This window comes from Lolium rigidum, chromosome 1 (assembly GCF_022539505.1).
Source record: "Lolium rigidum isolate FL_2022 chromosome 1, APGP_CSIRO_Lrig_0.1, whole genome shotgun sequence".
NCBI classification, from domain to species: Eukaryota; Viridiplantae; Streptophyta; class Magnoliopsida; order Poales; family Poaceae; genus Lolium; species Lolium rigidum.
This window is the reverse complement of record NC_061508.1, coordinates 121,998,293-122,062,317: the sequence shown is the minus strand read 5'-3', so window position 1 is coordinate 122,062,317 and position 64,025 is coordinate 121,998,293. Positions and strand designations below refer to the sequence as shown.

At 46.0% G+C, this 64,025-nt stretch overlaps 5 protein-coding genes across 5 annotated transcripts; all 5 read left to right on the top strand.

The window, feature by feature from the left end:
• The first annotated feature begins 3,526 nt into the window (after positions 1 to 3,526).
• Positions 3,527 to 17,273, top strand: LOC124651161 (transcription factor bHLH94-like). Its single transcript, XM_047190299.1, has 4 exons — positions 3,527 to 3,898; positions 4,054 to 4,509; positions 4,840 to 4,942; positions 17,044 to 17,273. Exons 1-4 carry the CDS (start codon positions 3,527 to 3,529, stop codon positions 17,271 to 17,273), a joined length of 1,161 nt encoding a protein of 386 aa, XP_047046255.1.
• Positions 17,274 to 20,967: 3,694 nt separating this feature from the next.
• Positions 20,968 to 23,573, top strand: LOC124651153. Its single transcript, XM_047190288.1, has 6 exons — positions 20,968 to 21,026; positions 21,128 to 21,202; positions 21,302 to 21,400; positions 21,482 to 21,552; positions 22,214 to 22,407; positions 23,126 to 23,573. Exons 1-6 carry the CDS (start codon positions 20,968 to 20,970, stop codon positions 23,201 to 23,203), a joined length of 576 nt encoding a protein of 191 aa, XP_047046244.1. The 3' UTR covers positions 23,204 to 23,573.
• Positions 23,574 to 24,599: 1,026 nt separating this feature from the next.
• On the top strand, positions 24,600 to 27,885 carry LOC124667277 (RNA-binding protein CP33, chloroplastic-like). Its single transcript, XM_047204614.1, has 5 exons — positions 24,600 to 24,966; positions 26,044 to 26,142; positions 26,276 to 26,557; positions 26,884 to 27,076; positions 27,561 to 27,885. The coding sequence occupies exons 1-4, from the start codon at positions 24,634 to 24,636 to the stop codon at positions 27,001 to 27,003; spliced, it is 834 nt and encodes a 277-aa protein (XP_047060570.1). The 5' UTR covers positions 24,600 to 24,633; the 3' UTR covers positions 27,004 to 27,076; positions 27,561 to 27,885.
• A 342-nt stretch (positions 27,886 to 28,227) lies between these two features.
• LOC124651141 lies at positions 28,228 to 29,811 on the top strand. Its single transcript, XM_047190278.1, has 3 exons — positions 28,228 to 28,252; positions 29,007 to 29,304; positions 29,421 to 29,811. Exons 1-3 carry the CDS (start codon positions 28,228 to 28,230, stop codon positions 29,809 to 29,811), a joined length of 714 nt encoding a protein of 237 aa, XP_047046234.1.
• Positions 29,812 to 49,573: 19,762 nt separating this feature from the next.
• Positions 49,574 to 50,810, top strand: LOC124681463 (blue copper protein-like). Its single transcript, XM_047216381.1, has 2 exons — positions 49,574 to 49,855; positions 50,209 to 50,810. The coding sequence occupies exons 1-2, from the start codon at positions 49,693 to 49,695 to the stop codon at positions 50,562 to 50,564; spliced, it is 519 nt and encodes a 172-aa protein (XP_047072337.1). The 5' UTR covers positions 49,574 to 49,692; the 3' UTR covers positions 50,565 to 50,810.
• The last annotated feature ends 13,215 nt before the right edge of the window (positions 50,811 to 64,025 follow it).

Below are 64,025 nucleotides of genomic sequence, written 5' to 3'. Positions count from 1 at the left end.
AAACCTAAACCCCCGTTGGTATATCGATGCGGGAGGGATCGCAGGATCTCGCAGTTTAAGGCTGTGGTTAGATTTATTCTTAATTACTTTCTTGTAGTTGCGGATGCTTGCAAGGGGTATAATCACAAGTATGTATTTAGTCCTAGGAAGGGCGGTACATTAGCATAGGTTCACCCACACAACACTTATCATAACAATGAAGATTATTTAGCCGTATGTAGCGAAAGCACTAGACTAAAATCCCGTGTGTCCTCAAGAACGTTTGGTCATTATAAGTAAACAAACCGGCTTGTCCTTTGTGCTAAAAAGGATTGGGCCACTCGCTGCAATTGTTACTCTCGCACTTTACATACTCGTACTTTATTCAACTGTTACATCAAAACCCCCGAATACTTGTCTGTGAGCATTTACAGTGAATCCTTCATCGAAACTGCTTGTCAACACCTTCTGCTCCTCGTTGGGATCGACATTCTTACTTATCGAAGATACTACGATACACCCCCTATACTTGTGGGTCATCATGGCGCGCCGGTAGGAGGAGGCCACGCGCCAGGCGGCGCTCCGGGAGGAGGAGGAGCGCCAGGCCGCGCTCCTGGCGGAGGAGGAGCGCCGGGCCACGCTCCGGCTAGAGGCGGAGCTGCAGGCCGCAGCGGAAGAGCAGCTCCGGAAGGAGTCCGCGCGGAGGGCACGGCTGCGCAGGCCGGCGAGCCCTCCGAACCCGCACTCCGCCTGGGAAAGGGCGCAGTGGTCGCCCTGGCCGGAGTCCCCGGCTCCCTCCGGCGTTTCGAGCCGGAACAGCGCGTCGCCTCCGGGAGGGGAGTCGTCCTCATCGACGGCGACGACGACGAGTACTATTGGGAGTAGTACTGCCGGCGGCCACCGTACTCGCAAACCCTGGCTAGGGTTTGCTTTTTTTTAGTTTAAAGCCCATATAGGGCTTTCTTTTGTGTAAAAATTGCCTAAAATAGGGCTAAGTTTAATTAACCACTAGTTTAAATTTATTTTTTGTTGTTTTCGTTTTTCATTTTCATTTTTTTTTATTACATATGCGTTGCGTCCGCACATTGGACGCAGCGTGCGATCCAAACGGATACGCGGACGCGGGCCGCTGTCCGCGTGTCCGTGTGTCCGCTCGACCACCCAAACGGTCCAAAACAGATGACACAGCGCGTCCATTTAGGTCGCTCGGTTGGAGATGCCCTCACCGTGGGAGCTGGGAGGGGGGTTGACGGTTCCTGTGACCGCCGTCCCGCAGTGCGTAGGAATGAGCGTCTGTTCGTATGTGTATAGGATCTTCATGCGAATCCCATGTGTACCCTAGATAGATAATGCATCGAGGGCATCGGAGTGCGGCTAAGCCGTGTCTGCAGCCTGCGTACTGCGATACTGTACGCGCTGGCTCTACGCATGCATGCAGCCGAAGCAGTCCGATCGTTGGATAGCGATGAGCTCGATCGAGAAGTTACGGCGTGTCAACCGGTACGACAGGGAGAGAAAGAAAAACAGGCCATCTCAAGAGGCTAGGGTTTCCATACCCTCCGCCGGCACCGCTCCGTCCCTTCTTTGATGGCGTTTTAGGTCTTAGAGGTGCGGTGGGTTCCTGGCCTCTTGTTAACGGGAGTATCTTTCTTGGGATAGTGAGGCGCTAGCATCTTGGATCAGAAAGTCTTCCTATGTTCTTAGCTCTATATTTGGTTCGGTGGTGTGCCTAGCGCCGATCAAGGGCGCATGGAGTTGTGTGTCCGACAGATCTTCTCGGATCTCATCGATTTTCATGTTCTTTAGTATGTTTTCAGGTATGACTCTTCTTTCTGATCTATGCATGGTTCTCATAATTGCCGATGATTTTGTAACTGTCATCGACGCCGTAGTTGGTCTACAAGATTGGGTGGATTTGCCAACGACCCTCAACCGCATAACGTCGACACTTTGGGTACATCGACATCGACACCTCCATGGCTCCGATGACCAATGCGTCTGTTGAAAGAAGAATGAGCTTGAAAGATACCAGCTAGCATGCTCGTTTTGAGTCGAGACAGGGTGTTCCAAGGAGTATAGCAGAGGACGGGTTGAAGATGGTGCTTTAGTGCTCGTTGTGTGCGTGTGGTCTAGCTAGCTGTGTGGCGATGTCCACATCAAAACTGTGAAAATGCCGATGGTGATCCGAAAGATTAGCATTGCATCATTGTTGTTCATCGCGATGTTGCTACTCTTTGGTTGCATTGGTGGGACCTTTTTTGTGGTGTGCATCTTTAATGTCTATAATAATTCTTGATATTATGTTGTTGTAGATGTTGGGTGTAATGGTATGAGCTTAGTATTAATGTATTTTTTAATCAAAAATAACATTGTCGATGGTGTTGCTCTGGTCCTTTGGGACCATGTCACGATGACTTTCCATCAGTCAACTAAAACAATCTCAAGTACTATCAGTTTTGTCCAATGACGGTGATGGAGGGGCAAGGACGCCAATCTCAAGTACTATCAGTTTTGTCCAATGACGGTGATGGAGGCGCAAGGACGGCGACACGCTTTTGGCTTGCTCTAGTGCTTGTAACTGTTGTTAGATGGTACATTGACTTATTTGTTATTTATATGACTCTGTCCGTTCTAAAAATAATCTTGACTTAGTTTAAATTTTTATATATCTAGTTACGTTTTAGGGTGTAGATATATTCGTATATATAGATCTAAGAGAAAATTGAGACATCATTGTGTATAGAGGGAGTACTTTGTATGTTCTTCGTAACCGATGTGGATGAATAGACGGCACCTTCTTTGTGGGTGGGGGTGGGGGGCGGAAGTTACCGCGTGCCGACGAGGTGAGAAGCCTGAGGTGTTACCATGTTACCGCAGAGCAATGGCGGCCAGCTCCTCGTGCCGGAATGGGGAAAAGAAGGTACGTGTGTGTCATGCGTGCGTACGTGACGGGTCGTGCGGGCCGGTGTTGTTTTTAGCAAAGCTAGCGTTGCATTTCCCGATGCCTTCAGCTAGCCTTTCACCCGCGCGCATGCAGGCCGTCCCGTCGTCTCTGCCAGTACGTGCCGCCTCTCTTCTCCCTCTGTCCCTGCCAACTGCCATGGCCATGGCCCATGGCACGACGCGCCGTGCCGTGCAGTGCGCGCAGTCCGACCAAATCATGGCCTAATCACGCCGGAAAACCACGTAAGCCCGGCCGGCCGCGCGCCTGCCCTCTCCGGCCCACACACGATCCAACCTGTGCGAGTATAAAATTATTCTCGTCGCCTTGGAAAGCTCTGCGCTCCTCCCTCCTCTGGTTTGCTCCATGTTACATGTTGCTTCCATCCCTTCACGTGTCGCCCCCATCGATCGCCCCAGCCAGGTGACACAAGCAATAGCAGCTGCAGCAGCCACGTACGTACGCACGCACGACGCAAACCTCGTCGTTCGATCTGGTCATGGCGAAATGTTCCCCGAGCTAGATCGATAGCCAGTGATCTATATCCACCCCTTCCGCGTCTGTGCGTGTCTTCATCGTCAGATCCTTGGGGGTTTCTTGGTCGCTATGGCATTGGAGGCCGTGGTGTTCTCGGGAGGATTCTGTGGGTACGGTGCCGGCATTGAGTTGGAGGGGAGCAACGCCTGCTGGGCCGCCTCCCTCATGATCCCGGGCGCGGAAGTCCCGCACGGAAGCTCCTCCTTGGCAGCGCCGCCGCCGCCGGTCCACGGCGGTGATCGTGGAGGCGCGGTGGTGGTGGCGGCGACGTCGGGCACGGCAGGGAGGAGGAAGCGGCGCAGAGCGAGGAGCGTGAAGAACGTGGAGGAGGCGGAGACCCAGCGGATGACCCACATCGCCGTCGAGCGCAACCGCCGCAAGCAGATGAACGAGTACCTCGCCGTGCTCCGCTCCACCATGCCGCCTTCCTACGTGCAAAGGGTACGTACGCGGTACGCCATGAGTCCTGACTAGTGAGTGTTAAAATGATCGGAGTTATTTTTTGCAAACTTGAAATGATTTGACGTAATTTTCCGAGTTCTTGATCGATCTTTGGGAAAGAAAACAACAGCATTTTTATTGTGATTTGCCGACAGGGCGACCAGGCGTCCATAATTGGCGGCGCAATCAACTACGTCAAGGAGCTGGAGCAGCTGGTCCAATCCCTGGAGGCGCGCCGCCACGCACGCCTCCGCAACCCCGTCCTCGACGACGTCTCAGCCGCCGTAGCAGTACATTTCGCGGACTTCTTCACCTTCCCGCAGTACACAATGAGCGTCCGCCCTCACGTCCCGGACCCCTCCGCCACAACAGCATCCGCGGACGACACGGCGGCCGACGCCGACGAGATGGCGTCCGGCTCCAAGCATTCGGCCATGGCGGACATCGAGGTGACAATCGTGGAGAGCCACGCCAACCTGAAGCTGCTCTCCCGGCGGCGGCCGAGGCAGCTGCTGAGGATCGTGGCCGGGCTGCAGGGCCACCGTCTCGCCGTGCTGCACCTCAACGCCACCAGCGCCGGCCAGATGGCCCTCTACTCTCTCAGCCTCAAGGTACGCGCGTACGGACACATGCTCCCCAGCTGGAGTAGCTAGCTAGCCCGCCCGCGCGCGTCTTCCCGAACGCTATGGCTAGTCTGAGTTTCTTATTCCAGACCATGCATCCGCTCGCCCGCTTGGCAGCGCGTCACGCCGAAACAGCAAACTGGCATCGTTTTCCGCGCATTGTCTCGGACGACGCCTCCAAACTCTCCCCTCTCTGTGCGTGTTTCACCGCAACGAGGATGAAGTTCCATTGATTGACTTGGCAGAGTTGTGCTCTAGTGTCATGCGTGTACTATTGCAAAATTAACTCATATACTCGTCGGTGGATGGCTGCCGCAGGTGGAAGACGACTGCCGGCTCTCGTCGGTGGACGATATCGCGGCGGCGGTCCATCGCATCGTCGAGACGATCGAGCAAGAGGAGGAGCACAAGGAAGCGAGCCGTAGCTAGCTACCCAGACCTAGACCTAGGCTGAGTACGTTGGTAAGTAGATCATTAGAAATCAATCAATCAATTAGGAGTGCCATTACATATAGGAGCATATATGGATGTAAGATTTCACTAGCTACTAGTACTTGTAGCGCACCTAGCTAGCTGGCTTGCTTGCTCAGTGTAATGTACCTTCTGTGTACTCTGGCTTTATATGTACTTCCTCCATTCACGAATAAGTACGTTTTATTTTGGAAAGTCCAACATTTTTAAGTTTAACTAATTTTTTACAAAAATAATAATGCATGTGATATCAAATTATTATATTATTGAAGTACATGTTAAGATGAATCTAGTGATATTAATTTAGTTTCATAAATGTTACTACTTTTTCTAGGAAGTTGGTCAAAGTTAATAAACTTAACTTTAAAAATTTGTGTAAACATCGGAAATTCAATTCGGCACATGGGAGCATATGCTCCTGCCACCGGAAAAAACATTTCAAAATGTAAAAAAAACTGAACGAAAATTTTCACGCTTACGCGTCCACAGTCTATGTGCGGACATCAAGTTTCACAGAAAAAAGACTTTTCGTGACTTGTGGAAAAAAAAGACAAAAAAAAAAACGGTAGACAACCTCTTTTTACACCAAAATCTATCTTTTTTTACACATGAGACAAAAAAATGTTGGTTTTCCGTTGAACGACTTTGTGAGCCTGTAGAATTTCGAGATCGAGATGTATGGATTAAATTTTATGTCCAAATTTTTCGATATTCTGAAAGTGTGTTTAAAACAAAATTTTAAAACCGGGAACATATGCTTTCGAGTGCCAAAAACATCATCCCGTCTGAACATATGTTTATTTGAAGATGGAGGGAGTACTCATGTATGTATGTCCATGGAGTATCTCTCTAGGTGCTGTTTGGTGTGTATTTTTTTTCCCTCCATAAACCACGCGCGTCAATGCTGGAGCCTTCTGAAGAGATTGTACAGTTGATATTACATAGACAAGATTGACCGGCCGTACAATTACAGTACAGATGTCTCAAGTCCCTGTTGCCGGCGCGCGTGAAGCACTGTTGAGATGAGTATTAGCGGGGCCCGGGGGAAATACATTGGCGTCTGTTTAATTCGTGTGATATCAAAAGTGCATGGATAGAAAAAAAAGAACTCACCATTACAGTTATAGTGTCATGTTGTCGAAAGGAAAAAAGAGTTTGCTGCATAACGTCACTAGTAGAGAAATCCTCTTTTACCCGCAAAAAAAAAACATCACTATTAGAAAACAAGTATTTTGTCCGGAACTGTCTAGAGCTTTAGTTCGGTCTGTGTTTGAAACCGGAGTAATGTGCCATTAGTCCCGATTCAAACGGGTAGGATGCCGAAAAGTTTTAGTCCCAGTTTGTAACGGAACCTTTAGTTCCGGTTGAAGACACCAACCGGGACTTAGTCCGGGTTTATAATACCAACCCGGACTAAAGGTTTCTGGTTTTCTTTTTTGGCTCCACAGTCCACACACACACAAACTCAGCTCCTTGGACCGCCTTTTTAGCTTTGTAAACTACAAATGAAATTGATAAAAAAATCAAAAAATAAAGTCCTTAGATGTCCATGTGTTATGTCATCTAGTTGCAAAAGAAATTAACAAACACGAATTTTAACTTTATTTTTTGCAAAATTGCGTCATGTATCGGTAAAACAGGATTTCTGGTTGCATATGAAATCGAAAAAATGTTTAATATATGAAAACGTATCTACATGAAAAGTTACATCCGAATTCACCTGAGTTTACCCGATCAACCAATTTTTAGATTCTCAAACTGCCAAAGGGAAATATGAAGATTTTCAGGTTTTAGGTTCTACAAAAAAATTATTTGTATTTATTTATTCAAGATTATTATTACATCATTACTTTTATTTATCAAAGTAATTATTTGGAATTTAAAAAATAAAGATGTGTGATATGATACTAATATCAATAACATGCACGCAAAGCACTTGGAAGCGGGATGGAAGAAACTCGGAAGATAAGCGTGCTAGTGTTCGAGCAGTGGGAGGATAGGTGACCAACCGGGAAGTTTGACTATGTGCAAGTAATTTGACTAGAGATAAGTATAGTTAGAGACTAAATTGGTCAAATAACTCAAATACTAGAAATTCTAAAAAAATAGAAAAAAAGAATGAAAAAAATTAGAAAAAATAGAATGATTTTTTCCATGGAGACCTTTAGTCCCGGTTGGTGTTACAAACCGGGACTAAAGGTCCTCCGCCCCCACGCGGGCCCGCAACCCATGTGGAGGGCCTTTAGTCCGGTTTGCAACACAACCGAGACTAAAGGTGAGGCCTTTAATCCCGATTTAGCAGTCCCAATTGGGCAACCGGGACCAAAGGCCCTCTAGAACCGGGACAATAGGCCTGAGTCTCTTTGATTATACTGGAGAGATTTCATGAGGTGTGATCTGATGTTATTTTTCAAAAAAATTCACACTACAATATTCCTATCATGGGCGAACCCAGGAACAGACAAGTGGGGGCCTAACCCCACTCAAAATATCGAATTTCAGTACGATTTATTCATAGTTGAAAGAACAAATCTCAAATTCTGCAACTTTTACAACAAAAGTCCCCAACTCAGTTGATTTGTCCCCATTTATATATTTTCTAGGTCCGCTCATGATTCATATGGGACTAGTTCCTATGAGATACGATCCAATCTATCCGAGGATCTGTTAAATGAAAAAGAACGAGAACAAGTTGACCGTGAGGACCTTGTTTCCTTTAGTGTGAAGAGCACACATAGATCGGTTAAGTTGCATGTTGATTGTCTAAGTATACGTCGCGGCGCTATAATTAAGAAGTTAAGTAAGCGCAAAAGGTGAGGGTCATGTGGTGGAATAGTAATTGGCCCCATCAAACATTGTTTCATTCACGAGACGGTTAGGGAGCATAAATTAGATTTTGTTGTCTTACTGGATACGGGTAGATATGATTTGTTCGCATATTTTCTTTGACATTTATCGGGGGAGGGTGGTGAGGGTGGATTGTGTGCAACATTGTCTATCTCCCCATGGGTGCATGAAAACAATCTCAATCCAAAGAGTAGAGATGGGTGATTTATGTGTTTAAGTTTTGTCAAATTAAAATTTGATGGTTTGGAATGGATTCATGTGGGCGTGTACGGAGCGCTAGTGAGAATTTGTGATTCGGAGATGTTGATAGGAGTTGACTTCAATATCATTGGAAGACAAGAATAAAAAATAATGATAATTTAATACTCGCTAGCCTTTTCTTTTTAATGTGATCATCAAGATTCTTGACATGAAAAAATAGCTCTACATGGTCAACAGTACACCTGGGGGCCAGTACAAGAGAGGTGCCCAATTAAGTGAAATTGGATCGAGTTCTAGCGAACGTAGAATGGAAGCAGAAACACTTGTATCGGTACGTGTTTCTACTCATAACGGGTTAGATCATAAACCATTACTCATTGATTCTGGAGGCCTTGCGCACCTTAGAATTAAAAATAATCTTTTTTTTGAGTTGTCTTGGATGCGCCAAGAATGATAGTGAAATGCTATTCAATACGGAAAGTCAACTCTTGAAAGATGGCAAAATAAGATGCTTCATCTAAGACAGTTTCTCTAAGGGTGAGCTAGAAACTGTATGTTAATTAAGCTAGCTAAGCTTAGGCATGACAAAGAAATCAAGTGGGCTAGGTGCGCCAAAGGGAAACATATCCAAGAAGGGCAAATAATACACATAGTATATTCAACTAATTGCTAATGGAAATCATCAAAAGAAAATGTTCTTTAGCTTTAACAAAATGAGGGGACTATAGTTGGTCAAGAAAACCTAAAGGTCTTCATCACTTGGTATTATAAAAAATTGTTTGGGGTGCCGCCGCCAAAATTTATAAGCATAATAGAAGAGGTCATTCATGATATACCACAGTTATCAAAAGAGGAAATCATAATTCTCACATAACCTTTTACGGAAGAGGGGTTGTTTGAAGCCATATCTCAAATGAAACATAATAAAACCACGGGGCTCGATGGGTCCCATATGAAGTTTTATCAAAAGTTTTGGGACGTCATTAAAACAGATTTGATGGCACACGCCACCCAATTGCATAACGGGGATTACCATTATACAAATTGAATTTTGGTGTTATCACTTTGTTGCCTAAGAAAAAATGCTAGTACAATTAACCAATATAGGCATATTTGTTTGATGAACATTAGCTTCAAAGTCTTTACTGGAGTAGGAACCAATGACGCAATTGTGTTTGCGCATAAAGTGGTCCGGCGGGGAGAAATGTCCTAGAGGGGGTAGTGGTTCTCCATGAAATTCATAGGAATAAGATGGATGGAGTCCTATTTAAAATAGATTTTGAAAATGTGCACAATAAAGTTAAATGGTTTTTCCTTCTGCAAGTTTTGCGAATGAAAGGGTTCACGCCTCAGTGGTTGAATGGGTTCTAAGGTATTTCCAGGGTGGGACCAAAGTGTTCCAGTAAATGATTATATTGGACATTCTTTTTATATGCTAAAAGGGATACGTCAAGGGGATCTGTTATCTCTCGTTTTGTTCAATATTATTGCAGATATGGTATCCATCCGTATTGCTAGGGCTAAAGAAGATGGATAGATCGGTGGCTTAGCGACAAACCTTGTGGGTGGAGGGATTTCTATCTTACGGTACACTGATACTATCTTATCTATGAACATGATTTAGATAAGTCATGAGTAAGTTAATTGTTTTTTTTGAACAACTATACGATTTTAAAATAAACTTTCAGAAAAGTGATTTTTTGTTTGCTTTGGTAAGGCTAATGAAGTAGAGAATGACTATAGAACCACGTGAAGTGGGAGCTCTACCTTTTAAATATCTAGGCATACCGGCCTATTCATTATAGGAGGTTGCTTAATAAAGAGTGGAAACAAGTTGAAGACCGCTTTGAAAGAAAGTTGGCATCCTAACTAGGCAACTTGCTCTCATGTGGAGATCGTCTTATGTTAATAAACTATGTTCTGACTAGCCTTTTGATATTCCTATTGTCTTTCTTTGAGATACCAAAAAGGTACGCAAAAGATTATATTTCTATAGATCTCGCTTCTTTTTGCAAAGTGAAGACCCAAAGATGAAGTATACACTTACAAAATGGAACATTATTTGTCGACCTAAGGATAGGGGGTCTACGTATCGAGGCACTTGATATAAGAACATATGCTTATTTAGTAAGTGGCTATTTAAGTTACTTTCTTGACAAAGGGTGTGGGAGGATCTGCTACATAATAAGTACCATACCTACGTGGATAAACGCCCTTGCAAGTTCAAGCCAAACCATGGATTCTCTTTTCTGGAAGGGTCTCATGGGCGTCAAAGATTATTTCGCTGATTGTGGTTCTTTCGTCTTGGGAGATGGAAAGCATAATCGATTTTGAGAAGATAAATGGTTGGGTGATACCCTATTATCAACTCAATACCCATCCCTATATAATATCATTCGACATAAAAAACGTTTTAGTCATTGATTTTTTTTCTCAAGCTCCACTAAATATATGATTTACATGAGCTTTAACAGGAGATAAATGACAGGTTTGGATAAACTTGTTTTATTTTAACGGGGTTGTTTTATTTGAGGAACCATATAGCTTTAATCGGTGCCTAACTACAACGGGTATTTTCTTTTTGGTTAAGTCTATGTATGTTGATTATATGAGTGGGTATACTATGTTCTATAAAAAAATACCCATGGAGAATAAAGTGACCTCATAATATAAATATCTTTATGTAATCCCTTTATAAGAAGGTGATTCTTGCCAAAGATAATTTTGCTAGAAGACATTGGAATGGGTGTACTAAACGTGTCTTTTGTAACTCGGAATAAACCATTGACCATCTATCATTTATTTCCATTTTTCTTGTGTAGTTTGGAGAGTGGTACACTTCGTAAGATAACATTCCCCCTCCAACTAATGTGACTATTTTTTTGGAGAACTGACTAAATGTGATTGATAAAAATTAAAGCTAGAATTCAAGTAGGAGTTTCTGCTTTGGTTTGGGAAATTTATAATTGTCAAACAGAAGAAGTGAGCCTAGCTCATTTGGTTAGGGAAGTGGATGTACAACCCAACCACCCAGGTTTAAATCCCAAGGGACGCAGATTTGGGTTCTTACTATTTGTAAAAAAAATCATTGTGGAGGTTTCCCCTACCGTATTTCTTTCAACAAAAAAATATAATTGTCAAACAATGTTGTTTTTAACATGGTGGAAACTCCAAACTTTTTATAGATCATTCATAGGGCTGCTTCATCGACCCATATGTATTCCTACCCCCTTCATTCGGAGCAGCAGGAACCTATGGATTCTAGGTGCAATCAGCCGATGGCTATTGTCCGGGCTATATTCAACCAGCGTGACTAGATATATTCTAAATGTCAATATGCATAGAGGCCTTTTGTCTTCTTTGTTTAGATGAATTATTCAGGTCGCCACTTTGAGTGGTCCTTGATGTGTAAACTTTGATAACTGAAACTTTCCAATAAAAGTAAAGTTTGTGCTCAGGGATTCAATGCAGAGGCCAGAGATGAGCTCCCATTTTCAAAAAATGAGATATGATCCACCAAATAAATGTCTGCTGTAGGATTTTTTTTATAGGATCTCATTCCTGCACAAATCATGTGAAAATCCCAAGAATCAAAAGCCATAAAGAATTTTTTTATCAAGAGGATTGGGTGGATGTTAAATTTTATAATATGCATATATATATACAACAACAAGTAGAAAAAATATGTAGAATTGTTCTTGTGAGATTCATCAATAAACGAACAATCCACATAGGAAAAGCTTCTAAGGATTTCATTCCGCCAAAATTATTATAATCAATGATTGATGAGAATGGACAAAGTTGATCCTCTTTAAAAAGTTCAACGGAAAATAACACACCTCTCGAAGTTTATCCAATCTAACATCCGCGACATTGAATTGTGCTATCACAATGCCATCTAACTTCATTTTCAAATTTACTTAGGGTTTTTGTGAGCAAAGTGATGATTTATACCCCAACGAGCTATTACACCTCAATGCGAGAGATTCGTATCACCGAGTGTTTGGCACCACAAAAAGCAAATAAATGTGGATGAAATTATTAATCAAAAACAGAATGCAAAGAAATCTTTGGCAAAAAATCCTAAGATCTTGATCATAATAATCGTAGGAAAAAATCTCAAAGATCCTAATCATACAAAATCTTATGAATTTATTTTTGAATCAAAAAGAGCCCCTAAGAAGTTGCAGCGTTGCGTGGGTGAAAGTGCAAGTTAGATTGATGGTGTCACAAAAGGATTCCAAGGTTTCTCATATTTGGGCCTCCACAACTTTCACCCCCCCACCCCCTGGCGCGTCCGAAAAGCCCTACGTCGATGCTAGGATGGCTTGCGTACATGCACTTCATGCTTCTTTGACCTAAATGGCCCTTAACCAAAGTTTTAAGCACTTCCGGCCTTTCGGAAAACTTTTAAACATCTATGGCCCCTTGTAATCACGTCATTCTTGATAGGAATAGAGAACACAGAAGTTTAGCTGGCAAGTTCTTTTCAAAATCTATGCTGAAAATGACTAAGTCATCTGAGTCTAGCTTACTAGCTATATCAAATGGCCTGATCTACCTGTTCTTTTTTCAGATGGTCCGAGAACATAGTTAAAGGGTTCAAGATTTTTGAAAACTCAACCTAAATGGTATGACCTAGATATTTTTGAGCCAGATTTGACTAAGTTGTGTTCAGTTTGAAAGATTACTATACTAGCCAATTGAACCAAAAGTCTGAACTGATGGAAAGAGACTAGGCAGTGTATTTATATTCAACACTCCCGTCACGTCTAGGGTATTTTAGTCCTTAGCGTGAATTTGGTGCAGGCTGCAGAATTTTTTTCTTTTATTTTTAATATTGTACGAGCAGGGTCTTGAACTTGAGACATCTTGACTCTGATATCATGAAAATTTATTGCACTAGCCAATTAAACCAAAAATTTAAACTAATGGAAAGAGACTAGACAGTGTATTCAGTCTAGCTGACTTTTAAACCGGCCTGACTAAAAATGGTGGCAAGGATGTTCAAAAGTTTTTTGAAACAAGAGAAAGTGATTAAGAGTTTGCTTAAGGGCTATTTAGGTCGAAGAAGTCCGCTGCTAGGGTGCTTAAATTTGCACGTTCACGCGAGTGCTCTCCAAAAAGTAATCCAAGGGTTAACGATTGCAGGGATCAATAAAGCATCGTCGGATCCGCATCAGCGAGGAAGTACGTGCCTACGAGCCCCTTTCCCCCAAGAGAAGAAGAGGGGGAGCTTCTGCGGAAAGAGATGGGTCGAGCACAGCTGCATGGGCATGCATGCACGGAAGGGCGATCGACGCCACACGAGGACGGTGGAGGCGACGTCGAAGCCAGCCGGGGAAACGATTTGAATGGACGTGCCCGGCCGGCCGGCTGCTCGTGCCGTCCCATTGACCCTATCCGAAGCTTGGAGGGAGAAAGGTTCTGATTCATGGAGGCAGAGCCCTTTTCCCCAACAGGGGCGTTACCTTTTCCTGCCTAGGCATCCATGATTGACCCCGGTGCTCCAAGGTAAGGTACCCGGCCGGCGAGATGATCCGTCTCTCTCGTGATGCTTTTTACCTCGTGATTTGACCAATGTCACAAGGGCCGGCCAGTGCTGCTGGCTGCTGTTCAGACTTCGGAGTCCACTAGCGTGGATGGTGACCTCGAAAGGAAAACAAGTTTTGACTCTTTGGTGTGGGGGTGAGAGAGTGAGAGCATCTTCTCACTACTGAGAAGGAAAAAGTGCCTTTCTCTCTTGTGGTACAGCAGCAAATAGCGAGATGTGGCCTTCTGAAAAAGTGTCTGCACGCCCTGGAGAGATGGTGTCAACTGAACCCAAGACCAGAATACTGTTACACGAGATGTGTCAACTAGAACCCAAGAGATTAATTGGGCATGCGAAACATTCAGCTTCCTGTTCCTTGATAACATACCTCATAGCTCAGAAAAGTTGATTGGCTGTCAGAGATAACATGGAGAGCCATAATTCATCAAACTAACTCGATGGAACTCGAGACATTACACATTAGTACAGAAACTGACACATTTCACCATATCATGACAAACAGACAAGTTGCTCGACACCTTTCTCACTTGATCGTTGGATGTTTCCAAGATTAGGCCAATAAGTTACTCTCCTACTCTCGAGTGGCCTACTTAATACCTGCAAGCTGCGGCTCATGTCTGAATTCTGAAACAAATCATTTGGAGTAGACCCAGAACATCAAACATGACAAGAATAAATTCACAAAAGGCATCTCTGTATCTACAATATATCGGAGGAAACATCTCTTGATATCACAGGAACAATAGTACATCACAGTAAATTTACAGGGAGGTTATTGATTAGATACCACTGGTGAGGTCATTCGGAGGAACAATTTCAATGGAGAGAAGAGAAGTCAATACTATGCAGTATCATTGGCATTTTGCTCAATGTCCAGTGCACCATGTAATCAGAGAGTAGGGCCGATGGTTCCATCAGAACAGCATAAGACAAACGGACAGCTTAACATGCTGTCAGGTATGTCTCAATAATTTTAAAAACAAATTTACTTGATGGAGACTCAGTATACAAGTATAAATACAGAAACTGGTGGACGCGTAGTCAAATATATCTGGATTTCATCATGCGGATGAGAGGAATAAATGAGAGGGCCTAGCTGCATCTTGGTTGAAGTCAAAACACCGGTTAAATGGACTGTTTGTTGGCCACTAGTAATTGTGCACGTGCAATGCACGTGTAATCTTAGGAAATCAATCAAAGTAGCAGATGCAGCCCATTCTCACAACAACTACCAAACAACAAAATTCAGTCTTTATACATACAAACCTGAAGGCAAAATTCACGGATTGGTTCTTGCTATTTGAAGTATCATCTGTTTAGTTGGAAATAAACAGCAACAGATTACAAATGTGCAATGAACTTGAGAAAGAGAATATCACAAACATACGCTTTTAAGCAACAATCTCCTATCGGCAAAACTACACTTCTGTATTCTAATAATTTAAGTTCTCGTGCTTGGCGCCGGCGTTTTGCAATTTCATCTTTATTTTTTGCATAATACTCTCGGTTTCTCTGCCTTTTGGCCTCTTTAGGATCTGCAGTCATGACACAATTTACTATATGTCGAAATAATAATAGGAGAGTTGAAAGCATCAGTCATTGTTAATCACTTTGATTCTGGCCGTTGGTGATATCTTGAAAAGGGGTGCGCTTTGACGCTGACATGTGTAGTGTTTGCTTACACTTTTCGTAAATGTAATTGATATTATAGAATACCTCTTCCCTGTAAAGTTAGAAGACCATAAAATATTATACATGTTATAACTGAGCAATAAATCCAATCCCTATTTTACATATGGTCCTGATCCGAAATCTCATGCATAAACCAGGGAATCCAAGTTAATTCGCACTTGATTAACCACATTAGTAATTATTATACTCATTGCTACTGTTCAAAATTTTATTCTCTTTCTTGTTCTCAAGATTTGGTAGAACCCGTGTTTGTATCCGGCCTCTTCGTAGCACTAATCCCTGACTCTGACTGAAGAGTAAAATGACAATACTGAACCTCTAAAGCACTCTATTAGCGATATGCACAATGCACTGATACCCGAGTGATGTACAAACACATAATCTTAATGTAAAACAGAAAAACCAATTATTGAGACTACGCACTCACTTGCTGTAACATAAATTGTGCCAAAGAAGAGCAACAAATGCATGTATGTATACGCTATGTAAAGCTTGTAACAAAGCGTGGTGGTAATAATAGAGAGATGACTACAACTCTAATACTAATCAAATTCCCACAAGAGAAATCTAAAGCACGGATTGGAGAATCATAAAATAAGCAGATACCTTCAGGATTCTAGGAGGAAACGCGGTTGAGCTGGGCCTTGGATGAGCTTGACCTTGGAGGAGCTGGACCTTGGAGGATCTGGCCTTGGAGGAGCTGGGAGCAGACGGAGGCAACGGCGTGGGGCAGTTGAGCTGGGCCTAGGGGACGGCAGGTGCAGAGGAGGCTTCGGCGTGCAGCGCGACGACGGGGCGAGCCCTGGCGGCGGGTAGCGCGGCGGCGTGTGCGTCGGTGGCTTTCGCGGGCGTGCGTGGCGGTTATTGCGGCGGCGAGCAGGTCGTGTGCGTTGGCGGCTTCCGCTGGCATACGCGACGGTTATTACGGCGGCGTGCGATTGGATTGTCAGCCCCGGACTGTTTTAGCGCTAATGTCGGGTGGCCTTTGAAGCGTTGGATGAGTGTTTGACGGCTGCGATCTTTTGGATCTGCCCCCTCTGGGCCTTTTTATATTGGTATAGATATAGATGCGTGGCGGTTATTGCGGCGGCGAGCAGGTCGTGTGCGTCGGCGGCTTCCGCTGGCATACGCGACGGTTATTACGGCGGCGTGCGATTGGATTGTCAGCCCCGGACTGTTTTAGCGCTAATGTCGGGTGGCCATTGAAGCGTTGGATGAGTGTTTGACGGCTGCGATCTTTTGGATCTGCCCCTCTGGGCCTTTTTATATTGGTATAGATGATATTTAATCATTCATCACAAGTTTAAGCCAAGTGACTCCCATTAGATGCGTGAATATTGACTTCGGCAACATCCTCTTAAGCTTTTCCGGCTACTCCCACAACCTTTTTATTGAAATACCTTAGGCTGCCCTTATCGGTCACAAGGCTAATGAGAATACACTTTCAAGTTTATTATGTGGCTTGGAAAACATGTTACAATGGTCGGATATGCAAGCTTCCTGAAGTCGGGGAATTGGGATCCTCAGTGCATCTCCAGCCGCGACCCCCAAAGTGTTTCTCAAACGGCGCCGGATCGAGCGTTTGGAGAACGTGTTTTCTTCGTATCGCATTTGGAGGACGTCGCTTCTTAGCCGTATCCCCTAAACGCACGTCCCAAATAAATAAAAATACACGAAAATAAAATTTTCCATTCAAATTTGATTATATTTTACAAATTTGAATGAAAACAGCTAGATTACGGCGGTGCGTTCAACAGGCCCGCCCGCCGTCGCCTCCTCTCCGCCGCAGCTCCCGCGCCGCGCACCACCTCTCCCTACGGAGCGTGACGAGAAGACGCTGGTGCTCGTTCAGCGCGTCGTCGCCTGCCCTCCCCAGCTGCTCTGCCTAGAGGAAGAGTTCGATGGCACGACGAATCTGCTCCTCTTCGCGGGCGCGGGCGTCGTCCTGCAACTTCTTCTGCAACTCGAACGACTCGACGAGCGCTAGTTGCTGCGCCGCCGCCTCCTCCGGGTCTGGCCCGTCATCGTTGGATCAGTCAAAGTCGTCGTCGTCCTCCTCCGCCTCTTTGTGGAACGATGAGCTCAAGATCATGGGCTCTTTGTGGAAGCTACAAAGGTTTCTATTGGAAATGGAAAACACTTTTTTGGGGAGGCCTCTTGGTTAGATGAAAGGCGGCCAAAATATATCGCTCCCCTCGTGTTTTGAAAGGCTCCAAGAAGAAAAATTGCACTATCAACAAATCTATGGACAATAACTTTTGGGTCTCCTAAGTTAACGCAAGATAGCCTCTCCGTTGAGTGTATTGTGCAATTTACCATCCTTCGGAAGATGTTACAAGCGGTTCATTTGGACCCAAATTTGCCGGATTCTAGCTAATGGAGGCTCACTAGTGATGGATCTTACTCTAAATTAGCCTGCAACATGCATGCAATTTTTGGGTCAACCGAATTTGGTAGTTTGAAAGTCTTGGGCTCCTCCTGAATGCAAGTTCTTCGCTTGGTTAATTATTTGAAATAGAGTCTAGATGTCAGATAGGCTACAAAAAAGAAGATGGCCAAATTGTGGAAGGTGCAACCTTTGTGAGAGCATCTCCAGTCATATCCCTCAAAAAACGTCCGACACAATGATTTGTGGCGCCTTTTGAAGAGCGTCGGACAAAAAGAAAGTAAAATTTTCGGACAAAAATGAGACCTTTGGCTAGCCGCATGCCTCAAAGAGCGTCCGGATGCATGCATGGTGGTAGAGGGAATCAGTCCATGTGGGAAAAAGAGAGGAGAGAAAGTGTGGGATATGTGGGGAAAAGAGGATGACATATGGGGACAACCAGGGGGCTTCATGCATGCATGGCTTTCATCTGGGGCTAAATTCGTGTCCGTCGTCAACAACCTGTCCCTGTATATATGGTCTCTACTAGAGACATCGGACATAAAATATGACGCTCTTTGGCTTTGGGATGTGACTGTGTGACTTCTTTTTTTTTTGTCCGCGGTCGTTTGGGGGACGCGACTGAAGATGCTCTAACCAAATGCATGAAACCGCGTCCCACCTTCTCTTCAAGTGTCCTTTCACCATTCGAATGTGGTCCAAAGTTAAGAATTGTCTTGGGCTAAATGATGTTGACATAAATGGTTGGCATCCGTCAAAGAGTGGTGGATTGAAGGAGTTCACAAGCATGTGCAATCAAAGAAGGCAATGACATTGCTTGCAATGTTAATCTCTTGGAAAGTCTGGAAGGAAAGAAACGCTCGCATCTTCTGGAATGAAGCTTCTTCTTCAAATATGATTGTTAGCAAAAATCAAGGAAGAGGTGGCTATGTGGAGACTCGCTGGGGCATGCTTTGAGTAATGTGATGCCGCAAGGGTAGGTCTTGTTTTTGGGTCAAGCTTTGTTTGGTTTGTAAACCTCTAAAACCTTCTCCTTAATCAATGAAAATGGAAAATCTTTTACCTTTTTCAAAAAAAAATTCTCCTTCCCTAGGGCAGCTTCTTAGTAGATTAACCCTATCAAACTTGTTTTGCACAGTTAGCATTAAGGACTCTCTTTTTTTTGAGAGCAACCACATATATTTCAATTATTGAAAATCAAGTTACATGAACACACAAATGTGGAAACTGAAAGATAGACCAGGAGAAAACAGTTGTCCTGGAAACTTTGCAAGTAAAACCCTAAAAAATGAAAAAATACATAATCATTCTTAGGGTTTCCCGCACTCGCCGAAGCCACGGCCGCCGCCAAACTCCAACGCCGCCTAGACGGACGTTAGAAGAGACGCCGAACCTCCACCATTGCCGGATCCAAATAAGCACCATCGCCAAAGAGGCTTTGTGAGTCAATGAACAGAGCCCGCTGTGAGCAAGCAAGACACATGTCACCGTGGCACGTTGACCGGGGACGTCCCCGTGCTTCCTTGAACCAAGATCCACCGCATCCCACCGATAAAGTCGGGGAAATGCGACGGACCCACCACCTCCGGGCCAACATCCTCGCTCCGGAGCATCCATCTCGCCCGGCCCCCGGCGCCGCCGTAGAAAACGACGAACGCCAGCGACACGCCGAGAAACTAATCTCGCCAAATCTGAAGATCGACGAGAAGACCAAGCCGCCGATCTGAAGGATCGACAAGCACACGTTGCCAACAACTCCGAGACGCCACCGTAAAGATGGCCACCGGTGTGGGAGTAGAGTTGTGGCAGATTTATTTACCCGGGCGCCGCTCCCACCACCCCAACGACGCACCATAGCAGACAAGCCCTAACTACAGAACGGAGGAACGAGCTCCCCTCCCCCTCCTGCCGCCGGAGCGGCAAGCGGAGGGGGAGGGGGCCAGCGCCGGCGTTGGTGTAGATGGGATCTAAGTCGCCTGCCCTGTCGCCTGGGAGAGGAGAGAGGCGAAACGGTTCGTTTACTGTAGCGAGACGCGCATTAAGGACTTTGGGTACACAACAACGGCTAAGGGAAGATCCAAGAATCGTATTTTGAATCCTGAACATAATAGCCAGTTAGGCATATGCAAACTATCATTCCAAGCAGAGTTAATGGAATCTTGTTGACACAAATAGCATTTCCTAAACCATGTTTCCAGTTCAGGAAAATCATTTTGAAGACGAGTTCTCTCCCTGCTGGCTTGGTGATTGCAGATACAACCATTACACGAGACTTTATGCACGGATCAAGAATTGTGATATGGATGAGTCGATCATTGAGGTGTGAAGCATGAATCGTAGGAGGAAATCACACATCACCTCTGATTATGTATGATCACTTGACCAGTAGGACAAGGAAACAATGCGTCTCCACCAGCAAAGAACTTGCGGCCATCGGGCAACGGCGGAGCTACAGCAGAGCGGACCATGGTGCACACACGGTGCCACGACAGATAAAAATGTTTGTTTCAGGGTGCATACATGGTGAAAATCTGTAACTTCTTGAGGGGCCTTGGGGTTCCCCTTCCCACTACCCTTCCGCATACTGGGGAAAACCCTAGGCTTGTTCGGACAGCAGCGTTGTCATCGTCGTATCCTTTCTTGAAGGTGCTGCTTTGGTATGCGGCGCTTCGGAGCGCTAAGCCCGTGGTGGGAATCTTCCATAGGGCGCAGCGGTTGCGGATCATCAGCATTTTCGTCGATGCGACTTTATCATCCTTACTTCCTTTTTTCTTCTTCTTTTGCTTCTTTTGGGTTTTATTGTGTTGTTTACCCCAGCGGTGGTTATCTATCTTGTATCGGTTCGTTGCTATATTAATATAGCAGGGTGAAAACCTATTTCGAGAAAAATCTGTAACTATACAAAGAAAAGTAAATTTTCCTGTAACCCGGTGCACCACCTTGGCACAATAGAGATCCGCCAGTGCCAGCCGGCCACCCATCACGCACTACCGTGTTTTCACGGGCTCCGATCACCGCGCTGGATGCTCGTCTACGGCGGCGGCACTTTTGCTGCGAGACCCGGAGTGTCCCGAGCGAGGCATTCCGTCGAACATCTGTTCCTCACGCTGGTTGCCGCGAACCGTCGGATCGGGGTTGAACAGCCCAGATCGGACGGAAGTCAAGCACGGCACCTTAGCGTACGGGCCACACAAGTAATACAGACTACGGAACACTCTGAGCTTCCGGTCTCAATCTGATCGAGTTTCCCCCCTCCCCAAATTTCCAATCCACTCGTCTCGCCTCCATCCAATCCATGGCGACTCTCACCATGCAGCCGATCGATCCCGTACCTGACGCCCAAGAAGGCTCAAGGCAAGTGATATCTTCTATCTTGGCTCGCCTTGTTTCCCCGAACTAGATTCGAGCCCCAAGAAGGGGATGGGTCGCTGCGATTTGAAAGTTTGGTTGTGATATTTTCTTTGCTTTGGATACAGAAGCGGAACTAAGCTTGCGGAGGATGGTGGCGACCTGGGCGACATCGACGCGGGGTAAGTGATTCTGCCTGTCCCACATGTAATTGCTGTACCTAGGGTTGTTCTCAGCAAATTAGCGCGTGGATTTGTTCATATGGCTGCGATTCTGGGTAGATGGGTTTTCCTTGGGAAATCTGATATCGTCCCGCCGGATTTGGCCGCTGCTGCTGCCGTCGGCGGCGGCCTCCACTCTTCTTCGGCGATTCCTACCTGGTATGAGTCAGGGAGTTGAGTTGTGTACATAAGATGCTTGTTCTTGTATGAACTGTGACCAGGTCTATGTGGTTCTCGTAGGGCGCGCTGGGTCCTTGGAGGTGTGGTTTTAACGGTGGTACCATTCTACAACAGAGTCAGGAATGTTGAAGGTATACATGTGCTGGTGTGCAGCTCGATGGTGACTATTATCTATCTTGAAACCACATGTAAACTCATGCATTGTTCGCCTGCAATCGTAGTGATGTTTATGCGTGCATTAATTCAGTAATAATTTGTGTGGATTTCATGAGTTGCTAGAGAGTAGCAAGTGTTAGCTAAGATTGCCCAAGAGTCTAGATTAACAAGTGTGGATTCCAATCATCTTTGAGTCTGATGGTACTATGCTGATAAACAGAGTGAGCAGCTCTACTTCTCGCTGTAGAGCCATTCATTTCTTCTAAGATATCGCAAAACTTAGAAGCCGCCTCACTGGGTGTAGTATTCAGTCTGTTAGCAGAAGCGTGCAATAGTCTGGCTAATGAGTTCGTTAAGATTGCCCAAGCATCTAGATTTAGTAATTTCTGTCTGGGGCCTGTCCTGCCATTTATTGCTGATGTGGGCTGTAAAGACTATGTAAACATGTCTCCTGTTTCTTAATATAATTCTTTAGGCCAAAAAGAAAAGTAGCAACTGTTATGGAGTTCATGAATTGCTACCAGGTAGTATTTTTTTTGTGAAATTCATATATAAGTTGCTACCATGTAGTTAGAAACTAATCAGTGTGCTACATGTCTGGATAATCTAAATGTTTAAGTCTTGTTGTTATCTCAGAGGAGGCCGTGGGATACGTGGAGACTGCTGTAGAGGTTGTGGAGCATATAGCCGAGGTAACGGAAAAGCTAGCTGCTAATGTGGCTGGCCAACTTCCTCAGGATGGGTCTCTGTGGAAAGCAGCAGAGGAGGTCGAGTACATTGCTGACATAGTGGATAAGGATGCAGAGAAGGTTGAAGCCCTTGCTAAGAAGGTTTGTTCCCATATTCTTGTGTTCTTCTCGATGGCTTGATACTAGATATAATTCTGGATTTTTTTTTAAAAAAAAATAGTGAATATTTGTCGGGAACATTTACCTATGGTTTAATTAGCATCGTTACTGTGCTGTATGATCAAATTGTAATGGTAAAGATAAGTGAGTTACACTACATTTTTTTGTACCAAACTTGTGGTCTATATATTTTGCAAGAGTCTCTCACTTAACAAGAAATTTTGTAACTAGTTACTGAAGCATTTACTGATTTGAGTTACTTATCTCCATGAAAGATATATGAACCATGAGTATTCAGAATAGATATATGCATAGTTCTTTTGGAGAGCATAGTGCATTCTCATGCCAAAGTTTTGGAACTATTGACCATTCCGCTCACTAAACTAATGCATTAATTTTTACTTTATGTTTGGTGATTGTCCCAAGTAGTTTGTGAGACATCTAGAAATAGGTTTGATAATTATAATAGAGGTTTAACATGTAACCTTCTGTTCACTAGGCTTCAACATCGGGATATAAGTTAACTGACGGAGTTGAGAAGTTAGTAGAAGACCATTAGTGCTCCTTTGCATTGTCTCGTTCCTTCACGTCTCATGAAAAGCATTGAGCGATTGGATACTCATATTATCTCGGAAGTAGTGTGAAAGATAGCCAAGTATGAAGCTATCAACTCATTATTATGGGTATTTCGCTATTGCAGATCGACAACATCAGCGACAAGATTGATGCTGAAGTAGAGCCTGTTATCGAGGAGCTTGAAAAGGAACTCAACCAATAATAACATGCTTTGGTAGCGCAGTTGCCCAGCTATGATCAGTGGTCATGTTGACGGGAATGTTCCCCGTTGTATATAACTATATGAGTATGCTGTCATGTTAAGGGTTTGTACATATGTGTGTCGTTCTGGATTACAGCAAGATCATTGCAAGGGTGTAAGGCATGGTGATGGTGTGTATTGGGTGCTCAAAGGTGATGTGCACCACTAGTATTGGGGACATTGGAGTGCAGAAGTTGGTATTGGAATCATTTGGAATGTGGAACCTGGTGCTCAAATAATTTGTGATTTAGAACTTTGTAGACTGCTGTCCAAAGTTGGAAAAAAGAATGAAATGGAATAAATACATTGTTGGCATGCCGATTCAGTAAAATACACCTCTTGAGCTGCCCATCCCTGATTTTTTTAAACATAAGGCCTTAGCGTAGCTTTAAATTAATAAAGCCACCAACGGCAGGTACAAATGAGCTTACAAACAACTCAAAGGAAAAGGCTATTACAGATCAACAAAGAAACAGCTTGAGACACCTAAACCATAGCTAGGCGTCGAGACTAGCACCTAGAAGACGGCGAGCTTGAGGAGGTCATCGGAGCATGTCGTTATTTGCATCCACCGGACAAGACAGGATCCAAAACCGTTGTCGTCTCCACCTCCGGAAAGGGACCCCTTGTCCCTCGCACTGGTTCGAAGGGCACCGAACCGTCGGGAGGCGAAGGAGTTCCCTCAAGAACACAGTGGAACAACGAGAGCTAGACTGCCAAGGGAGCAACCACCGGGGACGCCAGGGAGCTTCACCGAGAACACCAACAACATGGGAACAACCACCACACCAGACCGAAGTTGTAAGAGAAAGACGAACCGAAGAGGAAACGGCGGAAGAGGTCAAAGCCCACCCCCATGGATGAACAGACCACCATGGCATGGACTCTCGCTCGCCAACCCATCGCCACTGCCGCCGTAAAGGGAAACCCTTGCCCCTTTCGTCCAGGCTCGAGGACGTCGAACCACCAACAAGCAGGGGCAGAAGGGCGGCAGAGCAACATGCCAGGCACCTGCTAGTCGACGCAAGGCGAAGACTTCGCCGAATAGAGCAAATCGCCACAGCCACCCCAGACGCCGAACCCCACCTCTACAGTCCCCAAGACGACGCCTCCAAGAAGTGGAATGACGTCGCAACGCCGCCGCCGTCCGCAAGGAGAACCTGCCAATCCCTGATTTAGGGATTTCATTTCATGTAGGAGCTCAAAGAATTTTAGAATTGCATCAAAATCCTGCTAAGCTGACATCCCGGACGGCCACTTGGCTAGACACCGGCCGTGAGCGTTTTGCCATTTCCTCGGGATATTTTTGGGGGTGGAGGATAAACCCCAGCGAGCCCAGCCCACGGTTTGGATATTTCGCCGTTGCCTTCTGTTCTGCTTGCCTCCCAACAATGGCTCTCCCCCTCGTCCGCCTCCTCCTCCCCTCGCTGCCCGCGTGCCAGCCGCCGCTCCGCCTTCCCGAGCACTCCGCTCCTCCTCGCCATGGCCACGTCTCCCTCGCTCTCTCAGCCGCCGCCCGCTCCTCCGGCCACCGCGCGGCGTTCGCTATCTGTGCTTCTAGCGCCTCGGTCGCCCCGGCGCCGGCGGAAACAGAGGCGGAGGCAGAGGATGAGCAGCCCACGGGGCCGAAGACGCGGCTCATCGCGATGAACATCCCCTGGGACTTCACGCCCGACGACATGCGCGCTCTGTTCGAGAAGCAAGGCACCGTCGTCGACGTGGAGGTAACCTTCGTTTCCGTTGCCTTAGCCGCTTGAATGGGGTAGAAACCACTCGAAATTGCCAGTAAAATGAGTTTATTTATACGAATGATCAATTACCATATCAAGTGGCAGTAATCTGTAGTTACTATTTTGTAGCGTATGTCAGTATGGTTCAGCTGTATTGCCATTACCAACCTGCTTTGGGGATAATGAACTGAACATGAACACACTGTAGTACTGTAGTGGTCTAAAGTTACTGATCTATTTTTACCATTGATGTATATCATATAAAAGGAAATATGTAGTGCACACATAGGAGACTAACATTTCAAAAGAGACTTATTGCTTTGGGAGAATGCCGGTATGGTTCTGCTATATTGTCATTGCCAGCCTGCTTGGGGAGAATGATTTGAACAAAAACAGTGTAGTGGTCTAAAGTTACTGAGCCCTGTTTACTACTGCTAGACCTAGAAATGGAAATACATGGCACAAATATAGGAGTCTAGCATTTCTCATATCCAATCCCATTATATCAGAAATAGTACTCCTTCCGTCCCCTAATATAAGCCGTTTTGGCATACTAATTTAGTTTGCCAAAACATCTTATACTATTAGTGAACAGAGAAAGTATCTTAAGAGGCGAGACATTGAATCTTAACAGTTGGTATAACCACATACATTGAATCTTAAAGTAAGCTTGATTTGGTCTACATGATTTTAGTTTGGTGCATGACCATAAAGCATGTTCTTGATATTCCAGTTCCTTCAACGCTGATTGAAGCCGTATCTCTAATTCTATACCCCATCCATAGGCAAGACTTTGCATCCTTCATCTGCATGACATCCAATTTTGGTATTCTTCCCTTGACCAAATTATGCGGATGTGTCTATATTTAGATACGATTCATATTTAGCATTGGATAAACTTGATACAAACTGGTATACATACTTATTATTATTCCATGTTTCACATTGGGAAATGTAGAGGAGTTTGCCATACAATATATTTCAAAAGGGATTTATTTTTTGATTAATTATTCATGAAAAAAGGTACGATTGGAACTTTGTTAGTGATTGCTTTTATTGGTGATTTTGTAGCTTTCAATGTACAGCTCCAAAAAGAACAGAGGATTGGCATTTATAACCATGGGTTCCGAAGAGGAGGCTATCTCAGCACTCAACAATCTCAATTTGTCTGTAAGTGCAAGCTTGTTACTGGAAGAATGTCTCTCTAGACATGACCTGCTTAACTCATCATGATTGTTCTTTTCCTAGAAATACCTAGCTACTGACCATGATTTATCTCCTGGTGTACCAATTTGTTTTGTAGACTTTAAACGACAGAACAATTAAGGTGGACTTTGCAAAACCTAAAAAGAAGCAACCTATTGTGCCGTCAGCTCCCGTGGAAAAAAATGTTGTATTTGTGGGAAATTTAATGTGGAGAGTGAGATCCCGTCATCTGCGGGAGTTATTTGCCTCAACTCCAGGTGTCCAATCAGTTGAAGTTATCTTCCATACAACCACGCCAAGGCGATCTGCTGGTTATGCATTTGTTTCCTTTTCCTCGAAAGAGGAGGCAGAGGCTGCTATTGCTACCTTTAATGGCCAGGTAAATATCCTGAAATGCTGTATGTACAACATTATAAGGATGTTATTTGTTTTCTTTTCAAATTTGATTGCATGGAAATGCTCACACACAACACAGGCACACACCTGCATGTTCTGTTATTGAAGGCCCTATCTGTGCACTTGATGCGGGGCTCACATTGCCCCACTGACGCTCACACGCGTTTGTACTCCATCAAAATGTGCTATATCATATCAATCTTGAGAATTAAAACTGAGTGGGTGTAAACAAACAACTTCACTACCACCACCAGGCCACATGGCCATCTGTTTTTTGTGTTAAATCTGACCTATTTGATCCAACTGTAGGAACTGATGGGACGAGCCATCAATGTGATGTTCAAAGAAGACACCGCCAAAAAGAGCAAAGCTTCTGCTTCAGAGGAAGAGAAGTTGGAGGTAGAATCATCTGAGGAGAGTGATAGCTAAGAATGGATTGTACTGAAGAAACAAAGAAAGAAGTTTAATGAGTTCATCTACAGGACGATAATACTCCTTTTCAGTAATAACTCTATCTCAATCCTTTATCATTTTTTATTTTCGCACACATTCCATTACCAAAGCAGGAAACTATATATATATATATATATTGTGACAAATTAAATGACACCCTTTCTTCTATTTGCCAATACTAATATAACATGTCCTTTAATTTTAGTTTTAAACACTATAATTTCTGCAATAATGAGAAATATGGCTTATGGTACTGCCATACTGCTCCCGCTGCCAAACAAATGTTCGTACTGCAAGGAAACGGCCTTTGTTTCATTATTTTTGTATGTACTGCTCCTTCTGACTTGTTGAGCTTTGCACCTTAGCAAATGCTTGCATCATTTTGACTATTAGATTAGAGGTACTAGGTACTCATGCAGCTACAGTTTTTATAATTGTTTATATGATCCAGTGATGCAAGTGGGTTAGGGCAGCACTATCTTAATCATGGTTGTTTATGCCTCCTGCTCGTATTGACATTTCGTCCTTGGCAGGGTTGGCAAGCTCCTGGTTGATTTCACTCGTTCAGCAACTCTCGAGTCTTGATATACTTGCGTTTTTGTAAGTTCTCCGGTACTTGATCTGGATGACGTTTGGAGGTTAGTTTGATGCTAGGAGTACGGAGAGTCTGTGAGGTGTCGACATCGGAGTTAATTAATTGTAGAATATAATTAAGGAGCATTAATGATTTTGAGCGCAACCCGCTGACGGATTCGATATATGCATTGTCCTTTTGCAGTGAAAATATATGTAGACCTGTATGTAAGGCTGTAACACATTTTGGCTGTTCTTTAACTGGTAAAATTGAGCACTTGCTACAATTTTTCAATCAATTCAATTATCGCCCGCTAAGTTAATGACATGTGCACTTCCAAATTGCACCACTAGGCAGATGATAAGGTAGTTGGTGCAACTTGAACATGCCTGTTGACTTGTGAGCCTCCTAGATAAACAAACATGCTCTGAGAACACTGAATGTAGTAATATGTAGCTAGTACTGTATTATTCTCGTTTTATTTTTGAGAAAGATCACTGGCATCTGCTTCTTTCTTTCTTTCTTTAAGGATGATAAAACTGTGTGGTCTTGCATCCACATCTGTCAGTTCTAGTTGGCAAATCAGGAGTAATTGTTCTTAGGAATCTGCAACTGTGCTGATCGTAATGGTGATGCGGACCCTGGATGCAGGTAGTCAGGTTAACCCGACACAAAATCTAATGATAGATGAACCCCCTGGCCCCAGTTTGCTTTCTTTTCTTTTCTTTTGACCAGAAAGAACCCTTTCGTTTGTTGGAAGCATATCTGTTGCTAGACACGCATCGCGCTCTTATTCAGCACTCAGCAGTCACGTCTCGCGGCATCCAACGTCGAGCGACGAAACGCATGACAGACGGAAAGAAATGGTAGCCTACTAAACGCGTGCTGAAGCGTGCACGGGACGGATACGTCTCGAGCAAAGTCACCCGGGTAATCGCTTGTTTACTGTCCCGGGGAGTAGGGATTCCTCCGTCGCGCGCACTTGTCGTTTGTCAATAGTAACCCCTTTTGTTGTTGATAGAGAATTAGGGATAGAGCAGTGTTGTCAATAGCAAGTTGGCACCGTACTCGCCTGTGCGTCGCGCACTCGTCGGATAGTTTATGTTGCCGTGTCCATCCTTGGAAAGCAAAGCACGATACTTGGCTGGACGCGGACGCAAAGATGCAGAAGAACATCGGGATTCCGGAACCGACGCCAGTGGCTGCGCTGCCTCGTCTTTTGCACTCAAATGGTGTGGGGCCGAATCCCGAAAGCACGCTCACTCGCTCACTTGGGCAGAGCGCGCAGTGACACGCCACTGCGAGCCACCACGACCTCGTCCGTTCCTCCGCGCGGCGGCAACCAACGCGCGGTTTCTTCCCCGCGGAAGCCTCCCCGATTCTTTGCGCCTACGGTTGGTTCAAGCCTTCAAGCAACCCATCCCCGCACCAACCCCCCGCGCCCCACCAAACACCCGCGCTTTCACTTTGGGGGAGCAGCGCGCCGTGGGAGGATCGGCGAAGAGAGGCGCGCCCGGCGGCGGCGGCCTGGAGCGGCAGCACGCGCACGGGCGGGGGATGCTGCTGATGGCCGCGCCGGGGCCAGGCGCCGCCGACCACCACCAGAAGCGGCGGCGGGGGCGGCCGCTGTCCGCCGATCTGCTCCAGAACTGCGACCTGCCGCCTCCGGCCAAGCTCTTCGGCCCCTTGCCCACCCTGCAGAGGTAATAACCCACCCCCGCGTTTCCCTTCAGTTTCCCCCTCTCATGCGTACGCCGCGGCGAACAGCGCATTGCTGACACGCACGCCGTGCTTTCTCTTCTTGGTGCGGCGAGGGCAGGCTGGAGAGCGCGGCGGGCGCGGACAAGCACCACAAGGGCGACGCCGGCGGCGGGGGCAACGACAGCCTGCTGCGGGCGCTGCGGCTGTCGCAGTCGCGGGCGCGGGAGGCGGAGGAGAAGCTGGCGGCGGCGGGCGCCAGCAACGGCGGCCTGGCCGCGCTGCTCCTGCGCGACTCGGCGGCGCTCTCCGCGCACCGCCGCTGGGTCATGATGCTCGAGGCCGAGAACTCCGTGCTCAGGGCGGGACGAGGGGCCGCACCCGGCGGCGCGGACCCGGGCGAGGGCGAGGACGGCGGCGCGGTGGGGGTGAACGCCGCGTGGTGGGTCGCGCTCGCGGTCTGCGTCGGCATCGCCGGCGTAGGGCTCGCGCTCGGCAACCTCCTGCTCTGAAGTTCATAATTAACTGTCCTCTGATTAGATTTTTGTAAGTAAGTTCCTCGTCTGAATGCCTAATCTTTCCACCGGACCGGACGATCCACCGTGTGCTCCAGCACTGAGTTTACAGTGCGTGTGAAAATATTAACACCTGCTGTTCCACGCTTGCTTTGCATTTGCATTGCACTGGAACCTCGCGTGTCGGCGTGTGTTTTAGCTCCCTCCGTCCCGAAGTGTGTTAGCTTTGTTAAAATTTGATTTTGACGGAACGGAAGAAGTACTGCATCTGTTCACACAAAATATTTAGCTAATTGGAACAGGGGAAGTATGACAAATGGGAGAGAGGGAAGCGTTGAGGATTGGGAGATTGGACCTCAAGTTTCGGTGTCCGTCCCTGCACGTTATCAGGAGATTCATTCATGACAGTGAGTTGTAGTACTAGGTCAGCACAACTAAGCTGGTGCGGATAACGCTGTTCAAAATTTTAAATAAAGCTGGTGTGGATAACTGGAATGCCTTCGGATCTTGTTCAGTTCGTAAGAGCATCTCCAGTCGCGTCCCCCAAACCGTCCCCCAAAGGGATTTGGGGCGAGCCGGACAAAAAAAGAGTTCCAGCCGCGTCCCCCAAAGCCCATTTTTGTCCGGCGCGGCCCGATACGGTGTCCGGCGCCCGAGCCCGTCCCCGTCCCACGGGGACGCTCCGGGGACGCCGGACACAACGAAACGCGAGGCCAACCGACGCGGGGCCGACCCGTCGGCCGGCACGGGGAAAATTCGTCTCACACTCCCGCCAAATCCCGCCGCTCCCGCCAAATCGCGCCTATACCGCCGCGCACAGGCCTCCCAAAACATATCCCCCCGCCGATTCATATCTCCTATCCCGCCGATTTCTTTCTCCCTCCCGCCGTCCACCCGCCGCCGCTACCCTCTCCCCATTCCATGGCGCCGCCGACGACCCCCAAAAAGATGGCGAAGAAAGCGGCCAAGAAGCCGCCGGGCAATGCGACGATAGGGGCGAAAGAGCCGTTCGCGAAGCCGCGGAAGGCGCCGGCTGCGAAGAAGAAGCCTCGAAGGAATGACCGAAGATCAATGGCAGCAAGATTGCCTCGCGCCGAAGCTATCGACGGCGGAGCGGAAAGGACGGAGGGCGGCGGAGCCGGAGAAGAAGGCTCGGCGGCGCGCCGCGCCCGGCACATAATGGCCGGGTGTATCGCCGCCACCAACGCGAGCCCATATAGTACGAACGTGCCGGTGTACGTTCGGGAGTCTTCTCTCCGTCGTCATCCGCCTTCTACAACGACGGCCCCTCCGCACTCCCGGGTGCGTGACGCCTAACTTGTCGCCGCACTACCGGGATGCGCCGCCGCACGGCGGCTTCAACCCCAACAACCTCTACTCCCCGGCGTATGAGCAGCGCGAGCCGGGACCCGGTCCGGACGGCGGCCCTTTCACCGGCCGCAGGGGTCCGCTCGAATACGACGGCGCCGGTGCTCGAGGAGGACGACGGGGTTGAGGAGGAGGACGACGAGGAAGAGGACGGGGTGGAGGACGACGAGGAGGACGACGATGAGGACGAAGAGGGCGGCGAGGAAGAGGACGACGAGGGTGCCGGTGACGATGATCTCGTGGAGGTAGACGCGGACGGCGTGAGGACGAAGAAGAAGAAGAAGAAGAAGAAGAAGAAGAAGAAGAAGAAGAAGAAGAAGAAGAAGAAGAAGAAGAAGAAGAAGAAGGCGTCTTCTACTTCTACACCTGCGTCGGCCTCCGCGTCGGCGACGGAGCAGACGCACCATGCACAGGAACAGGCAGATCGCGACGAGGTTGTCGTGCTCGACGGGCCTGCGTCGACTCAGGACACGACGCCGTCGACCAACCCCTTCCCCTTCTTCTAATTTGCATGCACCACCGGTCCGTAATATGATCGCGCGCCCGAGTACTTTGATCGATCGCCGCTACTCCGATCGCGACGAATCGGCGGGAACGATCTCTTTTGAATGCATCTATTTGAATTTCTGATTGGGGGCGGCGTTTGGGGGACGCGGCTGGGGAGCGACGTCCCCCAAACGCGGCACGAACAAAACACGTCCCCCAAACGCTCGATCCGGCGCGATTTGGGGGACGGTTTAGGGGACGCGACTGGAGATGCTCTAAGCTTATCTGTTGCTCCATCTGATACATAATACTTGTCGTTGAGTTGTATATATATCTAAACAAGTACTATGAATCATAGGAAGTATTTTGTTTCTGGATAGAGAGCTCATGCTCCCCATTTATTCAGAATGAAACCATCATACAAACATTATCTAGTGGTTTTTTCTTTGTATAAATAATAAGGAGCCCACTGACATTTTACAAACGCGACACCGAATACAGCAAACTCCCTTTAATAGTGAAAAAGTATTTGAAGCTTTTATGCACGCATCCGATCTCCGACCAAAAGTAACCAAGTATGCCAAGAAGAATTTGAAATCTGATAGAACTAAATATATATTAAATTAGGAAAATGGAGAAAGATCTAAAGTATCCTAAAAACATAAACTTGAAGGAAATCAAAAAATGTTATGAACATTAATGGAAAAAATAAACGATTGTTTAAGGACCAAAGTAATTGTACTTAGTTTTCCTCGTGCCCTAGTAAGAGCCTTCAATTTTTTGCGCACTTATTTTTCCTATGTTTATATTTTCTAAATTTGTACTATTCCTTTTTCTTTTGACGAAAATTGGCAGCACCATTTTGTATTGATTAACGAGAAGGTTTACAAGTCATACTTCATTTGTTTCATATTACACGACATATAAGCTTAAAGTCAAATGTTGCAAAGTATGTCTACGTATATAGAAAAAAACTATATATATAGTATTAAATCAATATTTTTAGAATCGCAATAAAGTATACTTTCATATTACACACATTTGATATCATATACGTTAGTATTTTATCATATATATATATATATATATACTTGGTCAAACATGATACAACTTGACTTTGACCAAACCTTATATGCAGAGTAATATGGAATAGAGGGAGCTGTACATGAGTTTGAGTGGTAGTGGAGATAAGGTAAATTACATTACACCACTATTTTACATCCTTTTTAATAGAAACAAGGTAAATTAAGGTTTGCCTTGTTTCATCCTTAGTTAAGACTGTGCGAAAATAGCTAGAGGGACCCGGGTCTAGGTGGACCTGATTTTCAAAAATAAAATAAAAAAGCTATTTCAAAGTTTAAAAAACGGAAATAATTTTTTTGCATGCACATAATATGTTGATACTTACTTGGGCAAATTTTCAAGAAAAAATATTGTATAACACCTACACCGAAGCAACAAAATGTCCAAGTAGCACTATAATGATTGGATTTTTACTATTCAAAGAAGAAAAAAATCATTTCCTCTTTTTTGGTGTAGGCCACATAAGGTCGTATTTTGCCTTGAAAATGTACATGCGTGAATTATTTTAAATTTTTTGAAACTTTGACATAGTATTTTTTTTCGAGCATAAAAAAGAACTCGGGCAAGCCTACGTGTGTGCACCAAATCCAGGTATATTACTACTTTCTTTTTGTTTTGTATAAGCAATCAAGGAAGAGAGGCCCAAGTTTAGGATTGGGATAACAAAGAAAGAAAATGGGTGACAATGGAGTTGCACACCGCTTTGGTTCTTTCTCAAGTCCAGCCCAATACTTTCAGTTTGTTGTTTCATCCGAACAGGGCCTGGCAGCAGGCCAGCGCGGCCTGCTTAATAAGAAATTTGCCTATACGCGCGACCTCTTTTCATGCACAGTGTCAGCGACCAGGTAGGCGTCGAGGGGAGGTGCTACCCACCGAGCTGGTCGGTGCCGATCGGGTTACCGCACACCCCGCGCGCCCCACGTTACCAACTGGGCCGCAGCCCAACAACAGGTAAGCCGTTTTTTTTTTCGTTTCTTTTTGTTTTCTGCTGTTTGTTTTCTTTTTTAAAAGAAATCTTTTTTTAAATCTAAACATTTCTCAAATTTAATATTTTTCAAATTAAGAAGAAATCACTTTTTAAAAATCTGAACGTTTTTCAGATTTGAATTTTTTTTAATTTGAACAAAAATTTATTTTTTTCTATGAACAATTTCCAAATTTGAATATTTCTGAATTTGAACAAATTTTATATTTGAACAATTTTCGAATTTGAACGATTTTTATATTAGAACAATTTTCGAATTTGAACAAATTTCATATTTGAACAAAATTTCAAATATGAACGATTTTCATATTTGAACAATTTTTGAATTTGAACAGTTTTCATATTTAAACAATTTTTGAATTTTAGTAATTCTCAAATTTGAACGTTTTTCAAATTTAGATATTTTTCGTATATAGACTTTTTCAATTTAAACAAAAAAAATAAACAGAAAGAAAAGAAAATAAAACAGAAAACAGAAAAAGAAAAAAAACGAAAACGAAAACGAAAACGAAAAACACTAAATGGGCCAGGCCCAATACCCGACCAGGGTGTGCGGCAACCGCATCGGCACCGACCTGGTCGGTGTATAGGACTGGCCGGCGTCGAGGGCTCGAGGCTGATAGCAACCAAGGAAGCACACCAAGGCCAAGCGGAAGACGGCCCAGAAGAGAAGGGCGGCCCACGACTCGCTACACTGGAGATGAGTGGGTCCGCTAGGACTTGGTCCGTCATCGTCTCTCCTATTAGAGTGTTGCGTGGGTAAGAGAAGAACTTATGCGTTGTATTTGATATGTTAACCGGTGGTGCCGGAGGATTTGCTCGGGGGAGGTTGGGTGGTAATTATCGAGCAACTGAGCTAAATTCCTGTGATTCCTTGTTCCTGCCGTGGATCTAGAGAGGAGAGAGTAGTTGTAGCTCACAATTGGTATTGAGAGCCAGGTTAGAATTTTTTTTCCCCAGTCCTAGATCTGGAGTTTCCCACTCATACCCACGCCACTCGTTTCTCCATTCGCCGCCGATCGGAGGTGATGGATGAGATCTCGCCGGAGTCGCGGGCTCTCTATGAGCTCTGGAAGGCCGACACCGCCGAGGAGTACGAGCGCCGCTTCGTCCACTACAAGAAGGAGGTTCTCGATGCGTTCCAACCCTTCGTCGTTGACACCCGTGCCCAGCTCAAGACTGTCGACGCTGGTATGGCCACGCTCTCCTCAGATCTGGCGGGCTTCAAGGCCCATCTCGGTGAGGAGCTTGATGGGGTCCGCACTACCCTCAGCTCCGAGATCGCTCAGCTAGCGGCTGCGATTGGCGGCATCTCCCGCGCCGATTCAACCGCACGGGCGCGTGATTCCTCCGCTCCGCATCACCTAGAGCCTGGAGGAGGCACCGCCGGCCCGGATGGGCACCGCAGGACGATCGATAACGGGGGGACGGTATGTGCTACCCACATACCTCCTCCGCAGGACGATTGATAAAGTTACTACATACGTTTCGCTATCGATGAAAACATCACCTTCTGAAAGAATATTTCATCTTTACCAGACACCAAAATATCAAACTTTGTTTTAAATTTTAGTATGGTACAGGTTCCATTGCCCTGTCTCACGGCAACTTGCAACCATACGAGTGCATGTACCCTTAAAAAACTGTTATCCGGATCCTGATCGCGGAGATCGATTGGAACCTGACCTGGTCAGCTCAACAGTACACAGTAGCAGGTGCGGGTTTGGCACGGTTATCCGCACACCCACCGGCAATGACGCAGCCGGGGGAAGGCGGCTTCTTCCTTTCGGTCAATGATTAGGTGGGGAAAAAAGAAGTCTCACGTACATGCGCTTCGCCCAAGACCAGGCCGAGCGATTACAAGAGCAGAGGGAATTATTAGGTCAATGCAAATCTATAAGACTAAGAAAAAGATTTCTTAGAACAGGGGAAATCTAGCACCGTACTTAATATATCTTTATAGAGAAACTGACAGATTTGCAAGCATTGTTGCGTATGCGGAGAACAGCAATATCCTTTGACTTAGCAATGAAGGCATGCGCCAGCTTATTTTTATTGTGGTCAAAGTCGCTAGAATTTTGGAATGTATTCCACTCGTTTCATACTCCCTCCATTCTTAAATGCAAGGTCACTTTATTTTTTGAGACAAACTTTAACTAATAATTTGATCAATTAAATATGATTTGCATGTCAATCAAAACTATATCATCAAATGCACATTTTAACGAACTTTTCACTGGTATATTTCAAATGACATATAACTTATATTTAGTTGACTAAATCACTAATGAAAGTTTGACACAAAAAACAATGTAGCCTTTTATTCATGAACGGGTGAGAATTAATTATCTGATTTAACTTGCAATAAATTAACGAAAAATAATGTAGCCTTGTATTCATGTATTCTTATTTTTATCGGGTCCATTTCTTCCGTTTGTACTCATGTGGCCAGGTGCCTGACATTATTGGGGCCATAAGTTCCAACCAAGGTTTTTTTCGTTCCCAAAAAAATACCGATGGCCGCCGGTATTACCCGTTACTACTTACTAGAAGTACCGGTAATACCATTCAAATACCATTCAAATACCATTCGAGACCTTTCAGACAAAATTTAAAATCTATCCAAAATTTGTGTAAACTATAAAATTTTCGGATAACACCGGCCAGTATTCTCTTATACCACACTTGGTGGCGAGAAAAAAATTACATGGTTCCAACTTGCAAGAGAAGATATGTACTCTGCCGAACTTCATGCTCTCTTAATTAGAACTTTGGCTGTTCGCTCATGAAACTCCCTAGCAACTCCTCCTTGATGCGCCATTGTTTAATCTATCTATTGACCTTCCGTGTGTAGGGTGCTTTCTGTTACAAACGCAGCCTGCTTGCTGCTTGTCGTCTAGAAGTATTGGACCGCAAAATGGTTAAATAAGATAAGGCATGTACAGTGTATGATTATCCAAAATTGGTGGCCGGCGTGTATAAAACAATTGCTATCAGCCTATCTTCATGTCCAGGAATGCATGTGTGCTTCTCGATAACGATCATTGACCACGACCCGCACCCACCACCACCATAGTGCCATGCATCTGCATGAAAACGAGGAGAAATATCGCAACGCGCTTGCCCCGTGACCAGGTTCCCGGAACCCTACCTGCTCCGACGACCGCATAAAGTTACCAGCTGCAAATATGCCTTTTCTTTCTTGACAAAACTAACCGTTTAGGAAAATTAATCCTCAATGGGCGCGAACTTCTGATCGATTCCTTATTCATTGTTGCAAGCCCTTATACATCACAATACCTCGCGGCAAAGATATTTTAGAATCTCGTTCTCGGGATCGGCACTATCGAGACCGGCGTCAAAGTTGTGCAGCTCGGCTCGAAGAATGTGTGGCGTTAAAATAGGGTTGGCGGCAAGCTACATGGAGCCAAACCAGGGTTGGCGCCGAACTCATTGGACGCCGTTCTCAACGGCGCCGACCGGAGGGCTAGATTCTAATGTAATATCGCAAAGTGGGCAGACGAAGAATTAGTTTGCCTAGTGTAGAAGGATTTTGGGGGAAGCCTCGCACATATAATGACGTGGGGTTCCGGTGTTTATATAATAGGCCAGAGGTCTAGGGTTAGGTTACAATTACAATACAGTTCTACTGTAAATACAATATGTGCAATCTAACACACACCCCCCCCCCCGCAGTCCCAGCGGGAGGTTCTCGGACGTTGAGACTCGGACCGAAAGTCGAGGAAGAGCTGACTCGGTAATCCCTTCGTCATGACATCCGCGAACCGGGTGGGAGGACGGAACATGCGTAACACGGACCTCTCCCAAGGACACCTTCTCGCGGACGAAGTGGATGTCTATCTCGATGTGCTTGGTACGTTTATGTTGCACCGGATTCGAGAACATGTAGATGGCGGAGACGTTGTCACAGTAGACAACCGTGGCAGAGCTCAGGGGGCGATGAAGTTCCTGGAGCAATCGGCGGAGCCAACAGCACTCGGCGACGGCGTGGGCGACGGCGCGGTACTCAGCCTCTGCAGAGGAACGGGACACGGTGGTCTGTCGCTTGGAGGACCAAGAGATGAGACTATCACCGAAGTAGACACAGTAACCTGAGGTGGAGCGGCGCGAGTCCGGACAGCCGGCCCAGTCGGCGTCGGAGTAGGCTACAAGGGCGGTCGACGAGGAGGCGTGGGGCTGGAGGCCAAACTCCAGTGTACCCCGAACATACCGCAGAACACGTTTCACGAGAGCCAAGTGAGACGTGCGCGGAGCATGCATGTGAAGATAGGCCTGCTGAACAGCGTAGGAGAGATCGGGGCGCGTCAGTGTGAGATACTGAAGTCCGCCCACGATGCTCCTGTAGTCGGTGGCATCGGGAAGAAGCTCGCCGTCGGAAGCAGAGAGCTTCGAGGACGTGTCGACCGGTGTAGGTGAGGGGTGACAGTCAGACATGCCAGCCCGCTGTAGAATATCCAGAGCATACTGTCGGCGTGACGAGAAAGAGACCAGCCGAGGACCGGGCTGACCTTCATACCCGGGAAGTAGTGGAGGTCCCCGAGATCGGTCATGGCGAACTCGCTATGGAGACGCACAAGGAGCCCCTCAAGAAGGGTCGTCGACGAGGCGGTGACAATGATGTCGTCCACATAGAGCGAGTAAGTATGCCGTGTCTTCCGCGAGTGGAGGACAAACAGAGACGTGTCCGTGGCGGAAGCAACAAATCCCGAGTGGCGATGTAGGAGGCGAACCGGTGGTACCGAGCGCGAGGGGCCTGCTTCAAGCCGTACAGGGACTTCTGGAGGCGACAGACATGGTCAGGGCGAGAGGCATCAACAAACCCCGGGGGCTGCTGACAGTAGACCACCTCATCCAGGGAGCCATGCAGGAACGCATTCTTCACATCAAGCTGCCGTATGGGCCAGGAGCTGGAGACGGCAATGTGAAGAACAAGACGAATCGTAGCAGGCTTGACAACAGGGCTGAACGTCTCCTCGTAGTCGATGCCGGGGGCCGAGAGTACCCGCGAACGACCCATCGGGCCTTGTTGCGCGCAAGGGTGCCATCCGAGTGGAACTTCGACGAAAGATCCACTTGCCAGTGACGACGTTGGCCCGCGGAGGGCGAGGAACGAGGGACCAAGTGTTGTTGTTGACGAGAGCCTGGTACTCATCAGACATGACAGCACGCCACTGAGGATCCTGCATTGCCTGGCGAAAAGTGGTGGGGACGACGTCGGGAACGGAGTCCACGGCGGAGAGGTTGAGCCTGTCCACGGGGCGCACTTGGCGTCCGGAGCGCGTACGGCGAGGGTTGGAGGCCCCACTCGAGGAGGCCGCCGGGGCAGCATTGGCGGTCGGGGCAGGGTCCGGTTGGACCGGCGTGACCGGCACAGGGCCCGGCCTGGCGGCCTGGGAACCGGCTGCTCGGCGCAGCGAGGTGGCGGGTCCGGTTGGACCGGCAGGTGCGCCGGCGTGACCGGCACAGGGCCCGGTCTGGCCGGCCTGGCAACCGGCTGCGCGGCTCGTCGAGGCGGCGTCGAGGCAGGGGCGCTCGCGGCCGGGGCGGGCGCACTCGGGGCCGCCGCAGGGGCGCGCGGTGGTGGCACGGTCGGCGTGCCGAAGAGGTCGTCGAGTCCGCGCGGCGCAGGAGGCGCAGGCGCGGATGATGAAGCTGCATGCTGAAAAGGAAAAAACCGTCTCATCGAAAACAACGTGTCGTGATACGAGAATTCTCCCAGTGTTAAGGCAGCGGTAACCACGATGGTTGGAGGGATACCCAAGAAAGACACATGCCATGGAACGTGCACTGAGCTTGTGTGGAGCGGTGGAAGCGATGTTAGGATAACAAAGGCAATCGAAGACTCGAAGATCAGTGTATGTGGGAGGACGACCATGGAGGCGTGTGTAGGGAACTTGGGAGCTTATGGCTGTACTAGGACGGCGATTAAGCAAGTATGTGGCAGTAGCCAGAGCCTCAGCCCAGAAAGGGGCTGGGATGTGAGCCTGGAACATAAGGGTGCGCATAGTATCATTAATGGTACGAATGGCATGCTCGGCTTTACCGTTCTGCTGGGAGGTGTATGGGCATGACAGCCGTAAGGCGGTGCCGTGGGTGGTGAGGAGAGTGTCAACAGTCTTGTTGAGGAACTCGGTACCGTTATCTCGTCCGGAGAGAGCGAATAGTAACACCAAACCGCGTGCGCGCATAAGCGAAGAAGGTTTCGAGAGTGCGGGCAGTACAAGACTTGTTGCGAAGTGGAAAAGACCAATAAAAGTGAGAGTGGTCGTCGACAATGACAAGGTAATATCGAAAACCAGAGGTGCTTATAATTGGAGATGTTGACGAAACGGTAAAGGGACGTGCTTGCCAAGTTGACATGCATGACACACCCGAGTACGACTAAATTTATTACACTTGATAAAATCTAGACGCTGAAGAGCCGACATGGCAGCATGCCCAGGATGGCCAAGACGCTGGTGCCATAGCTCGGCGGTGGCGGTGACGACCAAAGCGGTGGTGGAAGAACGGCGAAAGCTGCTCCTCCCGGGAAAGGTGTAGAGATCTCCGTCACTATTTTAACGAAGAATCACGCGACGGGTCTTCGTGTCCTTCACAGAGAAACCAAAGGCGTCAAACTCAATGGAACACATATTATCGCGGGTAAACTTGCGAACCGAAAGAAAATTGCGAATAATGTGCGGTACTAGGAGTACATGGTTGAGTCGAAAGACGTGACTAGAAGGTGTGCGAAAGGAGATGACACCCGAAGAGGTGATGGGGATGGTGGTGCCATCCCCGACGGTGACGAAGTGAGGAGTGCGAAGGTGAGAGGAACGAGTGAGGTTACCATCGTCGTTGGTCATGTGTGAGGTGATGTCTACGGGTGCTTCTATTCTTGTAGACAGTGTTGGGCCTCCAAGAGCAGAGGTTTGTAGAACAGCAGCAAGTTTCCCTTAAGTGGATCACCCAAGGTTTATCGAACTCGAGGAGGAAGAGGTCAAAGATATCCCTCTCATGCAACCCCGCAACCACAAAGCAAGAAGTCTCTTGTGTCCCCAACACACCTAATAGGTGCACTAGTTCGGCGAAGAGATAGTGAAATACAGGTGGTATGAATATATATGAGCGTAGTAACGCTATGCAAGTAGTAACGCAAAGAAACAATAAACAAGCAGCGATAGCAGAATTTAGGAACAAGGCCTAGGGATTAGACTTTCACTAGTGGACACTCTCAACTTTGATCACATAACAGAATAGATAAATAGATGCTAGACTCTAAACCCTCTTGTTGGATGATGAACACCACTAACTGTGTAGGATTACACGAACCCTCAATGCCGGAGTTAACAAGCTCCACAATATTCAATGTTCATATTTAAATAACCTTAGAGTGCATGACAGATCAACACAACTAAACCAAGTACTAACATAGCATGCACACTCGTCACCTTCAAACTATGTAGGAGGAATAGATCACATCAATACCATCATAGCAATAGTTAACTTCATAATCTACAAGAGATCATAATCATAGCCTACGCCAAGTACTAACACGGATGCACACACTCGTCACCATTACACCGTGCAGGAGGAATAAACTACTTTAATAACATCACTAGAGTAGCACATGGATAAATTGTGATACAAAACACATTGCAATCATAAAGAGATATAAATAAGCACTTCACTATGCCATTCATAACGGTGAATAAGTATTCTGTGAAATATAGCCTAAGAGACCCACACGGTGCACACACTGTCACCTTTACACACGTGGGACAAGGAGTCTCCGGAGATCACATAAGTAAAACCCACTTGACTAGCATAATGACATCTAGATTACAAGCATCATCATATGAATCTCAATCATGTAAGGCAGCTCATGAGATTATTGTATTGAAGCACATAGGAGAGAGATGAACCACATAGCTACCGGTACAGCCCCCGAGCCTCGATGGAGAACTACTCCCTCCTCATGGGAGACAGCAGCGTTGATGAAGATGGCGGTGGTGTCGATGGAGATGCCTTCCGGGGCACTTCCACGTCCCGGCGGCGTGCCGGAACAGAGACTCCTGTCCCCCAGATCTTGGCTTCGCGATGGCGGCGGCTCTGGAAGGTTTCTCGCACCGTGGCTTTTTCGTATCGAGGTTTTAGGTCCAGGGGCTTTATATAGGCGAAGAGGCGGCGTCAGAAGGTCGAAGGGGCACCGACACTATAGGGGGCACGGGGCCCCCCTTGGCCGCGCCGGCCTAGGGTTTGGGCTTGTGCCCCCTCTCTGGTGGTTCTCGTGTGTTCTGGATGCTTCCGGGCAAAATATGAACCTGGGCGTTGATTTCGTCAAATTCCGAGAATATTTCGTTACTAGGATTTCTGAAACCAAAAACAGCAGAAAACAGCAACTGGCACTTCGGCATCTTGTTAATAGGTTAGTTCCAGAAAACGCACGAGTATGACATAAAGTGTGCATAAAACATGTAGATATCATCAATAATGTGGCATGGAACATAAGAAATTATCGATACGTCAGAGACGTATCGAGCATCCCAAGCTTAGTTTCGCTCGTCCCGAGCAGGTAAACGATAACAAAGATAATTTCCGGAGTGACATGCCATCATAACCTTGATCATACTATTGTAAGCATATGTAATGAATGCAGCGATCAAAACAATGGTAATGACATGAGTAAACAACTCGAATCATAAAGCAAAGACTTTTCATGAATAGTACTTCAAGACAAGCATCAATAAGTCTTGCATAAGAGTTAACTCATAAAACAATAAATCAAAGTAAAGGTATTGAAGCAACACAAAGGAAGATTAAGTTTCAGCGGTTGCTTTCAACTTGTAACATGTATATCTCATGGATATTGTCAACATAGAGTAATATAACAAATGCAATATGCAAGTATGTAAGAATCAATGCACAGTTCACACAAGTGTTTGCTTCTTGAGGTGGAGAGAAATAGGTGAACTGACTCAACATAAAAGTAAAAGAAATGTCCTTCAAAGAGGAAAGCATCGATTGCTATATTTGTGCTAGAGCTTTTATTTTGAAAACAACAAAATTTTTTGTCAACGGTAGTAATAAAGCATATGTATTATGTAAGTTATATCTTACAAGTTGCAAGCCTCATGCATAATATACTAATAGTGCCCGCACCTTGTCCTAATTAGCTTGGACTACCGGGATCATCGCAATACACATGTTTTAACCAAGTGTCACAAAGGGGTACCTCCATGCCGCCTGTACAAAGGTCTAAGGAGAAAGCTCGCATTTTGGATTTCTCGCTTTTGATTATTCTCAACTTAGACATCCATACCGGGACAACATAGACAACAGATAATGGACTCCTCTTTAATGCATAAGCATGTGGCAACAATTAGTGTTCTCATATGAGATTGAGGATATATGTCCAAAACTGAAACTTCCACCATGATTCATGGCTTTAGTTAGCGGCCCAATGTTCTTCTCTAACAATATGCATGCTCTAACCATTAAAGTGGTAGATCTCCCTTACTTCAGACAAGACGGACATGCATAGCAACTCACATGATATTCAACAAAGTGTTGATGGCGTCCCCAGGAACATGGTTATCGCACAACAAGCAACTTAATAAGAGATAAAGTGCATAAGTACATATTCAATACCACAATAGTTTTTAAGCTATTTGTCCCATGAGCTATATATTGCAAAGGCGAATGATGGAAATTTTAAAGGTAGCACTCAAGCAATTTACTTTGGAATGGTGGAGAAATACCATGTAGTAGGTAGGTATGGTGTACACAAATGGCATAATGGTTGGCTCAAGGATTTTGGATGCATGAGAAGTATTCCCTCTCGATACAAGGTTTAGGATAGCAAGGTTTATTTGAAACAAACACAAGGATGAACGGTGCAGCAAAACTCACATAAAAGACATATTGTAAACATTATAAGACTCTACACCGTCTTCCTTGTTGTTCAAAACTCAATACTAGAAATTATCTAGACTTTAGAGAGACCAATTATGCAAACCAAATTTTAGCAAGCTCTATGTATTTCTTCATTAATAGGTGCAAAGTATATGATGCAAGAGCTTAAACATGAGCACACCAATTGCCAAGTATCAATTTATCCAAGACATTTTACCAATTACTACATGTAGCATTTCCCAATTCCAACCATATAACAATGAACGAAGCAGTTTCAACCTTCGCCATGAACATTAAAAACTAAGAACACTTGTGTTCATATGAACCAGCGGAGCGTGTCTCTCTCCCACACAAGTATTTTATTCAGAGAATGAAAATAACAAAACAAAAATAAAAGCACACAGACGCTCCAAGCAAAGTACATAAGATGTGACTGAATAAAAATATAGTTTCAGGGGAGGAACCTGATAATGTTGTCGATGAAGAAGGGGATGCCTTGGGCATCCCCAAGCTTAGATGCTTGAGTCTTCTTGAAATATGCAGGGATGAACCATGGGGGAATCCCCAAGCTTAGACTCTTCACTCTTCTTGATCATAGTATATCATCCTCCTCTCTTGACCCTTGAAAACTTCCTCCACACCAAACTCAAAGCAAACTCATTAGAGGGTTAGTGCATAATCAAAAACTCACATGTTCAGAGGTGACACAATCATTCTTAACACTTCTGGACATTGCATAAAGCTACTGGACATTAATGGAACAAAGAAATTCATCCACCATAGCAAAATAGGCAATGCGAAATAAAAGGCAGAATCTGTCAAAACAGAACAGTCCGTAAAGATGGATTTTATTGAGGCACCAGACTTGCTCAAATGAAAATGCCCAAATTGAATGAAAGTTGCGTACATATCTGAGGATCACTCACCTAAATTGGCATATTTTTCTGAGCTACCTACAGAGAGGCAGGTCGAAATTCGTGACATCAAAGAAATCTGTTACTGCGCAGCAATCCAAATCTAGTATCAACCTTTCTATCAAAGACTTTACTTGGCACAACAATGCAATAAAATAAGATAAGGAGAGGTTTCTACAGTAGTAACAACTTCCAAGACACAAATATAAAATAGAGGTACTGTAGCAAAATAAACACATGGGTTATCTCCCAAGAAGTTCTTTCTTTATAGCCATTAAGATGGGCTCAGCAGTTTTAATGATGCACTCGCAAGAAATAGTATTTGAAGCAAAAGAGAGCATCAAGAGGCAAATTCAAAACACACTTAAGTCTAACATGCTTCATATGCATAGGAATCTTGTAAATAAACGAGTTCATGAAGAGCAAAGTGACAAGCATAGGAAGATAAAACAAGTGTAGCTTCAAAAATTTCAGCACATAGAGAGGTGTTTTAGTAACATGAAAATTTCTACAACCATATTTTCCTCTCTCATAATAACTTTCAGTAGCAACATGAGCAAAATCAACAATATAACTATCACATAAAGCATTCTTATCATGAGTCTCATGCATAAAATTATTACTCTCCACATAGGCATAAGCAATTTTATTAGTTGTAGTGGGAGCAAATTCAACAAAGTAGCTATCATTATTATTCTCATCATCAAATATAGGAGGCATATTGTAATCATAATCAAATTTATCCTCCATAACAGGCGGTAACAAAAGACTACTATCATTATAATCATCATAAATAGGAGGCAAAGTATCATCGAAGTAAATTTTCTCCTCAATGCTTGGGGGACTAAAAAGATCATGCTCATCAAAACTAGCTTCCCCAAGCTTAGAATTTTCCATACCATTAGCAACAATGGTATTCAAAGTATTCATGCTAATATGTTCCATGGGTTTTTTAATTTTCGCATCAAACCATCCATGTCTTAAATCAGGAAATAGAATAAGAAGCTCATTGTTGTCCATTATGCCAAACTAGTGTAAACAAGAAACAAAAAGATGCAATTGCAGGATCTAAAGGAAATAGCTTCGAGCACACACACAACGGCAAACGAAAAGTACTTTACCCGAGACCGGAGTATGAGTGCCTTTACCTTTCCTCCCCGGCACGCCGTAAAATAGCTTGATGTCTACGGGTGCTTCTATTCTTGTAGACAGTGTTGGGCCTCCAAGAGCAGAGGTTTGTAAACAGCGAGCAAGTTTCCCTTAAGTGGATCACCCAAGGTTTATCGAACTCGGGGAGGAAGAGGTCAAAGATATCCCTCTCATGCAACCCTGCAACCACAAAGCAAGAAGTCTCTTGTGTCCCCAACACACCTAATAGGTGCACTAGTTCGGCGAAGAGATAGTGAAATACAGGTGGTATGAATATATATGAGCAGTAGTAACGCAGCAGTAGTAACGCAGTAAAACAGTAAACAAGCAGCGATAGCAGAATTTAGGAACAAGGCCTAGGGATTAGACTTTCACTAGTGGACACTCTCAACTTTGATCACATAACAGAATAGATAAATAGATGCTAGACTCTACACCCTCTTGTTGGATGATGAACACCACTAACTGTGTAGGATTACACGAACCCTCAATGCCGGAGTTAACAAGCTCCACAATATTCAATGTTCATATTTAAATAACCTTAGAGTGCATGACAGATCAACACAACTAAACCAAGTACTAACATAGCATGCACACTCGTCACCTTCACACTATGTAGGAGGAATAGATCACATCAATACCATCATAGCAATAGTTAACTTCATAATCTACAAGAGATCATAATCATAGCCTACGCCAAGTACTAACACGGATGCACACACTCGTCACCATTACACCGTGCAGGAGGAATAAACTACTTTAATAACATCACTAGAGTAGCACATGGATAAATTGTGATACAAAACACATTGCAATCATAAAGAGATATAAATAAACACTTCACTATGCCATTCATAACGGTGAATAAGTATTCTCGTGAAATATAGCCTAAGAGACCCACACGGTGCACACACTCGTCACCTTTACACACGTGGGACAAGGAGTCTCCGGAGATCACATAAGTAAAACCCACTTGACTAGCATAATGACATCTAGATTACAAGCATCATCATATGAATCTCAGTCATGTAAGGCAGCTCATGAGATTATTGTATTGAAGCACATAGGAGAGAGATGAACCACATAGCTACCGGTACAGCCCCGAGCCTCGATGGAGAACTACTCCCTCCTCATGGGAGACAGCAGCGTTGATGAAGATGGCGGTGGTGTCGATGGAGAAGCCTTCCGGGGCACTTCCCGTCCCGGCGGCGTGCCGGAAGCAGACTCCCGTCCCCCGGATCTTGGCTTCGCGATGGCGGCGGCTCTGGAAGGTTTCTCGCACCGTGGCTTTTTCGTATCGAGGTTTTAGGTCCAGGGGCTTTATATAGGCGAAGAGGCGGCGTCAGAAGGTCGAAGGGGCGCCGACACTATAGGGGGCGCGAGCCCCCTTGGCCGCGCCGGCCTAGGGTTTGGTGGGACTGTGCCCCCTCTCTGGCGGTTCTCGTGTGTTCTGGATGCTTCCGGGCAAAATAGGAATCTGGGCGTTGATTTCGTCCAATTCCGAGAATATTTCGTTACTAGGATTTCTGAAACCAAAAACAGCAGAAAACAGCAACTGGCACTTCGGCATCTTGTTAATAGGTTAGTTCCAGAAAATGCACGAATATGACATAAAGTGTGCATAAAACATGTAGATATCATCAATAATGTGGCATGGAACATAAGAAATTATCGATACGTCGGAGACGTATCATGAGGACGCGCCTGAGTCCATGACCCAACCACCTTGCTGAAGCGCGAGGTTGTTGAGGGCGGCGATGAGAGTCGAGCTGTCCCATGTAGTCGCCGAGGTCGACAGCGCGGTGGCGGTGTAGGCCTGGGGCCGAGGGCCCAGGATGCCTCGTCCGGAGGAGGGGCGCGCCACCGGCCAGCACCCGGGGAGAAGCGGACCCACGGGCCGGTAGGGGCCGCCGTGCGGGCGGATTGGGTGCCCCGGGTGGCGCCTCCACCACGGCGTCCGCCGCTGCGGCCCTTCGCTTGGCCGGCCGCTTGCCTTTCCCGGCGCCCGCACCGGGGCGGGACCGTCACCGCGGCAGCCGGGGCCGGGGCATGAAGAGGCGGGACCACGGGCCTGGGCGACGAGGGCGGTGTTGGCGGAGGTGGCCGCCGCGTTGGCCTGCTGCATCTCCTCCATCAGGAGCATGGCCCTGGTGCGGAGGAAGGTGGGCAGCGGGTCGGTCATGGAGATGACCGTGGCGGCGGAGGCGAAGTGAGGGCCAAGGCCGCGCAGGGTGTTGAGGACGAGGGCGCGGTCGCTCACGGGAGAGTCGTTGTCGGAGAGCGCATCGGCGAGGTGCTTCTGGCAGCGACAGTACTCGTGGATGGAGAGGTATCCCTGCACAAGCTGGCGAAAGTCATTGTCAAGGTAGATGGCTTTGTTCGCCTTGTTCGCGGTGAAGAGGTCGCGTGCCGCGAGCCACAGCTGACGCGCGGTTTGATTGCCCGCAAGGATCATGTCCGCGACGTCTTCGTCGATGGCGGCGTGGAGGTGGTTGAGGACGGTGTAGTCGGCGGTGGCCCACGCAGCGTCGGTGGGGGCGGCGGCGACGGTTCCATCAACGTGGCCGAGGTAGCCGGTGCGGCCCAGGGAAGCGCGCATGTAGATGCACCACTTGGAGTAGTTCCCGCGGCGAAGGAGAGCGAAGCACGGGGCCGGCGTGGACGCGGGGCGCCGGCGGGGACGATCGCGGCGGCCGAAGCGGCCGCAGGGGCAGAGGAGGTCCCGTCGGTGAGGGCGGTGAGCTCCATGGCAGCGGAAGGTGGGGTGGGGCTAGGGTTGGCGGCGGCCCGACCTAGAGCGGCGGCGGCCGAAGAGGCGGCGGCTAGGGTTGGAAGGGGGCGGCGGCTAGGGTAGGACCGAGATTAGTCTGATACCATGTAGAAGGGTTTTGGGGGAAGCCTCGCACGTATAATGACGTGGGGTTCCGGTTTTTATATAATAGGCCAGAGGCCTAGGGTTAGGTTACAGTTACAATATAGTCCTACTGTAAATACAATATGTGCAATCTAACACCTAGAAGTCAGACTTGACAAAAGAAAGGGGAATATTCGAGTGGTTTCACCCATGGCAGATGAGCCTTTTGCATACCTCAATATTTTTGGGGTGCAAAAACAAAAATTGACTTTGGCACATGAGCAGCAGTGCTTCCGATTTTAAAAAATAAAATATTTCTGAGATTCCAAAAAAAATTGAGCTTAAATCTGCACATACATAGAAATCTTCTGAATGTACTGTAATTTTTTTGGAAGAAAATGTTGTATTATGAGTTATATAAAAAAAGACAAATTTCTGACAAAAATTGTCCCTCTACACAACCATAAATTTTGTTTTTTCTGTAGCTAAAAATACAACATAATTTTTACCGAAACTTCGCACGAGTATTCATGACAAATGTATGTATTCATGGAATAATTTTTTAAAACATAAAAATACAGTTTTCAAATATTTCAAAAACCAGGAGCAGCTCAGTGCATAATCAGCGTTGTCTGGATCAAGCTCCACCCCTGCTTACACACACTTTCCACGAACACACGTGGTGCAATTCCTCATACTAAAATACTTGTAACAGCCTAACAGGGAAGTACAAGCAAGGGACATTGCTAAACATTGCGAATCAACCATTTCACATTGACAGTACGTCAATACCAAAGGTGGTGCAAGGTGTTCAATAAAAAAGGTGGCGCAAGGAGAAGAAAAATGGCGGAGCAAGAAAATTTTGGAACTAACAAAACCTTTTTGTTTTTCCTATAGTAACGCAAACACTAGCCAACTGCTGCATCCGGTCCTCCCCATAAGCCCGTACGTAACAACCATGTAGCCGGTATGGCTCTATATAAGGACGCTCGAGCCTCCCCTGTCAATTGTGCAATCCACTCACTTGCGAGAGACACTCATCGATAGCTAGCTAACTCGTTCCTCCCTATCCTCCGCAAGCTCCATTCCCCAGCTCCCAAGAGCTCCGAGGAGAGCACCGTACCATGGCGTCCTCTTCCGCTCTGATCGTGCTCCTCGTCGTCCTGGGCTGCGCCGCCGCGGCCTCCGCCGCGTCGTTCACCGTCGGCGATTCGCAGGGGTGGGCCATCGGCCCCAACTACGCCACCTGGGCCAGTGGCAAAACCTTCGTGGCTGGAGACACGCTCGGTTAGTTCTTTAACTTGAACTCTGAGCAATCGTTTTGAGTTCGATCGAGATGCTGCTAAGGATCTCTTCCTGACACTAGAACCTCTGAACACTTAGACGCTATCCAAAACACAAAATTTACAACTGATGTTTACAGGTTGCAAGTTAGTTCAGCACTTCTCTTGATGAAACTGAAAATATAATACAGTGAAACTATGTTTTCCAGTAACTATATTTACGTTATCATTTTCATGTCTTATTAGAGAGTAGTAACAAAGCAGAAAATTGTAATAACGGGAAAATTTTGAACGAAAAGTGATCACAACTAGCAACACTAGCGGTGTTTGGTCCTAATATTCTGTTTCATTTTTCAGTGTTCAACTATGGCAGCCAGGCCCACACGGTGACCGAAGTCAGCAAGAAGGAGTACGACGCCTGCTCCAGCACCGCCAACGGCGAGAACAGCGGCACCACCACCAAGACCCTCACCGCTGGCGACCACTACTACATCTGCACCATCGGTACCCACTGCGCTAACGGCATGAAGCTCGCCATCACCGTCGCCGACTCCAGCTCCGGCACCCCGCCGGCCGCCCCAGCGCCGCCTGGCGCCAGCACCCCGCCCACCGCCCCCTCGAGCCCCACCGCGTCCAGCGCGCCGGCCCGCCTCCACGCCGTCCCCTTCCTCGCGGCCGCCGCCGGCGTCCTCGTCAAGCTCGCCCTCTTCTGATCCGCCGCGCCATGGTAGAGGCAGTGCAGAGATAGCTCGTTCTTGGGAAGTTTCACCGATCGACCGTTGTACGTACGTTTTCCTCTGACGGCATGCAGTACGCTACTTCTACAGGAGAGTTGTTGGCTACCTGATGTAATATTTGGTTGGTTTCGTAGTGGTAGTTGGTATGAGTGACTTGTATGGATTATCATCCCTGATGTTTCTCTCTATCTAGCAGTAATATATATCACTGTGGCTTAGTAAGTTTAGATTTGGTCATGCTGAGCAATGCATGAGGTTTAGTTGGTTTTGCTCGTCTTACTTGGTTTTCTTTGAGGTCGTGACTCATGCGAGTCAGAGTTTTGTGAGGGTAGGCGGTTGTAAAGAATGTGACTAGACTAGGAGGAAAGAACGGAATTATTGGAGGACAACAAGATCGGACGAAATCGGTTTGGTTAGGACGGCTACGTGTCATCAGAAGTTCCAAAACGTTCACATACTTTACAACATCTTCAGAGAAAGCAACACCGAAATGACAGAGATACTCCGTAGATGATAAGTTGGAGTATACAACTTGTTGACAACTTACTTTTGCGAGAGGACTTCGTGGAGTGGGAGTGGTTGGTACTAAGATCGATGGAGGACTACTCAAAGAAGATATTAAACGGCGAGAGTGGCAATTCCTTTTCAGTGTGGTTCAGAACTCCGCGGAACAGAAAGCTTCTATCGTCAACACCTGCTCCGGCCGGCCGTGCGAATCATGGGGTCAGCAAAGTTCTCGGTCCAAGCAAGGTCGTGCAAACTTCCGAACTGATGAGGTGGACTGTGCGACGAAAAAGGCAAGTAGACTATGTCAAGAAAGAAAGTAGAGGACAATGATAATGACCGGGGCAAAGAACACGCGAGTTCCTTCCAGCAATGGTGGGAGTTGTTGGTCTCTTGGGTGGTGAGTAGGGATACGCATTTCAAGTTTGTCTTTCGTTGGAAGTGCATTGTCCAGTAGAGTTGAAAAGAGGAACCAGTTTACCAAAAGAAAACAGGTCCATATCTAAGTTGCTTGTTCAGTTGACGGAGCCGACGTGTTCAAATCAGGAGTTCAGTTTCGTGATCAACCGGGGTGCACGATAATCTGCTTTATTAGTTTTCAATTGATGAAATGAAAATTTGAAGTTTATGCTCATTTAATTAAAAAAATGTTTGCTCATAGAAAAAACAGAACCTAACCAAATGCTCTACGTACAAATTTAGACAAAGTTAAGACATGTTTCATGAGCCAAAAAAAGTACAAGCTATCTCAATCATTTAAGTTTAAGGGCACCGAAAGCTGACAATGCCACATTCATTACAGAACATTGTATCAAGAATACAACCACCCGGAAGTTCCAACAGACTCACAAGAAATCACAAGATCCCAAACACTTTGCCCAAGTGCACCTACTTTTTGCTTATATAGGAAGAAGAACTTCGTTACTCCTGCATCAATTCATGAGAGAAAATATATTTTTTACCTGAGCATGGCTGAAAGATTTAATTTTTGAAATAAGGCTCGAAGTGGGGCCATATTTGAATTAACGAAGCCATCAACTAGGTAGGAGTTACAACTAGGTTACAACCACAAACTGACGTTGGGGTTACCAGCTTACAAAACAAGCATAAAATAGAGAAAAATGATATCCAAAACAAAAGGAGGATGACTACACCAAGCTAAGATATAACAGTTGGGCGCCTTGAGAGGTCTTTGTCTTGATCACCTGAATAGCGGAGGATGTCGCCAGCATGAAGCATCGGAACCCACCAACCAAATACGCAGGTGCAGCTCTAGCCACAGGTGCACACACATTGAGTAAACCAAGAAAATGACGCAATCGAGGCCTCAACGAGCAATGCCTCCAGGAAGGGGAAGGACAGCAAAGTGTCGCTGTTATGTGACCAAACAAGGGCCAAGGTTTTCACCTAGAGACACCCGATCATGATGGGTACAAATCCGAGGATCAACAAAGACACCTCTAATGATGTGAAAGGTGCCCAAGAGCGTCAGCGTGATCGACACCGGACAAACCAGGCATGGATTTCGTGAGAGATGTTGGCCTTTTCCACACATAAACCACTCCACGAAGGATTGGATACGGCAATGACATTCAGGTGGTGTAGCACCGACCGTGATACAGCCACATCACTAGAGAAGCGCCAATGCATCAGAAAGCTAGGACATTTTCTGGGCCAGCGTACGCTGAGCTATGGCCGAGTGGAGGCTAGGACAGAGATGTCGTGCGGACGGTGCAGCTAAGAGCAAACACGAAAGAGAAGGGGGAACCGCATGTTATAAACGCGAATAGCAAATAACGAAGAATGAATCAAATACGTCACTATATCGAGGAGTGTTTACAAACTCTGTTGGCTATCTTATAATCTAATAAACCCTAGTTGGCGGCTTACCAGTAGTATATATAGGAGGTGTCATCGAAAAGCTACGCTTCGGCCCAAGCCTACCCGGCGACATGCCTCACTCCGCTCGTCAGAAGTTACCATCCCTTTAATATGAATTTGCATCACAACATAACAAACTCCACCTTGAGACAAATTCCATCTTAGCATCAATTTCAAAAATCTCTTGAACAACAAATAAAGCACTTGCTGGTGCCAACAACCACTTGGGTTAAACAGTTATACCAACCAAGCTCGAGCAAATCCTGAACTTGGCAACAGGAACTGCCTTTGTCATCATATCAGCAGGATTATCACGAGTACTTATCTTGCATACCTTCAGTTTACCTTGAGCAACAATGTCGCGGATATAATGGTAGTTGACATCAATATGCTTTGTCCTCTCATGGAACGTTTGATCTTTAGTAAGGTATAAGGCACTTTGAATGTCACAAAACAAGTTAATGCCAGAATCATCTCCACAAAGCTCATCATTCAAACCTTTCAACCAAGCAGATTTTTTGCAAGCTTCAGCAATAGTCATATATTCTGCTTCGGTTGTAGATTGGGCAACAACAGGTTGTAACGTTGCCTTCCAACTCACAACACATCCACCAACAATGAACACGTAACCTGAGAGGGACCTTCTCTTATCCAAGTCAGCAGCAAAATCTGAATCTACATAGCCAACGAGTTCCTCACCGGTCTTGTCAAACTTCAAGCAAGTTTTGGATGTGCTACGAAGGTACCTAAAATCCCTCCCTACCTGAAAATCCCACCCTACCCCAAGCCTACCCGGCGATGGGCCTCGATCCGTTCGTCAGAAGTTAGCCATCCTTTATTATGAATTTGGATCACAACATAACACAGCGCTAGCCCCTAGCTACTTTGGTCATGTCGATACGAGTCACCCTGAACTACATAGGCACAAGATTCCCTCTTCCAAATCACTCCCAAATAGGTCCACGTTGGAGACGACTTCCCATCCGCTCCTCACGAGAACCCTCATTCCAGCCACCGTCGGTCCATTCGGCTGCTACCTTTCATTAGCCACAGATCTGACCGATCTGCACAAACCCAAGGTGGCCTCTCTGGCGGAGGACAAACTGCACAAGCGTAGATCTTTCCAACGATGAGGATGCCGACACGCAGTCACCAGCGCATGATAATGCCAAGACCCAAGCCACCAGAGCACGCGCGCGCACACACACACAACATCCCCCTGCGACAGCGAGGTGTGGCTGGGAGGAGGAGGGGATAAGTAGCAGCGACTAGGGTTTGTCGCCCTCGCGCGAGAGCGGCGCGTGGGTGAACCGGTTTCACCACACAATGCATGGCTGAAACTTCATCAAGCATCTCCACCCGATAGTTCAGTATTGATCAACATCTCAATGTGGATTGTCACCTCATAAGATTCATCATTCATCTCTTTTATCTCTAGTAGATCATAATGACGTTGGATAGAACCCGTCGATATACCGTGAAACACACAATTAATATGTTATTGATATTTTCTTATGGTAAGTGTTATCGATTGCCGTATCAGTAGACCATAAGAATAACATAGACTTGGATACCAAATGGTTTCCATGGAACCATCATTTATTATGTTTATAACTAGGTAACTATATAAAGGTTTTCTTCGGGTATATTAGAAAGTATGTCATTGTTCTAGTTATGCCAAGATTGAGAAATCCTCCATCCGCAATGAATAGATACACTATGGGCCTCTCGTTGTTATGATGTCCATCATCCTATGGCCAGACAACATGGCAAGAGTGTTAGTCACAGGGGATAATACGGTAAAAGCAAATAGTAAATGCCAGATAACATGGATAACATAATAGTATTACCTCACATGATGTAAAGTATCGCAAAACAATATGCGATGTTCATGCATGTAACAAAAAGCTAAAAATATTTAAATAATTGTTTTTGAAAAATCATGTACTCCCTCCGATTCATATTAATTGACTTCAATATGGATGTATCTAGAACTAAAATGTGTCCAGATACATTCATATTAGAGTCAATTAATATGAACCGGAGGGAGTATAACAAAAGAGTTTGTGTGTATCATAATAACAATAAAAACATTAAAGAAATGTTTGTGTATTTTTTAGAATTTTTTCGTGTATTTGTGAGAAAAGAAAATGTAAAACAAAATTAGAAAGAATAAATAAATAAAGTACATAATAAAATGGAAACAAATTAAAAAAAAAGTATAGGTGCGAATGGGGTGGCTCATGAACAGAAGACTGTGACGGGCTGGTATGGAATTGTCGTGGAGTATCAGGTGGTTCCATGGGTTACCTGGGCCGTATCCTCTTTGCTAGACCGTGTCTTTCTCCTCGGCCGCCTCCGCTCTAACCCCGACTTCCGGCTCTTTCATCAGCGCTGGGCGGCATGGGGCCGGTTTCAGAGGAGTCGGCTTGTAGGTAAGCGACGTCACTGCTGCCTCCAAGGCGATCGTCACCAAGCTGTAGTTCTACATCCAGACTGGCAGCCACACCTCATGGCTCACGCAGCAACACAGGCGGTCCCGCTTCTCTTCGCCGCAGCAAAAAACAGACAAATTACATATGTTCGGTCACGCTATTTGGGTCCATGTTTGAAGTCGGAACTTTTAGACAAATCTCAAACGTTTACTTAGACTGTTCATAGTGGGAGTAACATAGGTAGTAAAATCATACACCTAAAAATATTTTGTGATATGGTATGATAATAAATGAAGAAAAAGAGTGGGATGGCAACTAGCTATGTTACTATAACATCACACTTCTCAAGATAAGATAAATCTACAATTTAATAAATATAACATGCATGATACCACATATACTACCTCAATCCCAAGGCTTAAGGGCCATATTTTTTAAAAAAAGTCAAACTATGTTAAGTTTAACTAAGTTTTATAAAAAATCATTAACATATCAAATACAAAATTGATATTATTAGATAGATAATGAAATATATTTTCATATGCTATCTACAAAATATCATATTTATTGATAGATTATTCTAAAATTTTGGTCAAATTTTACTTGGTTTGACTTTTAAAAAAAATATAAGCTTTAAACCTTGGGATGGAAGTAGTATGTAACTACCCACTATAAAAATAGTAACATAGGGTAGTAATATACACCATATTACTACTCTATGTTACTCCCCAATATGATAATCTTATAGACAGAGGTAGTACTCCAATTTTTGACATATATAACTTATATTTAGTTGATCAAATTGTTAGTCAAAATTGTACCTCAAAATGTGTTGTGAGCTTATCTTTTGGACGCTGGTAAAGCAGGACATTATCTCACATCTAGGTATTTCTTTCGGACTTATTTAAAATCTTCAAAACGCTATTTTTGATTATTTTTTTCAGATAAAAAAGGCTCCATGGAGCCGGAGCTCCGTTTGTCCACACCCCTTCGACCCTGCACAGTTTTTCTTTACATGCTTGCATCTGCAACCTGGGTCGTTTCCTTCAGCCCGAAGTTACAAAAAAAAAAGTCGCCGTTTCCTACATCTACAGACGTCGCCGACAAGCCTCTTTGCTGTGCAATCTCGTCGGCTTTGGCTACAACGATAAGATAGCGCAGCAGTACGCTTTGGCAATCGGGCGCCGCTGTCTTTTTGCTGCCACGGACCACGGGACGATACACACACGCTAGCCGCACCGAGACGAACGAGATGTCACGGCCGGTCGGTCGGCACCGAAGCACACCCACGCGAAGCCGCAGGCAGTGGACACGCGCCCTGCTCCCGGCAGCCGCATGGAGCATCCCACCCACCCCCACCTGCTGCTAGATCGACTCCAAATTCCACCGCCCACTCCGGATGCTTCCTCACACTCCTCTCCACTCTCCAGTGCTGCTCCCCAGCTGGCCACTCAACTCCATCACTCTTCACTCGCAAAAGCAGGGGAAAAATCACACAGGACTACAGGAGATCTGCAAAAGACTGAAAACCGAGCAGATCTGGGCTTCAGCTCCCCAGATCTAATGAAAACAAGCACGGATCAAGCAAGCTAGCAGAACAGCAAGATCAATATCGGTAGAAATGTACTCCCTCCGTTCTTTTTTAATTGACTCGGATTTAGTAATACGGAGCAAGTAAGAAAGAATCCGCTAGGGAAGTAAGTAATAAACGAGGAATTATACAACGGCAATCCACAGCAGCAGTAGTAGTGTCTCTATCTCTCCCCACACACACGCTAGATCTGAGTAGTAGTACTTCCTAGACTAATAATCTGAATGGAACAAGCAGCATCCGGGCCCAAAAGCGGGAGCAATAACTAATAAATTAACGGCAGTAATGGCGGTAGCGGCGATATCGAGCGGCCATATCAGCGCCGGGGGATCTCATCAAGCAGATCTCAGTAGAAGACCGCGACGGCGGCCACTGCGGCGGCGGCGGCGGCCCACGTGGCGGCGGGGGCGAGGCCGGTGGCGGCGCTCGGCGGCGGGGGCGAGGCGGCCGGGGCGTCGGACGGGGGCAGAGCGATCGTGCCCGGGGCAGGCGCCGGCGGCGACGAGATGACGGACTCCGGCGCCGGGGCGGCGGCCGTGGGTGCCGTCGGGGCGGGCGCGGGGGCGGAGGTCGGCGGAGCCATCACCGGAGGCCGCGCGGGAGGGGTGGCCGGAGCTGGAGGCGGCGGCGGGATGGGCTGGGGCCTGGGGGCGGGCAAAGGAGAGGCGCCGGGGGCCTGCGCGGCGGCGACGGCGAAGAGCACGGCCATGGCCGCTGCCACGAGGTGAAGGCGCGCCATGGGGGGAGAGCTGTGCTAGGGTTTGGGGTTTGAGGTGGTGGGCTTGCGAGTGGGAGTGGGAGCAGGTGCTGGGTGCAGGTACGGGATGGGGTATAAAAAGGGTGGGAACGTGCTAGAAAATGAGAAACAAGGTTTTGGGCTTTGGAGGTTGCTTAACGGCTAATTTGGTCGGTGGCGAACGTGGGACGAGCTCCCGCATCGGATTAGGATCCAACGATAGGAGGAGTATTTCCAATCGTAGGATAATTAATTGTCTTTTTAATTACACCGATACTTAACCTAGAGTACTGAGGGTGACATGAATACACAACTTGGCTTTCACAATGTCCGCAACGAATAGGAGGAGTACTGAGCAAATATGAAATAAAATTAGTGTTTAATTTGTTATGCATATATGCTTGGTTCATGTCTTCTGATATCTATGATGACAACATGCTTTAAGCATATGATCTCCTCTAGATGCTCATCTTAGACTTGCGCTTCAGCTTAATTAATTTTAAATCATTTTTTCTTCACAATGATGATGTTTTGAACATATATATAATAAGAGCTCACTCAATCTTATTCTTCAAGACAACTTGCAATAAGCTAAATTTTCTCATGACCAGTCTCTAGGTCATCTATTGAATAATACTATCTTGGCCATCACTTGATCTTCTTCACTTTCTTCTTATTTTAATTTTAACGCTAACAAATAGCTGAAGCATTGTCTATGGAAAAAAACCTTCAAATATAACCCACAAGCATTAGTTTATAGAGATTGCCATTAATTACCAATCACACATGGACGGTCAATGCTTTTTCACAACCGTTACAACCTAGGTTGTAACGCCGCGGACATTCGCGGTTATGTCCACGATATGTCCGCACCGCCCTACAACGTCTCATCCATAGGGACATCAACAACAATGTTCACGAAAAATGTAATATCCTTAGCATTTGGACTCGGATTTTGTCAAACTCTAGCCCATTGGAAATATAGCAACAAACTCTAGCTTTTTATTTTGATAAACATCAATGACTGGCAAAGGAGACAAATCCTCAACAGAAAAGGTTTGACCACTCTATAAAAGACGAAGTGGCAAAATCTCCAACATCAAAGACACAACAAGGTTTTCATCCAAAATCCATTTTTTAGAGCTTGTATTAAATATAACCACAAGATCTAAAAACTCCCATAGATAAAGCCAAATAACAACTAAGAATATGATGTCAATGATGCAGAGGTTTAAACTCTCTACGAACGATGCGATCAAGCTACTCACCCGAGAGCCCCCTTGATAGTACGACTATATAACCTAGTCCCCGACAACCACCTTGAGACCGATAAAATGGCTCATTCTACTTAAGTTAGATGATAATGGTCATGCTTTCCTCAAGATGGAACTCTTCACTTGATTGCACTCACTTTGTGAAGACATGCAAATGGCTCTCCCGTAATGCACTATGGGAAGCCTCTCTTCATCTCATCTTCATAAGTCCATTATCACCAAATGGATAGCAAGCTTCAAGCAACTAAACGCACAAAGTTTCTTATCTTTAACTTGCACTTATTCAAGCTTGATGGCCATATCCACTTGATGCCATCCTCTCATGGGTTAAATGGATTTTGATGCAACCCATTATTTCCAAATAACCCACGCAGACATACCAAACACTTAGTTTATGGATTAGTTCATAAATCTCAATTGAAAAGTTCTTACCATACCACGAGATCACTTGACTCCGTGTGCTACACCTATACGCTTGAGAGTAGGTCTTCTAGATCCAAGAGAATTATCTTCCACTTGTTCTTCCTCACGCTCTATGGCAATCTATTGAGATTCACAACTAATTCTTCTCTTCACTTCATTATCTTAAGATTGTGATCCTGCAAGCATGAAAAACTCTGAGTTCCAAACAAGAACTCCAACTTCAATGAAATTCATCTTGATTCATTGAAGTTCTATTTATTTTCTTCTTGATCATATGAAATGCATCTCTTCAAATCAATGATCTTGATGCATATAAATTATATTTATTTTATTCTTCTCCATCATATACTCCCTCCATGCCATAATATAGCGCATGCTAGTTTCCGTGAAAGTTAGACTACACTATCTTTGGCCGAGGTTATTGACAAAATGTTATATATCTACAATACCTAATCCACACCATATTAAAATATACTTCATGATGAATCAGATGTTACTGATTTTAGATTTTAGATGTTGGTGCTTTTTGAAATAAATTTGGACAAAATTTACCCAGCTTAACTTCAAAAAAATCTTATAGGCACTATATTTTGGCATAGAGGGAGTACTACTTATCTCTTCAATCCAATAGTATTGATGCCAGTACTCAATGTATATTGTTATCTTCATGGCTTCCGCCACATGGACTTCAAGCATCATCTATGGAATATTCCTTCATAAAAAAACTCAATGAAAAAATTAGTTCATAGGAATTTTCTTTAATTACCAAAACCACACTTGGGGGATAGATGTACTTTCGATTCTAACTCGCTCGAACTCAACTTATTTGCATGCCCTTGAGATGGCAACCTAGCCTCTTTAGGTTTCCGCCAAACCATCTAAGAAATGCAATGAGCTCCCTTGCAATCATTGTCACTTGGACAATTCAGAACGAAAGAAATGTGAGGTTTTTAAAAGGAAAATTGGCTATGCCAACTATCACCATTTTGAAGATAAAGAGGAAGGTTGGCACTTGGTTCACGGCCAAGGCGAAGCATTTAGGATGCATCATACCGGGAGAGTAGGTTTTGTTATCCATCCGTTTGGTTGTTCTTTTTTTTGTTGCCGTGTTTGCTCTTAACACGATCTCTTTTAATAAATGGAAGAGGTACATCTGTTTCGAAACAATACAATGCCGAAAACATATAATGGTCAGGTTTTAAGAGACCAAATATATATTGTCATGTTTACTCTTAACACACTCTATCTCCCTCTTAATGAATGAAAAGGGATAAAAAAATTGCTTCCATTTAAAGAAAAATACACTGCAAAAATATATAATTGACAGTAGCCACTTGGAGGAGCAGGTTCATGTCCGGGTGGCACGGCAGGGTGTGTAGCAGCCTCACTACCATTGTGGGCAGGCGGCGGGGCTGGGACTCGCATAATTTTGAGGGAGTTTTTTCTAGTATCTGGGGAGGCAAAATTATTAACTGATTTCTAGAAGCTCAAAATGATTTTGTAGTACTATTTTTTCGGAATCTGCAGCCAGAGTTGCTCTTAATGCCAGTGGGTTAAAGCTAAGGTACCCTTTAGACTAGCCCCAATGAGAGTATCATGCATGCCATGTTGGCAAAAATCTGATGTGTCACATCAATTAAAGAGGTGAGAGATGAGAGTAGTATCATAATATGATACGGTATCATGACACATAAACCAAGAAAACTTCATAACAAATACATCATGTACACATATTTGCATTGAGATTCTACAAAACATTAAATATGACATAAGTATGATACCATATTATGATACTATATATTGTGGAGGTGGTATCACAAACTAGTATCATATACATGATACTAGTGTATGATACTTTCCATTGTGACTAGTCTTAGTTTTAAGCTACTTTTTATAAATCAGTACTACAAAATCATTTTGAGCTACTTTTTATAAATCAGTACTACAAAATTTGAACTAACTTCCGCAGAATGATGATGTCATTTTCATTAATGAGGTTAGAGGGTACACTAACTTTGACCGCTTGCACGCTAGAGTTGCTCTAATGCTATTAAGCCTGCCAAGTCTCACTATCGACTAATAGCTAGTCTGAGACAACGAACGCTCTATGGCGTGTTGGTGCCTAACAGTTGAGAGCCAACATCGCAGGCGCTGGTTCCTCGACAGTCAGCTACCGACATGTCAATTCTTGAGCATATTCATAGGGGAACCGAACGTGGTCATAAGTCGTAACCACCATCGTTCCACATGTTGTCGCCGATGACAAACTCAGGCTGGTACTGAAGCAACGCATGACAAACCCACCACTCAGGCTTGTGATTTGTGAATGCTTAGAGCAAGCTTGTAAAGCCCTAAATCTTTTATTTGAACTTGGAGGCCAAAAAGTTGCCTCCATTCATTAATTAAGGAGAAGAGTCTTCACAAGACCAAACACGAGAACAAGGGAAAACCGAAAAAACGTTCTAAGAGGATTACTCTCCCGTCATTACAAAACTGAAATGCCCCCCCCCCCCCCCCCAAATCGAAGCTTTACTTACTTCACTCTTAATGGTGTCGAGTAATATGGTGGTAGGCCCCTCTTTGTTATTGAAAACTCTTGCATTTCTCTCCTTCCAAATGGTCCAAGTCATAAGCATTGTGAGGGACTTTATGGCCTTACGGTTTGGGTTGGCCGTACAAGTCATCATGGTCCACCAAGACACGAGGGAGATGTCCACCGTACACTCATTTGTTTTTATGGATGAGACACCAATTCAAGTTTTCACCATATCCCAAAGCCTCTTGGAGTACCAACAATGGTATAACAAATGAACCGATGTCTCTTGGGTTTGCTTGTAAAGCGGACAAAGCCTACAATTATTCACTCTCTCCTCTCAACGCGTTCCACCGTCCAAATCCTATTATGAAGAGCCAACCACGCTAAGAATTTGACTTTAGGGGGTGCCCAAGCTTTAACCATTTTGTTCATGAGCATGCTAGTTGCCCCAATGAATTATGCATTGTAAGTCGAGGCCATCAAGTACACCCCATTAGGCGTGAGGTTCCAGGAGATGTAGTCATCGGCTTCCTCATTTAGGTGGAAATCATTTAATTGGATCCAAAGTTGGATGTATACATCACCAAGGCCTTTGACACAGTGGACTGGACTTTTCTTCTAGAAGTCCTGGAGAAGCTTTGCTTCGGGCACAAGTGGATCACCATGGTTTGTGGGTTGCTCGGCTCTGCGTCGACTCGAATGGTGGTGAATGGGGTGGTAGGTGGCCTCATCTATACCCGGCGTGGCCTTCGGCAGGGCGGCCCCCTTTCCCCTCTGATGTTTGACACGGTCATGGATGTCCTGCATCTGCTGTTTGAGCGGGCGGCGGCGGATGGTCTCCTCTCGGAGTTGGCCCCTAATGGATTCCGGCATCGCACCTCCATGTACGCCGACGATGTGGTCACCTTCATCAGGCCTAGGAAAGGTGACCTCCTGACTTGTGCCTCCATTGTGGATGACTTTGGGGTGGCATCGGGGCTCCGCACCAACCTCGCCAAATGCTCCATCCACCCCATTGGTTGCTCGGCGGAGCAAGTGGATCTTGCGCGTTCGCTCTTGGGCTATGAGGTCGTATCCTTCCCCTTCAAGTACCTGGGCCTTCCCCTGGGGCTTCGAAAGGTGACGGCGGCCCACCTTCAGCATCTCGTGGACAATGCGGTCGGTAGGCTGCAACCGTGGTGTGTGAACCTTCTCACCAGAGGGGGGAGGATGATCCTTGTTCAGACGACGTTATGCGCGATTCCCATTCACGCCATGATGTCATTGGACATTCCTCCCAAGGTTCTTGAGTCGCTTCTCAAGATCAGTAGGGCCTTCATGTGGCTTAGGTGCCGGTGGTCGTGGCTCCAGAAGGTGGATCCCTCCTAGGCTTGGGTAGACTTTAACATCCAAACACCCAGCCTGTGCTCCGCGATTGTTGACGCTGCTACTTACTACGAGTTGGGCAATGAAGAGTGGGCGCGGTTTTGGAAAGACCGGTGGCTGGGAGGAGAGAAGGTGGAGGATATAGCTCCACATGTGGCTTTGTTGGTCTCCAAGCGGAGGGCCAATGCCCGTTCTGTCAATGAAGGGCTGGCAGGTGGGTGGCTCCTGGATTGCAGTCCGGATTGGGTGAGCGAGCTCTGCCTGAGTTCTTTCTTTTATAGCACAGACTAGCCACTGTCGTCCTCCTCCCCCAGCGAGAGGGTAAGCTAGTTTGGAGGCGGACTAGCGACGGCTGCTACTCTTCCAAGTCAGCCTACGAGGCTTTCTTTGGCGGGACTATCAGAGCCTAGTGGTGGATGAGATCAGGCATTCTAGAGCGCCCTACATTTGTAAGTTCTTCGTGTGGTTGGTGTCGAAGAACCGCTGCTGGACGACGGACAAATTACTGCATCGTGGTTTGCTGGCCCTCGCAGCTTGCCCCTTTGCGATCAGGAGCCGGAGACGCTGCAGCACTTGCTCCTTGGATGTGTCGTCGCGCGGGAGGTTTGGATGTGGGTCCTCCGGCAGTGGGACAAGACGGACTGGCTTCCGCTGGCTGATTCCGATATTGTGGTGTGGTGGATGTCTAGGTC

Excerpts from the sequence above, each read along its gene's own strand:
- LOC124651161 (XM_047190299.1), top strand. The coding sequence starts at position 3,527 with ATGGCATTGGAGGCCGTGGTGTTCTCGGGAGGATTCTGTGGGTACGGT. Across the intron at positions 4,510-4,839 it reads TCTACTCTCTCAGCCTCAAG|GTGGAAGACGACTGCCGGCT; the intron begins GTACGCGCGTAC and ends TGGCTGCCGCAG. Across the intron at positions 4,943-17,043 it reads GGAGCACAAGGAAGCGAGCC|GCCCGCCCGCCGTCGCCTCC; the intron begins GTAGCTAGCTAC and ends TGCGTTCAACAG.
- LOC124651153 (XM_047190288.1), top strand. The coding sequence starts at position 20,968 with ATGGCGACTCTCACCATGCAGCCGATCGATCCCGTACCTGACGCCCAA. Across the intron at positions 21,027-21,127 it reads GACGCCCAAGAAGGCTCAAG|TTTTCTTTGCTTTGGATACA; the intron begins GCAAGTGATATC and ends TTGGTTGTGATA. Across the intron at positions 21,553-22,213 it reads CAGAGTCAGGAATGTTGAAG|AGGAGGCCGTGGGATACGTG; the intron begins GTATACATGTGC and ends TTGTTATCTCAG.
- LOC124681463 (XM_047216381.1), top strand. The coding sequence starts at position 49,693 with ATGGCGTCCTCTTCCGCTCTGATCGTGCTCCTCGTCGTCCTGGGCTGC. Across the intron at positions 49,856-50,208 it reads CGTGGCTGGAGACACGCTCG|TGTTCAACTATGGCAGCCAG; the intron begins GTTAGTTCTTTA and ends TTCATTTTTCAG.
- LOC124667277 (XM_047204614.1), top strand. The coding sequence starts at position 24,634 with ATGGCTCTCCCCCTCGTCCGCCTCCTCCTCCCCTCGCTGCCCGCGTGC. Across the intron at positions 24,967-26,043 it reads GCACCGTCGTCGACGTGGAG|CTTTCAATGTACAGCTCCAA; the intron begins GTAACCTTCGTT and ends GTGATTTTGTAG. Across the intron at positions 26,558-26,883 it reads TTGCTACCTTTAATGGCCAG|GAACTGATGGGACGAGCCAT; the intron begins GTAAATATCCTG and ends ATCCAACTGTAG.
- LOC124651141 (XM_047190278.1), top strand. The coding sequence starts at position 28,228 with ATGGTGATGCGGACCCTGGATGCAG. Across the intron at positions 28,253-29,006 it reads GATGCGGACCCTGGATGCAG|CCTTCAAGCAACCCATCCCC; the intron begins GTAGTCAGGTTA and ends GGTTGGTTCAAG. Across the intron at positions 29,305-29,420 it reads CCCTTGCCCACCCTGCAGAG|GCTGGAGAGCGCGGCGGGCG; the intron begins GTAATAACCCAC and ends CGGCGAGGGCAG.